Genomic DNA, 72,089 nt, shown 5'->3' on the forward strand with positions numbered 1-72,089 from the left:
CACAAAGTCGTCACAGCTCACCGGTAATGATCCTAAGGTCATATATGAGTGTTTTTTATTTGATTTGAACGAGAGAGTATTTTAACTACTTTTTGAAAGACGGTAATTTTAGCAAGCATACCAAATTCATTACAAACATATGGTACTCAAATGTTTTTGTCGTTGGAAACATTACAAAAGTCCTAATAGGGTTTCCTTGTTGCTCCTGCTGGTTTGTTCATCACACTCCTCCTGCTCCCCCGTCATTCTTCTCAGTTGGACATTCTCTCTTGAAGTGTCCCGTTTCACCGCATAGGTAGCATACTGGGCCTACCCTGGTGTTGGTGGTTGAAGCGAGGTGCTGGGTCTGGTTTCTGCAGAAGCGGGCAGTATGTCCGTTCTCGTTGCAGTTTTTACAGTGCATCACCCGGCAAACCCCATTGTGATGGAAGTTACACTTGTTACACTTTGGGAGTGTTCCCATATATTGTCTGACCGGTGCTGGGGTGATAGACCTTGTGGCTAGTGTCGAGGCATGTGTCGTGACTGATGTTATAATGGCAGGGGCAGCCACGGATTGCTGTCTTCTAGCAAATTTTTGAGGTAGGTTACACTTCTTTTCGTTCCAAAACTCTCGTTTCTTGTTCTTAGGTTTGTGGCCTGAGGCGCCTTCGTTGGTAAACACTCGCCGGTGTTCCTGATTGTTACAGCGATTTGTATCGTCGGTACCGCTTCCATCTCTGCTGGCATTGTTAGCATTGAGTTGCACCATGACAGCTGTCACGGCTGCCGTGACTGCAGCTTGAAAGGTAGCAGGGTCTATCTGCAGGATTGCTGCCTTGCTTGCTGGCTGGTTACCTTCTTGTGAAGACATAACCCTGTTACATGGGGAGAAACGATGCCGTGAGTAGGGATGATTATCTCTGGTTATATCCTTACCATTTATATACACATATATAAATTTCTCACTTTACTGAACTATTCTCGGTGTTTCTGCTAACGTCCCTGAGACGGAGTTATGGTAGTGGGTAGAAGTAGGTTTTGTACGGGCGTTAAGATTTACCCATCATGTTGCTCGTGCGAGAATAGGAGTGGAAGAGGGAATTAATAAACGTCTAATCCTATAATTACTTATAGGGGTGATCCTTATTAGTCACGTCTATAATCACATAGTGCATACCAGTTATACATAATCTGAGATAGAATAGACCTTCGAATAAATGACTCTACTCTAAGTCCACAACCAAACAAGGAACAGGAAGTAGAGCAATAGTCATAGATTCTGAGTCTATAATATCCTTAATTATGTATAACCTTAGCGTATGCACTCAGTCATTATAGGCCTACTAATAGGGATCTTTAGTTTTCACATAAGTTGATCATAGTATCACCAAATACTCCTATAGTATTTTAATATTATGTTTGGTTCTTAACGATTTTCTTGTATGGGCGTTGGTAAGTTGATAGACTTGTTGTCCACCATGACTATTCCCCGGCACATGCTAGTCATTTCTCGGACGAATATAGTTGATCAGGCTATATCCCTCCCAGACTTGATTGCATATCCCAGGGCATATTCACATTGCACAACTCCTCTATTTTTAACTTTTGCGTTTTCCTTAGACATGACACTAAACCGATATGCATGTATGTACTTTTAACAAGAAACTATTTATTTCTAAAAGTATAGTTATTTGAAAATGTTAATTCAGAGACCTTAGTCCCAATGCATTTATAGTTTGTATATCTTATGTGGTTCGATATACTTAGTTCACTATAAACAATGCTCTAATACCAATCTGTCACACCCCCAAACCAAGGATGGCGGAAACGTCCGGGGGTGGAGGACTTCATGTATAGTATCACAACAACGAGTATAATAGTGCTCAAAGTAAATACAACCATCATAATTATAATTGAAAAGGTTACACCATAGTATATGTTTACATGTTATTACGTTATGATGACAAAATGAACTGTTTGACGATTTAACGTCCCATCCTCAAAATGCTGTTGGTTTTCCTGTTTCACTGATTTCCTGATAATACAAGTAGTTTTGAAAAGTGTCAACAATTAAGTTGGTGAGTTCATAAGAGTTTTGTTTGAGAAAGAAACTGTTTTCCTTGTAAAAGCGACAGAGTATGTTTCCAGAAAATTCAATATTTTCTTTATTAAGTGTGAAATGAATGCTCCTATGTTATGCGATAATGTACCCTAGAAGGACCCATAGATTCCTTCTATAATCGCCCAGCGTATATAAGTTATATAAAATTTAAGTTAAATAAACCGTTGAATATAATGGGTCTGCCCTAGGTCCACAACCAAACAAGGAACAAGAGATAAGGCGGGCCCACCAATTCTAAGTCGATTGTGACTAGATTCTTATATAACTCTAGCATATACACTTAGCAATTATAGCTGAAGTCTAACAATTCTAGATGAAATGTAGTTTTAATAGAAATATGTTTCCAAAGAAAATCCAATATTTTCCTTATAAAAGCCATGTAGTCCTAAATCCCAGGACTGAGAATATGTGTGTGTGTTTTGTACTTATAATGTTCATAATAGTAATGTGTTTCCAAAGAAAATCCAATATTTTCCTTATAAAAGTCATGTAGTCCTAAATCCCAGGGCCGAGAATATGTGTGTGTTTTGTACTTATAACATATTTGTAGTTTTAAATAGATACAACCCCTTTTCAAAGTAGAATTTTCCTTGTAAACTTGAAAGATTGTTAACTCCCTATGTGAGTAGCTATAACCATACTATGACGAGAGATAACCTGCACAACGTTTTTCAGACGTTAAGATACTATGACTCTTGTCACCCGCAGAACTGCCGGTCCGGCTGTAGCTAGCAGCGAGGTGTGGGGTGTCAATCCCAATATAGATCTATACACAATTATCACGCTCTCCCTACAAGAGACTCTGGTTATAACTTACAGGAATTGGGATCCCGTACTCGAACGTACGGGGAGAGAATTGTCTCACAACCTAAGTTAACTAGTTTACACATAGTTTGATATTAAAACATCTTCCATGGAGGAAGTAAAATCACCTTTTATGAATAAATTAGTGATATGAAATCCTTAAACTATTACTATTATAGTTTATCATGTAGTATATAAAAAACCCCATTTGTTTTGAGAGTAAAACCTTTTTCACGAAGTAAATATCCATAAACTATGCTTATTGTAGTTTATTATATTTGTTCGAAATGAATGAGTAAACCTTATCATGAATGACTAAATTTCAGTTTATGATGATAAACTAACAAGAAAATACATTTGATATTTAGAACTTATTGTTATGCACTTTGCTCAACATACTACAAAGTGTTATGAAAGTTGTAAGCTGTGAACTAGTTTTTGACCTTTCTACACTGTTTTAGAGAATTCATAGAAAAATCATACGAAGTCGAAAACTAAATCCGTAAATTCTGAGAGTTCCCAAAATGTGTCTAGTTTATTAATAATTTTTATTATGATTTTTATAAGTCTTTAACTTGTGTTAAAATGTTCATATTCACAGACTGGTCCGAATTCGTTTCTGAAATGATAGGCAGTTTTGTAAAAATCACCATAAATCGTAGAAAAATCATATGGAGATGTGCAAGTAGTCATTTTAAAGGTATGAACCTGAACTATTTGCATATTAAACAGTTTTGAAAGATATTAAGTTTAAGATAGTCAAAACAGTCCGTGAATAAGACTCAACTTTTCTGATGAAAGCTGTTGTTTGAGTTTAGTTAAGTTTTTGGTGTTTTAACTTGTATTCCTCCCCCCCCCCCCTAAAACTTGAAGAAAACATGAAAATGTAGGGGTATGAACTCACCTTGAGTGATTTCAGAAGATGGATGATGAATAAGAGAAGTGTTCAACTAAAGAACACTTTAGAAGATGCTTGAAGATTCGAGGATCTAACAACAAATATGACGATATTTGTGTAAGGAACTCATGATTTGAGTGAAGAAATGTAAGGAAATAAAGTGTAGGATGAAGGTACTTACCAAAAGTGAAGGAAGAACTCAAGAACAGCCCTTGAATCTCGATTTTGAGAGGGAGAGAGAAAGTGAGAGAAGTGTGTTTGTTCTTCTTTGAGAAAGAGTGAATAATGAGGGGAGTGAAGTGAAGATTTCCAGCCCTTTGATCTGATTATGGGCTGGTGAAATAGTGTGAAAGGACAAATAATTGACTAAGCATGGAGGAATAGTGACTGAGGGTTGTACTATGAAGGTATGGGGAGGGGTTGCTTGTGTCATACTCTAGATAAAGTCAACACTCCATCCATAAGTCTTACCTATTAGATTTTATTCTTAGGTAAGGATTTTCCCCAAAATATAATTAAAATATGAATATTTAGGGTTTATTATGTTAAAATACGAGTTTGGGTGAAAATCCCGCGTTAAAATCACGAAAAACGAGCTTAAAACGAAGTTTGGGTCAAAAACCGGCAATATGGACCGAACCTGCGAGGTTCGGCTCTAAGGGAGTGAGAACCGAGAGAAGGGAAGGAAGGAACCGAGAGTAGAGAAGGGGACCGAAGGTGCGAGGGGGGAGGGACCGAAGGTCCGAGGTTCGGTTCGGTCTGCTGAGCTTCGGTCCGAGAGGGTGTAGTTCGCTTCTGACACCTTCGCTTCTGACAAGTTCGGTTCCTAAGAGGTTCGGCTCCTCAAGAGGGTTCGGCTCCTTAAGAGGGTTCGACTCCTTAAGAGGTTTCGGCTCCTTAAGGCTGTTTTTCGCGTAAACTTCCGTTTTCGAGCGGTTTTCGACTAAATTAAGGGTCGGGATGCCCCGAGTGATTATAAAAAGTTGAGAGAGATTTTGAGAGAGATTTGGGAGAGATTTCACACACTTGGAGAGATTTCTCATACAGAGAGAGGTTTGGGAGAGATTTCACATACTTGGAGAGATTTCTCATACAGAGAGAGATTTGTGAGAGATTTCACATACTTGGAGAGATTTCTCATACAGAGAGAGATTTGGGAGAGATTTCACATACTTGGAGAGATTTCTCATACAGATTTGGAAGAGATTTCACATACTTGGAGAGATTTGGGAGAGATTTGAGAGAGATCTCGTTTGCGACCTTTTTGAGTGTTTGGCTTCGTAATACAAGGTTTGTACATCCCGTTAAGTCTCGTTATGATTGTTATATGCCCCCGAGGGTTAAGGAATAATGTTTTATCGAATAGTTTCATCAATTGCCCTGATTAGGGTTTAGAATTTCCGAACACGTGAAAACTCTAAGTGATACTTTGTATTTAGATTGCGAGTAGTACAATAAGAATCATAATGGAAACCCTAATATACAAGGGTTAGATGAGTTGACCAGTTTGGCTCGTTGACTTTAGTTGACTTTGACTTAACCAAAAATTGACGGTTGTCACATTCTTGAATCATTGCTGGAGATTGAAGACAGGTTCTTCAACTTACCTAGGATTAAATCCTTGAAGACCTTTCAACAAGAAGATCAGAAGGTAAATATTCAAAAATTCGATTCTGGTAATTACAATTGGATCAAAACGGGAACGCGTGACAACTATGGCCTAAACCTTCATCTGGATTCTAAGGATTTTCATGTTCTGGGTTCTAACGAATATACCCTTCATCTTCATGTTTTTGTTTCAAGAACAAGAACAAACCGTTTATGGGGATTGATTTTCAGATTTCGATTTATGGGATTGAACACAATTCGATTTTCACCATCACACCCACACACATTGGACACACTTATGGATCTGGAAAAGGACTTGAAGATGTCTTTTTAAATCATAAGTTCTTGAGAGAGAGAGAGAGAGAGTGTGTGTGAGAGAGAGAGGGATCTTTAATATTAAATAATTTTTTTTAAATATGGCAAAACTTCATAAATGGTCCATGTGGTAATGAAAAGACAGAAATGCCCTTTACTTAACGGCAAAAAGCTAACAGAGTTAGCGAAAATGACCATATGTTAAAAGTATTGAAACCACAGGGACGATCCGTGCGGTTTTTGTACATTAAGGACTAAACTTCAGATTATCGGAAACCACAGGGGACCATTTTTGAAGTTTTGTCTATACTCTATTTTCCTTTATGGATTTATGAACATATTTGATTGAAAATTTATTTTTATGAAAATGAAATTTTTGGTCTTAAATTTTGGGACGTTATATATATATATATATATATATATATATATATATATATATATATATATATATATATATACATATATATATATATATATATATATATATATATATGTGTGTGTGTGTGTGTGTGTGTGTGTTTTGACACACTTATTTTTACGATTTATAGGCGATTCGGCTGATTTTTCCTATTTTTCCTTAATATGAAAGTTGTATTATATAATCTACAGCGCATACGACTATAGATTATCATATTCAAGGATTTAATTTTAATAATTATTACTTATTATGTGTAGCTCGAATTTGCGGGTGTTACAATTACATCCCCCTTAGGATGATTACGTCCCAGAATCATCAACAAAACATGGCTTGTATAAGGACTCCGCACATTACCTTTCCATCCTAGGTAATAACTATAACACTTATGTCTTGATATTGAGTTTCTAACTCCGAAACTTCTTGACTGCTGACGGTGCTAAATTTTGCACTTGCTCTTCCTTCTAAATTCGATTTCTATTGGATACTACTGCTCTTCCTAACCTAAATCAAGGTCCTTACTTTGACTACCTTAACAGACCGATGGGTCATCTTTTAATGACCTTTCATCGCATGATGCGACGGCTAGACTCAGGTCTCTTTGAGTCAGACTCTAGCTTGGATGATACCTTCCTTTATGTTGTAATGTGATATAATCTAATTATATCAGGTAGAAATCTCTAGTTACTGGCTGTTAAGCTCTAATGACAATTTGCAATCTGTCAGTCGATTGTCTCGATCCTTTCCTTCTTCGATCTTTGACTGAAGTCGGACACCACGTCGAATATGGTTCTTAGAACCAAGTATGTTACTTTATAATATATCTTAGTCAGACTCGATTTGATATGACAACTAGGGTCATAATATCAACCATCTTCTTTAGTCATTACCGAGACAAAGGTAATGATGAAAATGAAGAAAATAGCACAACTACTTAGAGACCTAGGTGTTGTTTGTTTTTTTAGAGACACAATGTCTGCAGTCTTTGGACCACATCTGCAAACCTCTTCAGAAGAAGAGGTGGACCAAACGTCTACAATATGCAGGAAGAAGATTGTTTGTTTTTTAACGACTGAAGATGCAGACTGTTAAAATAAACCGAAATTTAAATAATTTTAGTCTTTATATATATATATATATATATATATATATATATATATATATATATATATATATATATATATATATATAAATTTTTTTAAACCTAAGAAATATTTGCATTAAACAGTATACCTAATGATTTTCCTCGATGTGGCATACACAATTCTAGTGTTAGGGGTTTAATGGATTTTCTAAACAATATTTAAACCAATCTTTTTGTTTGGACTAAATTTGGATATGGCCTTTAAAAAAAACACTTTATAGTATAACAACATCAATAATTGGGTTTTATACAAAAAAATTTGCCGGTTTATTCTTTTGAAGAAATGAATGGGGCGATTTCTTTGTGAAGAAAAACGTTTTTTCATTTAGGTTTGAACGAGTTTTTTTTGTTTAAAATTAGTGAGAAGAGGTTTGAAAACACAGGTTCATGTCTGCACCACGAAGAGGACGCGCATACCTTTTTAGGTCCGTGGCCTTATGAAAAACAAACGGTCTACAAGAGTATACGTCTGCGCGCCGTCTGCATGGCGCAGACAGAAGAGGTCAAGAAGAGGTTTTTGAAAAAAACAAACACCACCTTAGTAACCTTGTGACTTTCCCTGATCAAAGTATGAGTAATGTGCTTCCGGTAGTATAGACCTCTACTACCTTTCACACCTACTCATACTCGTCCCAAGTATTGTCTCGCAATTCATTAAGTCATCACAAAAAGGAAATCACACAGGAAACACATAACATAATTTAGGAAATCGCATTATCTTTACAAACGGTTACATGATTTATATTACATGCATATTACATCGGGCCGCTTATTCTAATGCTACTCTTTTTAAACTTTAGATGAACCGCTCTCTATTCTCGACATATTGTGGTTTCATCAAGGATCATATTATAGGCCCTTGCCTTTGGCTTTGGTGGCACATTTTACCTTGCCTCTTCGTTTTTATTTGGACGGTTCTTCGAAATATGCCCACCATCTCAACATTTGTAACACTTCTTGTTATCGAATGTACAATCTCTGGAATAGTGACCAGTCCTCCCACACTTATAACAAGGTACTTCTCCATTGCATCTACTGAAGTGCTTCTTCTTGCACTTCTCACACCACTTGGTTTCACTATTACCCCCAGACTTCTTGTCGTCCGAGTCAGACTTCATGAATCTCCCCTTCTTATCGGATCTTGAAGTTCCTTCTAGTTTCCTTTTCTCTCTTATCTTAGCTCTTTCCAGACTCTTCTCCTTTACCTGGGTTTCCATATTCCTAGTTGCCCAGATGGTTGCTTTCAGAGTAATTGCTAGTTTCACTGTTGGCCCATAATCCGCTGGTAGTCCCACAGCGAACTTATTTACTTTGGAAAGTTCGGTAGGAACCAAGTGAGGGACTAGCTTCATTTTTTCATTGAAAGATACAACATACTCGTTGACACTCATCTTTCCTCTGGTGCATGCTCAATCACTTGTGGCTCAGGATGCTGGTTTCCATTAGCGTTTCCTAATTCGCTGCATGTTCTCACCATGAAGTTGTATATACCAATGTGGACGTTCAATGTACTGAGACGAGAATATAAATAGGGTAGGTTTAGACGCGTAATCTTCTTTATCACTATGAAAAGTTATATTCCAGTTCTAATACTGTATTTAAACGTTTAGAAACCTGAACACATAAAGTTTTTCCTAATTCTAGGTCAGCAATAAACCTTAAAGTAATCTAGATAGGCAACCTAAGGCATGTTATTCTATAGATCATGTAGCACATAAAAGCAAATTAGGCATCTTATCCTAAAGTAAGCTAGTGTTTGTGTCAGTTCAAGTGTACTACCTAAAATATAATAGTCACACATCTCACGATCACATTTAGCATTCTAGTTTAAGTCTAGAAATAAATCATTACTCCTAATTCCCTTAAAATAATGCTCTGATACCAACTGTGACATCCTCATTTTTACGGCCATAAAAGATCGATTTGTTTATGCTTATTAAATCAGAGTATTCTTATAAAAATATTAAGTATGCGAAATTTGTCCCAAAAACATGATAATAATATTATAAAAGCATTTTCGAAAAAAACGTGTTTTATTTATCAAACTCGGGATGTCATCGTCAATACAGAAACATAAACATAAACGGAGACTTACAGTGTCTCAATATACTAACGGTTTACATCTCCTTGAATCTCTCATACATCATTATCCGAGTATCTTTATTTAATAACCTTTGATTCAAAAAAACTGAGTTGGTCAGGTTAGGAAACCTGGTGAGATACATAGGGTTTTCAACCCACAATAATATAGCTAATTTGTTTATTCACATATTTCATGCCAAATAATTAACCCGATTGCCCATCGTCGTTTTCTTATTTATTACATCCTAAGGAATTATCTATATCACATCTACCTATCATCGCCTACATCACATTTCCTTATAGATTTGTTGCTAAGGACTTTTCCTAAGGATCATTGTCTACATCACATGAACAATACTGTTTCGGGGATTACTCCCCCAATACATGTCCAATAAGGGTTAGAGTATCATCGCATGTATACGTAGTTAGTACGTCGCCTGAACTCGTAATTCATCACCTACAGCACTGGACTGTTTAGATTAGTCTGTGGTCGCCATCAATACTCTGGTAGATGACTACATCACAACATCGCAAGTCAATGCCAGGGTATCTCCTAGTCTTGATACCCTTAGTAATCTTCTATTTATCATCGCCTATGTATCGTTACCTATTTATTATCGCATATCTATTATCTCATATATACCATCCCCTATCACTACCCAATACATATTTATAAGTCTATAATACTTATATGAATTTTAAATGTCATCTCATATTATTTTATCTAACACATAACATTTTCCCCATAGATATAAGCACATAAATCATGTAATTATCTAGATACTTCATATCTATATGTAAGATGAAGGTAATTATGCACTCACTTGATAAACGTGGATGATTGACGATTTTGGTAGTGCTTCTCTTTGTACTTTGAATAGACCTAGACGCATAAAGTACTAAGCCTTAGTCTAGTTTCGTAATCCTAGTGACTATAATAATTATAGTTTAGATCCCTCACTAATCCCAATGTCTACATCAAGATCTATCAAGTAAGGATCAACCAAGCAGGACGGTTGGGAGGCGGGATCATTTCGGCATAATAGCTTTTCTGAAATCCAACAACCAAGCCAACATGACCATTCTAGACACCTCTCCCGTAAGTAGAGCAATCAGTATACCGACATGGAATTACTGATAAATGTTATTTATAGATTCATAACAATGACTAAGAATATAAATATAAATTACACTAAAATAAGGATGAGTGTAATTTAACTTACAAGGATTTCATAGACAAAAGTCCAAAAATTGCACTGACAGAACTCCGGCCTGCTAGCTACTAAATGTCGGGCTCTGAGGAGCCTAAGGGCTTCAAAAAAATACCCTAAATCTAAGGAAAATTTGGGCTAAATATAGAGGTATTCGAAGGAGAGAGTTGGAGAAAGTGTAGAGAATGAATGAGCTCTTGGGAGCTATTTATAGGCGATTTTTTATGGGTTTTAAGCATAAGAACAATCCTATGTGCTCATACAAACCCTAATGCTTGGATCTAGGTTTCTCTATTGTACATGCAATGAATCCAAGACTTACAAACCCTAGATCTATCAAATAAGAACTGAAATAAGGGTTTAGTAATTACCTTTGATTGTTATATAGCAATAACAATCAATCCTTGCTTTGATTGGCTTCAGAAAGCTTAGTGCCTCAAATGCTGCACCTCTAATGGAGTCACAAACACCACTAAGCAACTTGGATGAAGAGGGAGGAGAGAGGAGGCACCAAAAACGGCTGGAAACCCTAGAGGAACTCTTAGCCACGTTTTTGGGGCATAGGGGTCCTATATATACATGTAGGCTATTAGGGTTTGCAACTAGGAAACCCTAATCTGACTGCTTAAGCCCTAAGCAGTCCAATGGACCATTCCAGAAGGCCCTTGGACGATTTCTTTATGGTCCTCCATATAGAATTCGTCCATTGCCATCTAATGGATCCTAAGCCCAACTTTGTAACTATCTTATAATTACAATATTAGTCCCCTTAATTTAATTAATCTCTTTTAGTCACAAAATTAATTCTTAATTAATTCTTGACTAATATTAATTAAACAATATGATTTCTCCTTTAATATATTATTCTTATAATATATATTAATAAATCATAATTAAACCTTTCTCTCTCCTTAATTCATCCTACATATTGTTATGGTGAAGGCAACCCAAAAGGACCATGCTCATAATCAGGTCAAGTACATACCAAAATAGTTATGGACTTAGACACTAATCCAACAGTCTCCCACTTGGATAAGTCTAATAACTATTTTGCATAACTTCAGAACCTGATCAGCAATCGTAGCTTTCAAAAGCCGCTGTCAACTCTAATCTTATCAGATACGCGTGTCCTTTAGATAAGGGATTATATATTCCTCCATAAGATATCGTATAGACATGAGACATGGATTGAAATCATTCTCTCGGTCTATGTGTCGTTTCCCGATTTCCGATTTATGACGACTGACTAACTGAACAAATCAAATCAGTCCTGGCCCGACCGATCACTTTCCTTTGTCATCACTAAATCATCGAGGGGCCCACAGATATCGCTTTTATCCCACCTTGGGTAAAAGGAATGGATAAACTTTGACTCAAATGCTTGCTTGCACCTACTAATCGAATCACACACAACAATAAGTTTTATAACACCAAGTTACCGGTGCGTTTACTTATCATCAATGTGCAACCGACCAGCAAATAACAACTCACACGTCTCGGTTTCAAGAATATACAATGTTATCATCTCACCAATCACTCGTGATAAAACCATGAAGTGATTCTAGTGAGCGTGGGTTTGATCCAATACTTTAATCTTATCAAAGCACTCATGAACTCTGCAGCAAACTTGTGCTATGTCTAAACACTTTAGACAATCTACAGACAGATTCATGACAGTCTTCCTTCATACCTACTTCCAACGTATGACCGACTGTGGAGGTTCGAATAACCTAGTTATTCTGGAAGTCAAAACATGAAAAGTGAAACGCAATAATAATATTAATCCTATATGGTCCCAAAACTTTTGAGCGTAAATAAAAAACACTTTTATTTAAACACCATATTGATTACTCATTATTCATTGCTTACTGTTTCAGAAAATCAACTTATTACTCGAATTATAACCACAATTGTCCCATGCTCCAAGCATGCACACTTTGGTTTCCTATGGTCCATATTTTGTGAAATAGATCAATTGAAAAACTTTTCCAATGAAACTCATTTCACAATCCCCAATCCAAATTCTTGCCACTTTTAGAATATGTCATATTCTAACATTTTATGCAATGATTCTTTCGTAATGTCATAGCACAAAAGTCACCAAGACCCGGCCAATGAAATTATAAGGTATTCTATCAGAATTTGTTACAAGACAATTTCATAGACGTGAAGTCTCACATTCATCCTTCTTGCATAAAAGTTTCTAATCTAGACATATTTCTTAATATCCAACTCCCATTAATGGAAACATTTCCATATTTGCCATATGACAACTCATTCTTAATAGAATCTTATCTATTCATAATAATGTCAATATAGTCCATCCAGTACTCTACTTTTAACTACTCACAAGTGACAAATCCTCAATGAACCTCATATCGTCCTTTGATAGTTGTTTAATTATTTTAGTCAAAACCAGTTCTAGTCCCTTTTCCCTCTTAATGCCCTAGGCATTTGGAAAATTTTAGAATGGTCAAATATTATAGCATATGCAATCGGTCCTATACCCGAAGCGTATTGGACACGATGCATAATGTCTCACATAAAGACATGATACTTCATCATCCTTCTGCCATAATATTTTATGTGCCCTGTTTCCACAACTCGAACTATGAAGAGGGATGCCGTAATCATAATCGAATTTTGAGAATGCACTATGTATCCTTGACTAAATTTATTAACATTTCTCGATCTAAGCTTTAGAATTTTGAAACGAAGTATAATATTCTCTCCCTTAATTATAGCAAAACAACTTTTCAACCCTTGCAACTTTGCAAAATGAATCTTTGTTTTCTATAATTAATATTGCTAACTTGCAATACTTACCATAATAATCATGCTCCCACTAACATGATGATTATTTTCTTACCAGCATAACACTTATGCTCCCACTAGCTTTGACATGTATTCAGAAAACAATTGACCTTCTAGAAAACAATGCTTATTGAATTCCTTAAGTTCATATTTCTAATACAATGCTTTGATAAGCCTTTATCTAATCTTTTTAAGCTCATACACCTTTGCCTTAGATAGCTCACATGTGTGTCTAAACAATTCAGAATTTATGTTACTAAGTCCCAAATGTTCAGATCAATTGCCAAATCTCACAATTCGAACTATGAAAAGGAATGTCGTAATCATAATCGAATTTGAGAATACAATTTTCACAATTGCTATCTTCTTAAAATCTCTCTTAGTGAAAGCATTTCCTCACAATCATTTTCATGAAGGAGGAAAACTTTATGACACTTAGATTTTATGATGTATGTGTTCCTATCCATGTGAATTTGTCAAAACGAAAGTTTGCGACAAATCCAAAACCATATGGACTGAACTTGTTCAATCTAGATTTCTTGCCTCATGGTAACATGAATGACCACCATGTCTTCCAAGCAACTCACCCTTTCATATCAATGTACTTTCCATTGATCAAGGTGCTTTGTCTTTATGCATTCAAATGAGAACTCATAGAACTCACACGCATAATTAACTCAACTGGAATGGCACAGAAAAAAGAGTATGTAATCCACGATAGGCTTTAAACCTCAAGTCGTGTGCTAGTGATGATCAACTAGGTTTACTCTTGATTTGTTCTTGAAACTTTTCAAGACCATTAAGACTCCCACTGACTTCTTGACATATAAGATTCTCTTGTCAAGAAACATTTCTTGACAAACAAATATTCAAGAGTTAGTGTAGCCTTTTGTCAAGTTTAACACTTCACTCAATTGGTCCTGGTTGGTCTTTGTCTTATCCAAGACATCACAACTTACCAATTTCAAATGTGCAAGAATAAGAAAACTTTTCCAAATTCCACATTTATCGAGTGTTATAAACCTACTTAAGACTTGTCACTCATGTCAGAATCTTGACTCTAAGACTTGATATTGGAACGAAGTATGATTGACTTCTTGATTTAACCATTTCTACAATTCTCGATTCCTCTTCTTAGACATGCAATTGCACTAAGACTCACTTAGAGGATCAATTGAGATATGGTTCTTAATCATTAAGACTTATCATAAAACACAATAAAAGGTACTCTCCCTTCTTCTTAGAATAGAGAAACTTTTATCTTTCTGCCTACTTGATTCTTCTTATTCGTTCTGCTATTGATTGAAACTCTTTCAATCAACTCAGAATTATACTTAATCTTATAAGTATAATCATATTTACTAAACTTTAGTAAATCATGACGAATATCTTTATCACTCTTGTGGTGGACTTGATCAACGCACAACCTAGTGTACTCGATCTCCTGGTCCTTCTCTTGACACTTTGCCAAAGAATTAGTCTAATTTCCAAAATATGAAGTTTCTCATTCATCACGCAACCAAGTTGTATGATTCCAAGTTTCTGTCCAATTGAAACTTGGGCGATGAGAATCTTCCTTTATTTGGCAAATCCTCGACATTTCACAAATAACATAATCAAGAATCACATCCAATTCAACATTGCTAAAATTAGAAATACATAAACATCCATTTTCACATATGCCATTGCAAGGATAAATAAATAGGACGAAATCAAAATTCATTTTATTGCGGAAAAACTTGTCCTTACAATGCAATTCAAATGAAAACTATGCTATTTCAATTTCTAAGCAATCTATTCTAACTCTAAAGTAGTAGCTCAAAAATCCGATCTTCAAGCAATGCGATCGAAATCCATTTCTTCAAGTTCAGATTCAGCTTACTTCTTCCCTTAAGCTTCCTCTCTTTTCTTCGATCCTACAAAACATCAAAATGTAATCTTATCACATCATGTATTGAAAATCAAAGAATAGGAACTTATAGAGTTAGTTATTGGATTTTACCTGAAGTAGATCCACACGTCTTGACTCTCCCATCTCTTAGATCTCTCAGGTAAACTGGGCAGCTTCGTCTCCAATGCCCCTTCTCTTGGCAGTAGAAGCAGATGGACTCTTTTGGAATGGTACAAGGAACTATCTCAGAATTTACCTTTTCCGGATTTCCAATGTCACCATTTTCAATGTCCATTGAAGTTTGGGAGTTTGATTTGCCAGACAAATTTGCTTGATCAGCACGCCAAATCATTTCTGATTCAGCAGCTATAAGCAAATAGGTCAAATCAATGAGGGTCACGTCATGGTCCATCATATAGTACTCTCTAACGAACTCACTATATGATTCAGGAAGGGACTGAAGAACCCAGTCAACAGCCAACATTTCTGAGATATCGACACCCATCATCCTTAACCTATCAATGTGTGACTTCATCTTTAAGATGTGTGCACACACAGGTTTCCCATCTTCGTGTTTACTTGCCAAAAGGGATTGAGTGAGCTTGAACTTTTCAAGCCTTTGAACTTGTGGGTTAGGGAGAATAATTGGAGGAGGTGGAGGAAGTGAAGCATGACTCTCATTTCCTTGATCGTATCGTGGAATGTCATCTTCATTTGGAAAGCTTGTTCCAAGGGACTTGGGAAGACCATTGTAAGATTTAGACATCTACAACACGGGAGAAAATTCAAGTTAGTTGATAAGAATCCTTGATGTAACACCCAAATGAAACATCAAGGCTAGGATCCAACACAATACTCTACAACCTAGAAGAGGGATGTCGTAATCTAGTTGCAGAATATTTGAAGGTAGGTAAATGACGATTTACCAATTTCCACCATGAAAAAACGAAAAAACTTTTAAGTTTTAAATGAATTGAAACTCCTAGATCTTTTGAGATTCATTGAACTTTTCAATGGCATGTTTAATCTCGATTATGCCCTTCTATTTGTGACTGGGATGCCGAGGATCACAAACAAGGTGTGAATAACCATACGAATCACGTGGTGCACCCAATTGCTACTATCACCTAATCAATGTGTCGGTTAGCCACACACGCTCCATTGATCTATGATAAACATCGAGCCACCCTTCGCCACCAATGTCAATCCCAAATTAGTGTGCCGGTTAGCCACACACGCTCCACTAACGTTTGACAAGGGTACGAAGTGTAATTCCATGGATTAGCATACAAATTCACATTTTGCCCTAAAGTAACTAAGATTGGGAATTTGTAAAAGCATTTAGTTACTTTGTACTTCATTATACTTATAATGGAAGGTTTCGTCCTATCCTACCCGTTCGGCTAACGACCCTCCACTAGTCAAGAGTGCGGTGGGTAAGAGTGGATACCCATTCAATCGCCATTTTATAGGCAATTTCCTTAAACACCCCTTATAGACCAGCTTCGTGCATGAGGTCTACTAACGGTAAGACTGACTCTTTACTCATATATATAATATTAGACTTTTAATGTTACATATATATAGTATAGGGTGTATTTTACACTTTTAAAATACTAGGTGGTTTTATTAACTTTCTCTTTTAATTAAACTTTTAATTAACATAACAAAACCATGAGGGTGTAATTTGAACTTTTCAAAATTATAGAGTTTTAGAATTTAAATATTACATAATTAAACTATTAATCAAAATTTTAAATTCCAAAACTTGAGGGCAAGTTTTGAAACATTTCAAAACATTAGGTTTTAGAATTTAAATATTTCAACATTAAACTTTTAATCAAAATTTTAAATTCCAAAACTTGAGGGCAAGTTTTGAAACTTTTCAAAACATTAGGGTTTAACTATTTAAATTTCAAAAACAAAACTTTTAAGTTCAAATTTAAACTATAAAACCTAAAGGGAGTAATTTGAAACTATTCAAACTTACTAGAGATCAAATAACAAATAATATAAATCAAACAATTAATTTAGTGATTATCTATATTTGACCTAATCCAATTTTAATCACAAGATAATTATCAAATAATTTGAATAATCTATATTTATCATATAAAGAAACTATTATTCAAAAGATTTGAAATTATCTTTTGTTTTGGTAAGGATAAACATTTACATACAATAAAATTCGGATTTTATTATCAAAAAACAATTTTGGCATCAATCCTACAGCAAAACAGCAAGTAAATCCTGAAATATACTCTGTCAGACTCCCGGACTCGCCGAGTCAGTCCTGAACTCGCCGAGTAGGGCCAACTCGCCGAGTCCAGATACTGACTCGCCGAGTTGAGTCGGGCAGAGGCAAAAAAATTGATTTTCAACAGAAAAACGACAATTGCATCACATACAACAGAAACCAATCAAAGCTCTGATACCACTGATGGGTTTTAAGCATAAGAACAATCCTATGTGCTCATACAAACCCTAATGCTTGGATCTAGGTTTCTCTATTGTACATGCAATGAATCCAAGACTTACAAACCCTAGATCTATCAAATAATAACTGAAATAAGGGTTTAGTAATTACCTTTGATTGTTATATAGCAATAACAATCAATCCTTGCTTTGATTGGCTTCAGAAAGCTTAGTGCCTCAAATGTTGCACCTCTAATGGAGTCACAAACACCACTAAGCAACTTGGATGAAGAGGGAGGAGAGAGGAGGCACCAAAAACGGCTGGAAACCCTAGAGGAACTCTTAGCCACGTTTTTGGGGCATAGGGGTCCTATATATACATGTAGGCTATTAGGGTTTGCAACTAGGAAACCCTAATCTGACTGCTTAAGCCCTAAGCAGTCCAATGGACCATTCCAGAAGGCCCTTGGACGATTTCTTTATGGTCCTCCATATAAAATTCGTCCATTGCCATCTAATGGATCCTAAGCCCAACTTTGTAACTATCTTATAATTACAATATTAGTCCCCTTAATTTAATTAATCTCTTTTAGTCACAAAATTAATTCTTAATTAATTCTTGACTAATATTAATTAAACAATATGATTTCTCCTTTAATATATTGTTCTTATAATATATATTAATAAATCATAATTAAACCTTTCTCTCTCCTTAATTCATCCTACATATTGTTATGGTGAAGGCAACCCAAAAGAACCATGCTCATAATCAGGTCAAATACATACCAAAATAGTTATGGACTTAGACACTAATCCAACAATTTTTGGGGTGCACGGCTTGTAAATGGGGTACATGTCGTGCATTTTAGGGTGACGTTTCCCCAACCATTTTGTGCCACATGTCAGGCTCTCCATGGTCCACGTTTTCACCTTCTAGAAGTGTGTGTCACGCACCCGGAGAGCACTGCGCGCCGCACAAAACACATATTTTGTAAATTCTGTAACTTCTTCATACGAACTCCGTTTTTGACGTTCTTTATATATCCGGAAAGCTATCGATGAGATCTACAACTTTCCTTTAGACCCCAACAACTAATTATTACTTTATTGTTCATCCATAGTTTTATAAAATTAAATGATTTTGTTAAAATCATAACTCTCTTTTACGGACTCTGTTTTTGACATTCTTTTTCTCAAAGCTCCTATCTAAAAGAATACTAAGATTTTCCTTTTGGTGATTTTATGTAAAAGTCAACTATTCCCTTCGTAGTTTTTTACGTCAGATATTCCTTGTGTGCAACTGACTTTTATATCTTATAAAAATCATATTTAATTCATACAGAGTCAGATTTCTACGAAATTTATATTTTCGGGATCGGGACGACATGAACTTTATATATATTTGTAAAGGTTCAAATGAGAAAAAAAAAAAAATTAAAGAACTTTTATTTTTAGCTTAATAATTAAGGTTATATTTTTTATTTTTACAAAAAGCTTATAAATATTGTTATATAGTAAATAAATGCAAATCTTATCCCAAACCATATCTTCAATTTAGATCTATGATATTTCTCATATTCAAAAAGGATCAAACACTCTCTACCACCAACACCCTCCTGTCATCGCCGATGGCCCAACAATGCCGGTGACGCTACATTCTCCGGCGACTTCACCTTCTCCGGCGACTTCAACTTTCCGATTTACAGTCGCAGATCTACGATGCTACCTTCTCCGGAGACATTACCTTCACCTACGACATTACCTTTTCCGGTGACTGCAACTTCTTCATTCTCCATCTCCACTCCTCCATATCTACAATTTCACCGACCTCAGATCGATTTTCGTCGACAATGGTTGCGACCTATATGCAATACTAAACATGAGTATCATGAGAGCACAGATCTGAGTTCTAAATGGAGTTTCCAATGGAATACAGTTAAGGTCTTGTGGAGTTTGATTCAATTTAGTGAAGCAACAACATCATATTTACGTCTCAACGATTCATATCTAGTGGTTTCTATGTTAAAGCAAAAGATCGTCGGCGTTGGTCAACGTTCGTCGCCGGAAATAGCGTGGAAGCTCCCATACAACCTACTCATTTTTTTGTTGTTAACCGACACCACAAATGACGACCACAACACCACTAATGACATGTGAGGCCAAATCACTAGCTCTGGCGAGTGTTGAAGACAGACGTATGAGCGACGGTGAGTAGCGAGGCTAGATCTACAAGCTCCGGCAACGCCGACGACCGGCACCACCATCAACGACATCCTAACTATTGTTTCTTCCGGCGACTTCTGCCACCCCCGTCTCCCGTCTCCCATATTGCGCCCTAGCACCAACGAAAATACATATTTGATGGTTGTTTCCTCCACCGCTGTTACTTATTGTTGTTGTCTCTAATGAGTTGAAAACGTTTTTGATGTTATAACTGCAAAAGGAAGATGAAGGTCCAATGATGTTATGAAGATGTCGGAACAATTTCAACTTTGCAAGGTCCATATGTCGTATTCAAGGTTATCAATTTCTCCTTTGCGTGAATATGTTTTTATCATTTGCTTTGATCGAGATGTTCAACAGTTGCTTAATTGCTAGCTGGCATATAGCTTTCTTTTAAATGTGTTTAAAATTGATGATTTACCATGAATCTTCTGATTATGATTTCTATTTTCATCTTCAACGACACATTACATGAGTTTATGCTTACAGATTCATTTTGGCATTACAGGCATTTGACATAATCTACTAGTCAACATAAAGAACTCATTTTGTTCTGAATGCATAATTTTTGGATGTTGAATGTATGCGATTGTATACATACAGAGATTTGCAAATTGCTACTGAAGATATCAAACCTGAAAATAAGATAGGGTAGATGGATTTGTATCTGTTTACAAGGTGATTTTCAAATATTTCTAACCATTATTCTTCATGTGTTTAGAATATCATCAAACTGCTTTAATTTACTGTAACATTTTTATTTAATATTAAATGTATATGTTTTATAAAAATAAATTTTATTTAAGTTTGAAAAGAAATCAAAAATTAATTGAATGTGCTAGAGTTGTTATACTCCTTATGAAATGCCAAAGAAAAAAAGATGCTAATGAGGTGTCAGCATGAAAAATGATGTGGCAATGCGTTAAGGGTAAGGATGTTACCACTCTCTTTAGCCTTATTGATTCTCTTTAGCCTTATTGATTTGGATGGACATATAGCTATATAGAGATATTGCTCCGTTCCAAGAAATATAGCCATATAGCCCATTCCTTTTAAATTTAGTAATTGGAACATATTTATTAGATGAAATAATATTATATTAAAAATCCGTTAACAACTGTTATAAGGTTTTTCATTTTTATTAGTTATTTGAGTTATCGTATATTTTTCTTCAAAACAAATCAAAAAGTTTTTGAATATTAGTAATTGAGCCATATGTGAATCAAATGAACTTTTAAATAATATGAGTTTTCATTTTCTAATATTAGATGGAATATTAGTAAATGAACTTTTTAATGTGAGATTGATTATGTGGATCTTTAATTATAAAATATTATATAATCTTAAAATTTGGTACACAATGTGTTTAATAAAATGTCTTAGTAGATTAATATAAGTCATTAAATTGTAAATAAATGTTTGAATTGATGTATTAGACTGTAAATAAGTGTCCGGACTGTTGTATTAAACTGTGAATAAAATTCTAAAATGTTGTATTAAATTTATTAAACTGTGAATAAAATTCTAAAATGTTGTATTAAATTGTGAATTTATCGTAGACAAAACTTCAAAAATGGTCCGTATGGTTTCACAAAATCTGAAGTTTGGTCCCTAATTTACCAAAACATCACGGATCGTCCATGTGGTTTCAAAACTTTTAACATTTGGTCCTTCCGGCTCACTCCGTTACCATTTAGCCGTTAAGTAAGGGACATTTTTGTCATTTCACTACCTAGGGACCATTTATGAGGTTTTCTATTACTTTTTTTTAAATAAATAAATAAATAAAATTTAATATGCAAAGGGTCCCACCCCATCTCCCTCTCTCTCTCTCTGTGTGTGTAGTTTCAGCTTATGTCTAAGCTTTAACGAATCCACTCGTCTCTCCTCCGTCACCGCCTCCACTTCTTCCACTGCTGTACCTAACCTCCATTCTTGCCCTCACCGGAAATCTGATGCTAACTGGTCCACCATTAGAGCTGCCACCAACCTTTCCTCTGACGGGATTCTCCATCTTAGTCACCTTAAGCTTATACGCCTTGTGGGATTGGGGAATCTTGGTCGGGTCTTCCTCTGTCGCCTCCGAGACTATGAACACACACCATTGTTGAGGTGGTGTTATGGATTCAATTTGAGTTGGGGATTCACTTTCTGGAGGGGAGCCATCACCACCATTGTTGGATTCATTTAATTTCATGTTCTGGTCTGACTTCTTGGAGAGGGATTTGATACAAGGTTTCTGATTTCAAGTTTGAAGATCGATTTGAGTGAGGAATATATTTGATATGGGTTTATGGGATTCTATCCATTTCCAGATTACCTAAGTTATAGGTTTTCACAGGTGTGGCGGCAAGACTGTCTTCCCCAACGAGACTGTAAAGAAAAGTTAGGGACCATCTGTTCTATCGCTATCATGATTCTCCGGCAAGAATGGTAGTGGTCGGTATCGGTGATTCTAGGTTTGTTTTTGTGGGTCGATTCTATTGTTCCTCGTCGACTGATTCTAATGTCGGGATCCAACGGTTGGATGATTGGGTGAGTCCGATCAATTTGTTTTTTGTTTCTAAAAATCTTAGTTCAACGACGTTCTTAAATCATTGCTAGAGATTGAAGACAGGTTCTTCAACTTACCAAGGATTAAATCCTTGAAGACCTTTCAACAAGAAGATCAGAAGGTAAATCTTCAAAAATTCGATTCTGGTAATTACAATTGGACCAAAATGGGAACACGAGTGACAGCTATGGCCAAAACCTTCATCTGGATTCTAACGATTTTCATGTTCTGGGTTCTAACGAATAGACCCTTCATCTTCATGTTTTTGTTTCAAGAACAAGAACAAACTTGTTTATGGGGATCGATTTTCAGATCTCGATTTATGGGCTTGAACACAATTCGATTTTCAACATCACACCCACACACATTGGACACACTTATGGGTCTGGAAAAGGACTTGAAGATGTCTTTTTAAATCGTAAGTTCTTGAGAGAGAGAGAGAGAGAGAGAGGGACCTTTAATATTAAATAATTATTTTTTTTCTTTTTTTTTAAATGAGGCAAAACTTCATAAATGGTCCCTGTGGTAGTGAAAAGACAGAAATGCCCTTTACTTTACGGCAAAAAGCTAACGGGGTTAGTGAAAAGGACCATATGTTAAAAGTTTTGAAACCACAGGGACGATCCGTGAGGTTTTTGTAAATTAAGGACTAAACTTCAGATTTTCGGAAACCATGGATTATTTTTGAAGTTTTAATTTGTATCGGAAACATGGATCATTTTTGAAGTTTTAATTTGTATCGGAAACATGGATCATTTTTGAAGTTTTGTCTTTATTGTATTAAGCTTTGAATTTCATGATAAAAATAGTTTTAATTTGTATCGTTTTTCCCTTTTGTTAAGGTGTGAATATAATGTTTAAATCTCTAGATTTTTGTTTGCTTTTGTTAATATTTTTGAATCCAAGTTTGTTTTCTTATTTGTTATAATATTTGCATAAAAAATTAAGTTGTAAATTCACTATTATTATGTTGTGAATCCAAGTTTGTTCCCTTATTTGTTATAATATTGACATAAATTGTTATTCATAACTTATGTTTTATGTTTTTTATGTTGTGAATTGAGTTTAGAACGTGAGTTATTATGTTAGTATTTTCTCAAAAAAAAATGTTATTTTATGTTTTTTAAGTTGCGATTGCGATATTTAATGTTTTATTTATTGTTTAGTTTTTTAATGTTAGCTTTAGCTGTTATTAATAAGAAAATATAAATGTTAAGTTGTGAATTCATAAATTTTTATAAGTTTTAAGATGCCAATGCATAATTTTTATAAATTTTAAACTACAAATGCATGTTTTTTTAAAAGTTTTAAGATGTAAATTTTATTAATTGACTGTATTAAGAGTTTTAATTTGATAATATGGTTGTGAATACATATTTTTTGTGTACTAAACTGTAAATTTATTGTATTAAGTTGTGAATTTTGCTTATTAAACAATTATTTTTGTGTATTGTATTAAATTGTAAATTGACTGCATTAAGCTATGAATTTCTTGTTTAAATTGTGAATTGACTATATTAACCTGTGAATTGATTGTATTAAAATGTGAATATTTTATTTAAAGTTATCAATATAAGTTTTAATTTGATAATATATAACATTTTTGTGTATTGAATTATGAATTTGTTATATTAAATTGTGAAATTTGTGTATTAAACAACAATTTACTTAATTAAGTAGTGAATTGACTGTATTAAATTGTGAATTTTTTATATAATTTTGTGTTAAAATATTAATGATTTATGTATTAATTTTCTTGTGAATATATTTATTTTTGTGTTGTATATGTATGTAAGAATGTATTAGTTTTTAGATAATTGTTTTGCATTAAATTCAAAGTTAGTGAATTAATATGTTTATTAAACTGTGAATGTATTATTTAAGCTATAAATGCATGAATTTATATACATATATGATTTTGAATGAATGGTGGTTGCAACGGTGACACAGATGGCTGATGGCAACGTGTGGTGGTGGTGATAGAGTTTTGGTTTAACTTCTTTGAATATGTGAATTAGTATAAAAATAAATTGTATTAAGTTGTGAATTTTGTATATTAAACAGTAAGTGGACTGTATTAATTGTATTTTATATAAATTGTATGTTAAAATATGAATGAATGTATAAATGAAAATATTAAGCTATAAAATTTACAATTTTTCCCTTTTCTTACAAAAAAAACAAAAAAAAAAAAAAAAAAAAAAACAAATATCATAATTTTAAACATATTTTATAAGTATTCATAATACATATTTACTTATGAAATGGGGTTCTTAGGGTTCTGAATCTTTTGTGGTTCTCATTTGAACCACTCCATATATATATATATATATATATATATATATATATATATATATATATATATATATATATATATATATATATATATATATATATATATATATATATGTGTGTGTGTGTGTGTCTGTGTGTGTGTGTATGTGTGTTTTGGCGCACTTATTTTTACGATTTACGGACGATTCGACTAATTTTTTCTATTTTTTTTAATACGAAACTTGTATTATATATTCTGCAGCGCGCACGACTATAGATTATCCTATTCAATGATTTAATTTTAATAATTAATATTTATTATGTGTAGCCCGAATTAACGGGTGTTACGTATATGTACATTATCTTATGTTAAAAGGTTTTAGTTGATCTTCTAGTCAAACATACATTATCTTCTCTTTTGTAGAAGTCTATAGAATCTTTATGACTACTTCTATAGGCTATTTTATTGTTGTTCAGATCAATTATGTTTATCAATATAACTTCAAAATCATGTTCTGATGTAAAGAAAGTATGTTGCTTAATTGTGAATACAAAACTTAAATGGTATGTGATGTTCAACAACCATTATATTATGATATATTAGTTTAGTAATATGATGAAAGTAAACTACATAAAAGACGTAGTTAATGTATATGTCATAATTGTTGGGAATATTAGGGTTTGTGGTGGAGATCTGGATACCGACTTGGATCGTGATATCACTTTCCGAACTGATATTTCTACCCTATGCATGGGTTACAAGAAATTCAGCATAGGATAATCCAAGTAGACACTTACGATTCTAAGCACAAAAATCGTAAGCTAAAATGCTGGAGGATTCTGTGAAAGTATGATGAAAAACGAGAGCTTAAGAGAAGAGTCGTTTATATAATAAACGATATTAGGGTTTTATTAGGTTGGGTCGTCATTAGTTTCTTTAGAAGCAAGTAATGTTAATCCGGATTTAATGAGGATTTAGGGTTACCAAAACTAACGAGTTTCATTAGTTTTACCATAAACACCCACAATAAATTGAATTTTCCACTATGGTCCCATAATTCTATAAACTATTTGAATTTGTGAGCAATGTTTACCGTATAGGTACTGATCTTTGCTGGTGCCTGCAATTCGCTGACATCAGCATACTGTACATCTACTATGAAAGTGCCAGTCCTGTAAAAAGCCAAAGCTTTGACACTTTGAATTGAATTTCCCTTGGGGAAAACAATTGTGCTTTGTTGATTCTCCACATTTCCATTCTGAGATTCTTGGGAAGAGCCTTGTCATGTCAATGCAATTGAAAAAGGGAAGGTTTCTTGGACCTTCAGACCAAATAAACAATATCCAAATTAGGGTTTAATACTTACAAGTTAAGACAAAAGTTGGGTCATATAGATCATACCTGGAATTCTTTAACTTTAAATGTAGGACTGAGAATAGCGCATTCCAAAGCACAGCCTTTAGAGACACATTTACTTGCATTTATTGTACGCCTCAGCTCCTTCCCAAAGAATTCTGTAAAATTCGGTGAGGGGCCCCAGCCAGGGGCTCTGCCCCTTGGACCCCGCTAGAGGTGCTGCCCCTAGACTCCGCCAAAGGGGCACTGCCCCTTTGGAAACCCCGGACCCGGGGGCCCTGCCCCCGAACCCCCGACTAGTCGTCGAACCGGCTTCTAATTCGATCTTATACATGCGTGCACTCCGCACAACCCCGTACATATAATAGAGTACAAATTACGAAGCCCCTTAGCTCACATGTTAGTTCCAGTTACTTAAAATGACATGGTGACACTAAAATCACCAACAATATTGGAAGTAAGTTGCATTGATGTGAAAATTTAATTGTATTATAATAATTAAAGGATTGTGTAATGGATGCTTTACGTAGTCAAATATCTAAAAGATTATACGAAATTTTTGTAGAACCCTTTAATGATGGCAATTGAAATTTTTGGTATTGAAATAGGTATATGACATGTAATTGATTTTTCAAGGAATGAAGGACTAACACTAGATTGTTATTTAGTCTCTAGGGTGAGTACATATGGAATTTACCCATTTGGGTTACATGTTACAAAATTATAATATTTTTAAGGAATGAGTTTTGTTTTACGATATGATGTATTTATAAGTATTGTAAAGCACCAAATGATGTGATATATATATATATATATATATATATATATATATATATATATATATATATATATATGATGAAATCAAATGTTAAATGTTGAATCATGGTATTGCATACATGTGAACAAAATGATGGAATGGACATGGTGCTTGTTAATGGAAATGTGAATTGCATACAAAAAATATGAAGGCCATCAAGACATAGATTTGATGAGGCGTATAGAAGACTATACTACTAGGATGATACCTCTATTAATAAAATAGATGTATTAATGAAATATCTTAATAGGTTGATTAGTTCTTCCTATTATGATATACACCGTGGTGGGTGATTTGACCATCATGTGAAAAAGGAACGATGAGATTATGATTATATATATGAGATTATGATTATGCTTGTTTCATGCATTACATAACATAACATACACACATGAAATGAAAATAAGTAAATGTTTTGGAAACTGTTTTTGTATGTACATATTGTATAAAAAAACCTATGTATCTCACAAGGTAACTTTTGCGTTAAACTATTTTCTTAACATGTACACAAGTTTATGATTAGAATTGGATATAAAGATCTAAAGAATGTAGTACTCACACAAGATCTCTTTGAATAGAATTCATGAACGTAAAATAAATATCTCCTGAGTGGTATGATTATGTTATGATATTAGAGGGAGATTATGTATTAGTTTAGTATCACTCGATGATAGTTTGTATTGTAAAATTACTTAATAGTCTCAAGATTATCTTGAGTTGGTTTACATACAAATAATTTTTTATGGATTTATCACAAATATGCATAGGTAAAGCCAATTTTTTGTATCTCAAGATATATGTATATAAACCAACTCAAGATAATTGGTACTACGTTGACGTACAAAAATATGATATGGTATCTCGTAAGACAAAAAATTCATTAGTATGAATTGGTATTAGAGCAAAGAAATAGGTGCAGATATACATGTCTATGACTAAATGAGAGTAAAACATTAGGTGCAAGACATAGAAGGAGCATATTAGACTCTTCAAGTGACAATAATGTATTTATGTGTAGAGTTGCAAAACTTGTATAACCCCTGAATCAATCATATTATATCATTTTAGCACGATAAGTATATATCTATCACAAATGCATCCGAAAACACCACAAGTCCTGCTCATGAAGATAAAAGGACCCTGGCAAATAATTTTGTAATAATATGGATCTAACAAAATAGACCAAAATCTATATATTCATATGATTATACAAATCAAAATAATAAAACAAGTACTCGTGTCCCATGATAAAAACACACAATCGATAAAAGAAAAAACAAGAAAAAACCAAAAACCTTTTGGCCTTCCTTATGCAGCAGCCTCAGGCTTCTCCATTTCCATGGCATCAGAATTGTCATTGCTGTCTGCTGCTTTTGGGTTTGGGCTTGCAGCATTCTCTGAACCAGCCTGCTGCTCAGGTGCAGGGGAGGGTGGTGCCTCTGGTGGTGTGGCTGCCTTTGGTGGGGCTGGCTTTGGTTTTGACATTATCGGCCTACATGCCCTATAGACACATATAAAAATTAAAACCAATGTTTTCTATATTTTATTTAACAAAAAAAAAAAAAAAAAGCGGAATATCTTATATATTATACCTGTCGATTGCCTCTGCTTTCCTTCTTATATCAGATGACAGAAGAACTGGATCAGCATGTTTTGGAAGTGACTCCTGCTGTTGTGTCTTCTCTCTCAACCAGTTTTCTGCTTCTGAGCATTCATTCAACACCTACATGTACATACATACACATAAATCAGAATTAAAATAAAAAATTATGTTATAGAGAAATAGGGATTTTACGATTATAACCTTTTGTTTGTCATTCAAGTCAATGTGTTCATATTTTGGATCACCGGATGCTGCAGCCTGTCTGTAAGAAGTAATAACACTGACCAGATGGTCTACAAAAGATCCTCTTTCTGTGTGCTCCTTGTAACGTTGTTCAATGGGATCACCTATCTGAAATTATTTCTGCATGTTAAATATCGGAAAAAGATAGATACATAAGAAAAAAAAAATGTGAAAAGAAAACCTTTTTGAGTTCTTCAAGTTTGGCAACATACACGCCTTTAGTTTCGTCTTCACCATCTTCATACAACCAATCTTCGGTTTCTTGAAGCTTACCAATTAATGCTTCCCTATCTGAATCCGTCACAAATTCTTGCAGTTTATCATATAGCTGGGAAGAAAAAAAATAAAAAGAGTTGTTAAGATTAAGGATGTCTACAAAATAAACTAATGGTAATTAATTAAATACCTTGTTCCTCATTTCATAAACATAGGATTCCACAGCATTCTTTTTGTCCTTGGTTTCTTCCATGACTCGGTCCTGTAATGCCATTTCAAATTCTTTTTCCACTGCTTTTTGCATATCTGCTGGTAGCATTGCTCCATAAACAACCTCTGAAACGGGTATGTTTGACTTTTTGACCTTCTTCTTTGGAGCCTCCACCTGTATCATTGCAAAATAACAAATCTTACTATATCTATACTTCAAAACTTTAAACCCACACATGTTCTATTATATTATACCAACCTTAGTATCAGTCTCCATCTGAACAGGAACATCTCCAGTTTCTGTAGCACCATTTTCAGCCACATTGGCATCCTGCATATTTACATCTGTTTCGTTACCAGATGCCACATCAGCTGGAGCCTTATCTGTATCCATCTTTGTTGCTTCTTTTGTCACTGGAACATCAACCTCATCTTCTTCAATAAGCTGGAATCACATAAAAAAGTTAAAAATACAATCTATTCTACACACTAGTTATCAAGATTTGATTAATAACCCACCTGTGCAGACTCCACAGACACAATTCCATGCAAATTCAAACGGGCTTTCACCTTCACCTTGGCACGTTCACCTTTTGTTGCTTGGAAGGGACCAATCTGGACACCATTTTCAAATTTAAAAGTTAAAAAGCAATCAGAATAACAATTCTATTAAACTATTTGAATTTGTGAGCAATGTTTACCGTATAGGTACTGATCTTTGCTGGTGCCTGCAATTCGCTGACATCAGCATACTGCACATCTACTGTGAACGTGCCAGCCCTGTAAAAAGTCAAAGCTTTCACACTTGGAATTGGATTTCCCTTGGGGAAAACAATTGTGCTTTGTTGATTCTCCACATTTCCATTCTGAGATTCTTGGGAAGAACCTTGCCATGTCAATGCAATTGAAAAAGGGAAGCTTTCTTGGACCTTCACACCAAATAAACAAAATCCAAATTAGGGTTTAATACAGTACAAGTTAAGACAAAAGTTGGGTCATGTAGATCATACCTGGAATTCTTTAACTTTAAATGTAGGACTGAGAATAGCACATTCCAAAGCACAACCTTTAGAGACACATTCACTCGCGTTCATAGTACGCCTCGGCTCCTTCCCAAAGAATTCTGTCAGAATCTTGATGACAGCTGGCACCCTTGAACCCGACCCAACAACCTCCACAGCATAAATATTATCAACTGTGAGTTTAGCCTCTGAAAGAGCCTTCTCTAAAGGCTTCTTCACACGTTCGAATATTGGGGCGCTGATTTGTTCAAATTCATCTCTTTTAATAAACCCTCTAACATCCTTGTCATCCATCAAGCACTCTATGTTCATAGGTGCCTCTGGATTTGCACTAAGCACCTTCTTTAGCTTCTCACAAGCAGCACGGAGTCTAAGGCAAGCCCTTGCATTCTGGAAAACATCAATTTTGTAGTCTGTCTTGAACTTTTCAGCAAAATGTTGGAATAAAACCTCATCAAAATCCCTCCCTCCAAGACACCGGTCAAATGAATGTGCCAATACCTTCAGTTGACCTTTCTTGAAACCTGCTATGCATACCTGCATGCTAGCATGTCCAATGTCAATGAAGGCTACATTGAGCTGCTCATTTTCAGGTAAGTCAGTTTTGTATATTCCATAAGCTAAAGCAGTGGCTGTTGTCTCATGCATCAACCGTAGAGGATGCAAACCGGCTATAGTTGCTGCATCCATTACAGCTCTTCTTTGAAGATCAGTGAAGTAAATAGGTACCCCAATGCAGCAATCCACAACTGCTGCATTCAAGTTCTTCTCAGCTATTGTCTTCATGTTTGAGAAAACCATTCCCATAACTTGTGTTGGGGTGAATGACTTCGTTTCACCAAGATACCTTGCATTGATCAATGGAAAACCATCGGGTCCTTCTGTTACAGAAAAGGGCAAAGCCTTGAGATCTTGTTGCAATTCAGGATCAGAAAATGGACGCCCTATCAGCCGCTTAATCTGGGAGATGGTGTTCTTTGGGTTCATCATACTGGTTGCAGCGCCAGCTGTCCCTAAGAAACGTTGTTTTTCACCAAAACACACAAGAGCAGGAGTCTCACGTTTTGACTCATCATTAAGAACAACATCAATTCCCCTTTGTCTGGCAACTGCCACAACACAACTCTCGTTCCCAAGATCAAATCCAACCACGCTCATCTTTGCTGCAAGTGTACCTTTTAGAAATGTAACCGCACATTCATATCAGAATCCGGACAATTTTTTATGGTTGATCCTAAATGAAAATCAAACTGCTTTGAAATAGTATTTGTACAAACAAGGAATAGTAACTCTTTCAGTTCTAAGAAACTAATACGACGCCTTATACACAATCAACATTGGCCTGATTCAGTCAATAGCCCTAAGCAATACATCAGATACAACGACAACATCCACCAATTTAGAAACGAAAGTGGATCTTTGTTTGTACTCTACACTAATAATTAACCACAAAAACCTGCTCACTATGTACGATTTGAAAATGGATGAAATCGTCTTAATCAGATCAAAAAGTAAATCAAACACAACTAACAGCATACTTAGATTGAATCTAACAATATAATGGTAATGAAATCGGATCTGATAAAGTAGAGAAAAAAGAGATCGCACCTCGGGAAGACGGAGATCAAGTAGGGCAGCAGCGTGAGAGAAGAAAAACCTTCTGGAATTCTCCAAATGCTTTCGTAAAGCCTCTGGGGTGGACTGGTAGACAGATGGGGGCCGAGAGCGAGGGGTTTTTGAGGAATTTTTCAGAATATTAAGAAATGCGAAGTGGTCGTTCATAAACATGTGTGTCCCGAAATCAGCTTCTAGAAAGATCTTTCGCATTTGGGCCTTTCCGGATACATAAATCTGGTATCATACTTGGCCCATATATTAAATTGGCTTTGCTTTTATTGCCCAGAATGGCCCATTAAATTAAAATGCTACACGAAAAATAGTATCCATGCATTTTATGTTGGATTTCATTCTATTTGTACATTCTTTTTATAATTTATTATTTTACTTAATTTTAATTTATTTTATATAATATATCTTACCATTTTAAATAATCATGTCATGTTCAGATTAGCGGATCGAGAGTTGATGGATTAGAAAGTTAAATCAAGACACGACCGATAGAAATATTTATGTCATCATAATCGAGTTTGTAGGTTAGATTCGAGTTTGTGTGTCACGGAAAAGAAATCTAAATATCTCAAATTTACTTATTAGTTTTTACTCTTATATTTATTTAATAAATATATTTTTTTATTTTTATCATCTAATAAAATTAATGGATTTACAGGTCAACTAATGAAATTATTTGCAAACACAAACACGACCCTTATAATAAATGGGTTGGTGGGTTGCGTGTTGACATATCAAAAAAAATCAACCCAAACTATTTGACATGTCACGGGTCATCGCAAATTGACACCATAATTTTACATATCATATCAATATATTCTGCAGGGGCGTATCTATGCTTTGTGAAGGTGTATCCTAGGATCCGCCTTTTTAAAAAAATAATAATAAATAAATAAATAAATAAATAGTATAAGTTGTGCATAAAAAAAAGGGAATTACTTTATAATTTTTCAAAGACCTACCTTATAAAATTTGAGAAAAAGAAAATGGATCAAAGTGTATAAACCTTATATTTTATATTTAAAATAGCTTAATGTTTCGATCCATTTACAATGTAATAATTAGACAATAGTCTTGTCCATTTAAAATTAAACAAAAATTTGATAAAATAGCAAAAATGCTTGAAATATGAAACGTCGCTTGGGTTGAGGCAATGATCAACATCCCTGAAGCATCATACAATGTCGTCCTGATGATCACTCCCACCCAACCACCAGTTCCGTCCTCTGTCGTTCGTCGTCCGACCATCGCTGTTGGCCCAACACCGCCCCTCCGTCAGACACTAGTCTGCCACTAGTATTATTCAGGTGTTGTTTGTTTTTTCTAAAAAACCACTTTGACCACTTATTGTTGCGCCACGCAGCACACGTGCAGCACTTGGCCCTTCACAACTGTTTGTTTTTCAGAAGACTTCTGACTTAAAAACTACTGCGCGTGTGTTGCGTGGCGTAGCACCTCACCATCTGCTTCAAACTTCTTCACACATTACTTTAACTTATTGCAGCAGTCTGCAGAGGTTAAAAAACAAACAAACTTTTTATTATATTTTGCAGCCGTTTGGTCCCCCTCTTCTGCTACAGATGGTTGCAGATGTGGTCTGCAGACTTCACGTATTTTCGCTTCGAAAAAACAAACGGCACCTTACTCTTATTTTTCGGTTTTACTTACATAATGAACCACATGGTTTTTGGTTTTAGATTCACCATTAATATTCTACAAATTTTCTGTTCACAATTATTTTTTTTATTTTAATTATAAAACCAGTTAAATTTAATTATAAATTTAATATATATTTATTCGAAACGTTGATGGATTTAAATCATGTTGTTCTAATTGACGTAAAATACAACATTATTGTGTGCATGTAATTTTTTTTATCCTATCTAATGTACTTTATTAGAATTTGGTAGATTAGAAATTTTTTTTTATCCAAATCTCAATGTACTTTATTAGAATTCGGTAGATTAGATTTTTTTTTATCCAAATCTCAATGTACTTTATTAGAAGTCGGTAGATTAGAGCATTTTTACCAAGGTTCTAAAAAGCTCGTCATGGCTCCAAGGCTTGTACCTGCCGCCAAGCTTTACCAAAACGCCGCCTTAACTCATATATGTGTATAAAATAGAATAATAGTTGAAAATACATATAAAAATATTAATTATATACAAAGTTGTCGCCTTAAGTCACGTGTTACAAACGACGTGGCTCGCCAAGGCTCGGAAAAGCTTGAGGCTTGACATTGCCGCCAAGTCACGCCTTACGCTATTTAGAACCTTGATTTTTACTGTTGATATCATTTAAAAGTCTAAAATACATTTATATCGTCATTTTCCATGTGAGATCACTATCATTTAAAATCTTATATATTTTATAAACATATTTTTATTATCCAGCATCTTAAACGTTTAGACTGATCGGTGTGCGCAACGCTCGCCGACATTTTTAGAAAAAAAAAAAACGAGCGTTATAGAATGTTGTGGTGGTAACGGAAAGCAACGGACATACTTATAAATTGACTCTCACCACCTTATTTATTTATTAAACATATATTTTTATACTATACCATAAAACAAAAGCAAAAAATATCCTTTATAAAGGCTACACAATGTTTTTCGTATAAACCATTTAGTAGTTTTCTATAATGACATTATCATTTTAATAGCTTTTTTATATTCAATATTAGGGGCTGTTTGGTAACCTCTTAATTGAGAAATTAAGAGGCAACCTCTTAATATTTCAGATGTAGAGCGTTTGGTAGCCTGTGCATAACAGACTCTTAATTTCTTAAAATCCTCTTAAACTTTCAGACCTAAACTTATATCTGAATAAAAAAAAATGTGCGTCCTTCCATGTATTGCCCTCATATGAACGCTTCCATAACCCACCTTCATTAGATCCTCTCTTGTCTCCTCCCACCTCCGACCAACTCCAACGCCAACCACCTTCCTCCCATCACCGAACACCTCATCCCATTGTCGGCCACCTCTTCCCATCGTCGACTCGCACAACACCTACAAGTTTCACACGACTTCTGATATTACTCCCACCTCCATGAAATCCACTCCCATCGCCAAACTACAACCTCCGACGCCAAGCTTCGACATCGTTGGTTGCACCCTCGAAAACACCGCCCTCTCCAGCACTGGTTCCGCCCTCGACAATGTCGGTCTCCACCAGGCGATCTCCGATCTCCTTCATTGGTCAGGTACAAGGTTTATAAAATCACTTCACATTCGTGAAATCGAATTGTTTTCATGATGTGAAATCAAAATTTGATTTAATATTCAGAGTTTTTAAATGTTCATATTTTAGGTTTTCTATGATGTTTTGAATCGGTGGTGAAACATAGCTTCATTTAAAATTAGTTATTGATTTATAGTTTCCTGGTATAATAATGATTGTTATTATTATAAACTGATGTATAGTTTCCAAATTGGTTATTGTTTTAGAGCATTGTGTGATTTTTTATGGTCAAGATGATGGTGGATGAAGGCTATGATTTTTTTTTGTCAAAATCGCTCTTTTCTATCTCTCATTTGAGCAATTTGAACTTTAGGCATTGATGTTTGACCTTGAGCAATTGGAACTTTGGATGAAACTAATGTTGAATGTTCCTTTTATGTCTCTTCTGAAAAGATATATAAGATTGTATTTGTATGAAATTAATGTTGAATGTTCCATGTTTATGCAGTGGGATACTGTTGGACAAGAAATGTTCCGGACAATCACTAGTAGCTAACCACATATCACTGATTTAGAACACAAAGAATGAATGGAATGGTTTCAATTTTCTGATTTATTCAAAGTTTCTATTTGTGTTCTCTTAGATAAGGGTATTGTACTTATCAAGATGTGTAAATGAATGAGGTTGTATACATGTAATGTGATCCATATAAGCATAGAGTTCAGTTTGTTTTCATAGCTATTGTAAGATTGTTTTTATAAAGGTTAAATACAAGAAATAGCAATGTACTTTTATTGATTTATTTATTATAGCATCATACTTTTACCTCTTTATATTAGAGCATTGTTTGATTTGATTTTTGTCAAATATTTATGTTTGATTTGATTTTTTTTAATTTGGATTTTGTATTGTGTTTATACTTTTGTTATAATTGTTTAAGAAGTTGGTTTGGTTATTTTATAAACATAAACATTGAATTCAACAAAAAAATAACATTGAAGGGTAAATGGTCATTTTATAATTCAGCGCAACAATTCAGAGGTTCCAACCAAACAACATATTAAAAATTCAGATCTTAAAGTTTCAGACCCTCTTAGAAATTCAGATCTCTTAAAAATTCAGATCTTAAAAATTCAGATCTTGCCAAACACCCCCTTAGTCTTGTTTTAAAGGACTATCTCTTTTTAGTGGTGTAATTTATTTTACAATTTGTTATATATTTAAAAAAAATGAGGATAATATATTGAAATTGTTATATGATGTAAAACTAATCGTGTGATCCATATATTACATGAGTTAATTATATATATATATATATATATATATATATATATATATATATATATATATATATATCTAAATTAGGGGTGTGCGCGGTGCGGTTTGGTGCGGTTTAGAGTCAAACCGCAAACCGCACCGCATGTGCGGTTTGAGATTTTTGGAAACCGCAAACCGCACCGTTAAGGTTCTAAACCGCATTATGTGGTGCGGTGCGGTTTGGTTTGGTGCGGGCGGTTTTGGTGCGGTTTAGTGAATAACAAATAACAAATAAGCTATTGTGTATTCAAGTTTGATACGCATTAGTATGTAACTACGATTAAATGATTTTTTATCATATAACAAATAACGAGTTGTATATAACTGTGGTAAACGATTGTTTTAATATCCCTAACATCATTATTAATTTGATATATATTAGTGCTACTTTTCCCACCAATTTTAATATCCTATTGTGAAAATGAAAGTTATGTGTCGGCTAAATCCAAAATAGATTATGCACTCAGATAGATATATTTTTCCATGATAAATTTAATTTTATTCTTTTAAAGATATTGATTTAATATAATCAATATAGTTTGATACATAATTTGTCAAGTATCTTTATAAATAGACAAAAATGGGTTAGAATTTGTTATAACTGAAACAATGGTTGTATAATGTCCCATTGTTTAGGCACCAATTTGCTATTTTGCACTTGTTAGAATTTGTTGTACATAATAAATTAATAATGTTTTTTATAATTAATAATAATAGACATGTATCTTACCTTATATAATGTGGTGCGGTGAGGTTTGAACCGCGTTTGCATAAGCATAAACCACAAACCGCACCACATATTGCGGTTTACAAAAACTACAAACCACGAACCGCACTGCGAACATTGAAAACCGCATTATGCGGTGCGGTGCGGTGCGGTGTGGGCGGTTTATGCGGTTTGTGCGGTTTTGTGCACACCCCTAGTCTAAATATTTGAGAACTTTAGATTTATAAGAAAATAAGAAAAATAATATATTATTAAAATTGAAATATTTTTTTATCTTTTAAATTAAAAAAATAACTTAAATAAATACACAAAAGAAACTAATGAATTTTAATTTAGGAATTTTAAAATTAGAAAATAAGTCCATTGATGAAATTGATATCAATTTATTACCACATTGATTGTAATCCCCTATTTTAATAAAACAATACCTTTTATGCCATGTGGAATTTTATTAGTTACTTCCAGCTTCTTTTTCTCGCCCATATTATGAAACTGAAATTCCTATTATGCCTTTATGATACTATATTATGGTTTGTCCCATTAATTAAACTTCTTTCTCTTTTGAAATTCAAATAGTTTGGGAATAACTATTCCAAGGGATTAGCAACTACATCGCAATAATCCACGAAAAATATCATCTTCAAATCCACAATTAAATCGCACATCTAATGTATTACAATTTCGTCTACAACAAAGCTAGGGTTCCTCAGTTTCCTGTAAGCAGGTTGAAGGAGCAATTTCAATCTTATTTTATTTTTTCCGAGGCACATCCAAAGCAAGAGTGATTTGGTGTTTTTCCAAATTTTGCTTTTTTTTTTTTTAATTCAAAATCATAACTTGATTTTTAAATCATAGATTCATCTACGTTTATGCTCTATTCTACAAAGAGGTGCTGGTAAGTTTTGTGCTTTGAAAAAAAAAATTATGAATGATTTCTTGGTAGTTTCGGTCGCTGCTCTCTCTCTCTCTCTCTCTCTCTCTCTCTCTCTCTCTCTCTCATTCATAAACCAAGATTGATTTGAGTTTTCTAACATGAACATGTTTGTTTCGATTTTGGGTCTTTCTCTCTCTAGGTTTTAGTTTTGAATAGATCCAGCAAATTTGAACGATTTTATCGATTTTTTTGCAATGATATGGTTTTGATTTAATCACTTGCAAATTTGCTTTATTTATATCGTTATAATTTACTAAACCCTTGTAACTTCTTGAATAATTTGGTATTTTTCGACAATGTACAAAACCGATGCCGGATTTATTACAATTGTAATTGGAATGTGTGTGGATGCAGTAAAGCACTTGCGTTACTCTTTGGTACTTTTGGGCGAATATCAACCGTACCTTGGGGGAATATGAGAAACTCGATTCACACTAGGGCTAAATCATTTTTCTACATCCATTTTTGTTATCTTCTAATTCTTGTAAACGATGAGTGCTTTTTTGTTTTGAAAAGACATAATATTCATCTTACTGAGGATTGTTTTTTTTTTTGTTTTGAAAAGTCTTAATATCCATCTTACTGGTGATTGCTTTTTTGTTTTGAAAAGTCATCGAATCGATTAATTGGGTTTAATATATTTGAAAATATAGTGCTTTACCAAAAAATAATTTATAGGGCTTGGTTATGCCAACCAACACACTTTAGTTTATTGCACAAATTTATGAGCCTCAATGTTGGAGTCTAAAATTTTCATTTTTCTCTTTATTTTCAAGCATATCAAAAAGTACTCTCACTTAAACTTGCAACCATCTTCGTTGTTGACATATACCAAACTTCCTTATGATTGTCATTTATTGAGCAAACTACTATTTTTTTCGATGTAATGTAGTTTTGGTTAACAATTAACATTATACTACAGGTGTCATCTTTAATGGTGATAATGGAAATGAAGCAACTAAAGCTTATTGCAAAAACAAGGTAATATTGATTATTAAAGAGCTATTATATTTCTTAATTAAAGACCTTGATATTTTAATATTTCTTAATTAACAATTTATTTATTTAGAGTTATAGTTATTTATTCACTGCGATTAGATCTCTTGATTTGGCATATAATTTTCCCTAAAAAGTACCTAAATAATGAAAATTTGTTTATATGCTTGATATATGACTTCAACATGCTAATTTGTTTTTTCCAATGATGTTTTTGTTTAACTTATGTAACAAACGATTTGCTTGTAGCTTGAAAAGTTAAACTCTAAAGGCTTTGAAATAATGTTAATTGCGTCAGGAGGTGTTGGAGCCGGTCGCCAGAGGCTAAAATACAGAAAAATGATCAACAACAGTCCATTGTCTTTCTTTCATAAATGTTGGCTCCAGTGGTATTTTTGCTAACAATTTGTAGTTTTTCTGACCTCCAAAAACCACAAGTTGGACTTGATGGAAAAGCTTGTGCAGATGTTGGTCAAAATGGTTTAATGGCCTTGTACGACACTTTATTTAGCCATGTAAAATTGTTAGCTTAAATACATGTTTATTTTGGTCATTTCTAACACAATGTTCTTTTAGATTTTTATCCTATATTAAACAGAGATTAATATTTATTGGTTTAAAGGAATGATTTTTTTGGTTTTCATTTCCACTGTATCATTAAATGATTGGCACTCTATATATTAAATGAGAAAAAAAAAACATTCCCTTGGGGTGTTGTTTTATACCGACTACAACATTACAACAAAACTAAATCTTTTAGAATTCACTAAATTGTTCTCACATGTAACAACTTTTTTATAAAAATCCAAACTTTACTTTATATTATCCTTAAAATAATAAATCACAATGTAGGTTTCCTATTATTTGTTCTTATTTTAAGGAGATTATCCTCACAACATTGACGATATAGGTTCTGAGACAATATGTAACACCCTGATTTCCGAAGACCTAGAAAGGAAGGAAAACCCTAAGTAAAAAGGGGGTCAACTCGTCGAGTCCAAGGAAGAACTGGACGAGTCGGAGCGGGATCCGAGTGCAAGATTAAGTGACCGACTCGACAAGTCGGAGAGTGGACTCGACGAGTCAGGTCTGGGTTAGGAAGCCCTAATTCCAGGACTTGGTACCCTATTTAAGCATCTTATTCTCTTCCCTAGGGTTCATTTACAACCTCTCTCGTCCAGAACCCAAAACCCTAGCCACCCAACTCCATTGTTTGAGCTTTTGAGAAGACTAAGGGCCTTTAGAGTGCATCTTGGAAGCTTGCAGCTGTTAGGAGGTAACAAGTCTGAACCTTGAGCTTTTAATTGATGGATCCCCTTTCTAGCTTGCCTTTTTGTCACAATTGGATCATTTCCAAGTATAATCCGAGTATTAAGCCTTTGAGGATGGATTGGACAACAGATCTGGACACTCTTGAGCTTTAGAAGCTCAAAGTTGTTGGCTTTATCCAGCTAAGGTCCCATTTCATGACCTAGGCCTTCATTGTAGCTTGGATTAAGTGTTCTAGCCTCATAGCACCTTGCATGCACGTAAAGTTGGCAACTTTACGTGCAATGCTAGCATTAGGAGTCCATATCTATGAGTTGGAAGTGTTGGAATGGACTGTAATCGACAGAATAGAGATGTCACAAGGTGGACTGGACGAGTCCGTTCATGGACTCGGCGAGTCGGGTCGTAAACCCAAACCCTTCTGTTATGATTCGGATCAGTGAGTGGAGTTAGTGAAGGATTCAGCCAGACTGGGTCCGTAATGGACATGGAGATCATAGTACTCGACGAGTTCAAGGAGGAACTTGGCGAGTCCAAGACAATCTCCTTAGTTATGAAGATGAACTCGACGAGTTGTTCATACAACTCGGCGAGTCACGGTCTGGACATTCATACGATGATGACGAACTCGACGAGTTCAAGGATGAACTCGGCGAGTTGGTTGAAGATAGTCCCGAAGTGTTAGATGAAGAGGAACTCGTCGAGTTCTCGCTAGACTCGACGAGTGGAGTCGGGGTTGTTTTGGGATTTGAGGAGCATGGACTCGGCGAGTTGGCAGAACAACTCGACGAGTCGAGTCAACTGGAAGGTTGACTTTGACCAGGACCTTGACCTTGAGAGGGGCTTTGACCAGAATTGACTTAGTTGACTTCTTGAGGTCAGTTAGGCTAAGTGTTTCTATTATTGGTATTGGTAGCTCGGGGAGCTAGAGGAGCAGCAGTTCGGAGAGTTGTTGGATAGCATCCAGAGGGTTATCAGCAGCTTCAGCAGTACGAGGTGAGTCTCCTCACTGTTTGTATGGGTCTACGGCCACAATGCCGACCCATTTAGTTCATGTATGGTAGGTAGACCCGAGGGTTAGCCCTAGGCATTATGCATGAAAGACCAGGAGGAGGCTCCTGGCACACAGTATGTTATTATGTATGGTAGGAAGACCCGGGGGTTAGCCTTAGGCATTATGCATGAAAGAACAGGAGGAGGCTCCTGGCACACAATATGTTATTATGTATGGTAGGAAGACCCGTGGGTTAGCCCTAGGCAACATGTATGAAAGACCAGGAGGTGGCTCCTGGCACACTGTATGCTATTATGAATGAAAGACCAGGAGGTGGCTCCTGGCACACTGTATGCTGAGTAGCCTAGTAGAGTAGTATGTATAGTTGTCTTTGTGATGCTTGCATGGAAGACCAGGGGGTGGCCCTTGGCACTTGTCTGTAAGACCCAGGGAGTGGCCCCAGGCTCGATAATAAAGACCACGTGCGGCCCGTGGCAATACAACAAGACTATGTTTGGCACATAGCACCTTACTTGATTTTGGATATGTTTGTTATGTATGGCTCATGGTTACGTATGGCATGTATGGATCAGTTGATATGTATGGTATGTGGTATATAGGGAACTCACTAAGCTTCGTGCTTACGGTTTTTCAGCTATTTGTTTCAGATACTAATGTTTTTCCAAGGAAGGAGCTCGGGGCGATCGCAGCGCATCACACCATGTTTTCCGCACTAGATGATCTTTGGGATTTAAAACTCTGATAATTGTTTTATTAAGAATGTTATTAAATGATTGAGCAAAATTTATTACGCGGTTTTTAATTAATCAAAAAGAAATTTTTTGGTCTTGAATTTTGGGATGTTACAAGTTGGTATCAGAGCCTTGGTTTGAGGGATTCGGGCACACTCTCGGGTGTGTCTGGACTCAAACTGAGGACTTGATATGAAAATTTTCAAAAGGAACTTGAAAAGTATTTGAAAGGAGAAAAGAACTTTGAAAAGAACAAGGTGTGTGATGCGTGCAATCGGCCGAACTCAAGTAAGTGGTTCCCAAAATACCAATACATGTTAGATATGTGATATGTTATGATTTTGTGATTCACATGCTAGATTATGGCTAAGGATCTAGGAGAGATGCCTTTATATGCTTATGTGAACTTGTAGAACTGCATGCCAGAACTGATAAGCCGGTAGTAGGATGGCCTGTTTAGGTTATGCCTGAGTGTATGAGCCCTTGAATTGCATGCTAGTGTAGATTCCTAATACAAGGATAGAATGGCTTGTTTGGTTAGATTTTCCGTTTGTCTGAATGCTGATTGCTTTGTGCTTTGTGGGACTTTAAGTGGTGGGAGTTAGCTACTAGATGAATGTGTTAAGTCACATGTGATCAGGGTTGAATAATCTCAAAGTGTTGGACTTGACCCTATTGCGCAACTCTTGTCTGAGTCTAACCGTTGTAGGGATGAGTCCTTTACTCGAAGAATTATCCGAGCCTCGTCACATGTGATGGTATTCATGTAGTGGTTAATTGGCATCATTAAGAGTCTTTCAGCAGCTGAGGACTGGGTGAGTTCGGGAACCTAGGAAAGCCTAGGAGGAGAGTACCAGAGAGTAGCAGTAGTAGAGGGGACTTGGTGAAGTCGAAGCAATCCTTGAGGAAAGTACGGATAGATGTGGAAGGTAGTATGGGCCCGTACTACTAAAAGCAGAGGATCCGTACTCGAGTCAAGGAGGGCCGAGATAGAACCAGGAAACTTGTAGTATGTGAGACCTTCTGAGGTTACGTGCGACCCTGAAAATTATGTGTTTCGTTTCAGAATGGTGATGATTACGTGACACGGAGCAGGAGGATCAGGATCCGGTTCAGGATCAGGTTCGGGTGCAGGTTCCGAGCCAGTGGATGGGGGACTACGTGAGTTCATCGCGTATGAGATCACGAGAGGTATACTTGAGTCGACCCCGGTGATTTTCGGGTCGATCAAGGAAAGGATTATTGATCTGATGGAGGATCGCCTCAGAGCGTTCCAGAGTGATATGTCCTCCAGCCAGTCAGGATCGCGCACACTGTCCTTCAAGGACTTCAGGGGGAGTGGCGCGCCAGACTTCCACGGGGTGAAGGACCCCATTGTTGCCAGGAGATGGATTGCAGACATTGAGTCTGCATAGTTGACGAGCTTCTGTCCTGAGGGGTCGAAGGTTCGATTTGCTGCAGGATGCTTGAGGGACAGAGCTAGAGACTGGTGGGAGTCAGTTGGTGATTCCTTGGGAGCCTCAGCCATTGAGGCTATGACCTGGTCCGAATTTGTGACCAGGTTTAGGGCGGAGTTTGCGCCGGCTGTGGAGCTTTAGCAGCTGGCCAGGGAGTTCCTAGACATGAGACAGACGACAGAGTCGGTGGCGGAGATTCCCGCCAAGTTTCGGGAGAGGGCCTTATTGGTGCCTCAGTATGCAGGGGATGACGAGATGCGGAGGACCCGCTATCATGACATATTGAGAGCTGATATTCGGGAGCATGTCAGCTTCTCGGCATGCCCGACCCTGGACTCTATGATTGCTAGGGCGCGGGAAAGGGAGATTGATTTGGAGCACATTGCGAAGAGGAGGTCGGATCAGATGCGTACTTTGGAGGGTCCCGGGAAGAGACCCAAGACTTCAGACCAACGATTAGTAGGTCGGCAGGGCCAAAGTTAGTGCAGCACGTACGGGAAACTGCACGAGGGAGTTTGTCGTTCCAGGGGTTCAGGCTACTACAAGTGTGGCAGTGACAGTCACGTCAGCAGGGACTGCTCACAGGGGGTAAGCCCATTATGTTTTCACTACAATCAGGTGGGCCACAAGAAGGCTGACTGCCCGACGATGAGGGGTGGAGCAGGGAGTGCGTCTGCCCCGACAACTTTGAGGATTACAGATGGGTGAGAGGGTAGGACCTTGTAGTGACAGACGAGGGAGATCTGGATTACAACAGGGAATGTTGTAGGTATGTATCAATGGCTATTTTCGATTATATATGTATTATGATTGTTCTTACCTCGGTCTCAAGTGATAGTATGTATGAGTTATCTCTATGCTTGTATTCGGATTGTATTTCGGAATTGTCATATGCCAATTGCATACCAGAAACTATTAGTAGCTAGTGTAAGGTCATATCTTACTTCGGGTTCGAAGTGTCCAGTATTATCTCGGTTATGGCCGAAAACGGTTCGGGAGCGTTACGTGGAGGTCGGTGGGCAGGGTCCATGGAGTATACATCCACCATCATCAGGGTTCGGTGGTTCTAGTCTTGGTGTATGGGATAGATTTTGGAAGCATCAAGGGAAATGGTCTATCACTGAAGAGGTTAGCATTAGTTATTCGGACCTTAAGGACGACAGTTGAGCTTAGGGGATTATCTGTATCGGGGATGCAGGAAGTGTTCATCCAGTATTCGGTACTTGGAGTGGGCTAGTGACGAATCACTAGCCATATTAAGGCGATGGTAGTTATCATGCCTTTTTGGGTAAGGGAGGAAGGAATGGAAATCCTCGGATTTTTGCGTGCCGTACAGACTTAGTCGAAGCTAAGTGGGGGAGAAACAATCATGTTACGGGAGAAGGAGCGGGTTTGAAACTGGGATAAGTTTCGCTCTCGTGTTAGGGAGAAAGACGACCCATGCGGCTGTATGAATTGAGGATAGTGTGAATTAGAAGTTCGGAAAACTTGCCAATTGTGAGATCGCATTCTCGGGATGTCTAATAGCAGGTTTCAGAAGAATCGGTTGGGAGTTTCAGTTAGGACATGAGTACAGCTTGGGGTACTAGATTGTGCTTGTATGCTCAATTATGGGTATGTACGGATTAGTAGTGAGCGAAAGACCATGATCAACGGTCGAGTCAGTGGGGAAGGTGTTGTCAGACTACCGGATAGCCGTAGCATTCACCAGTGGTCAGATAGTATGAGAAGTGTGGTAAGACTGCGGGGTGGTCCGTAGCAATGGTTAGCAGATAGTGTAGGAGTGTTGTAAGACTATGGGGTGGCCCGTAGCTTTCACTAGTTAGCAGATAGAGTAAGGGAGTTGTAAGATTGCGGTGTGGCCCGTAGCAATCGTATATTAGAATAGTTAGACTGCGGTGTGGCCCATAGCATTAGTATAGTTAGACTGCGGTGTGGCCCGTAGCATTATTATAGTAAGACTGCGGGGTGGCCCGTAGCATTAGTCGGCGGATAGCATAGAAGTGTGGTGAGACTGAGGTGTGGCCCGTAGCATTAGTTGGTTGGTAGCGCAGAAGTGTTATAAGACTATGGGGGTGGCCCGTAGCATTCACTAGTTGGCAGAACGAGTATAGTAAGACTACGGGGTGGCCCGTAGCATTCGTCGGTCCCTATTCGGCAGTACGAATGTATCAGATGCGTGATTCGCTGCCAGGGTTTTCAGATAGTTTAAGATAGGGCGGGGCAGCCGCCCGGATGTGAGTAGGTCACAATATGTTTGGATTCGGAAGGCGGTAGGTCATTGGAGACCAGGAGTGATGTAAGACTGTGGGTAAGCCGTAGCATTCATTATCAACTTAGTTCGTGGAATATGGGCGGGGGGCCGTATCCTCGAGTTAGCATGATAAGATCAGGAAAGTCTAGCTAGTTGAGATTAGAGGAGGAGTGGGTCTGCATAGCCCTGGATAGGTGAGACCTGTGGGAGAGGCCGCACCGAAGTATAGATGGGTGAGACCCGGGGGCGAGGCCAGTGTTCTTTTAGCAGCAGGTGAGACCTGGTAGAGACCTTAGGGTAAGGTAGGGGATCGGGGATCCTAGATCTTCTAGAGCCAGAGTGGCTGGACTGGTAGAGCAATTCAGGTAGTCGTTGTATCTTCTTAAGCCGCTGAGAGCGACTGAAGGAATGTTCTTGCGTTCGGTAACCGGTGGGGGACCGGTATTTCGGATAATGGTAGACCAGTTGGGACCAGGGCGGTCTCGGTTCACCCGGTAGGCAGATGGGAGTCAGCAGGACTTCAGGCAGGAATGAGGGTGAGGGATTTGTTGTAAGAAGCCGTGAGCTGATCGGGCGGTGCTGAGTTGCTCACCGCAAAATCAAATGATCTCAGAGTAAATGATTGGGCTCGGTGAGGCTGTTCTCGTCTGAGCCTTAAACGTAGCAGAGAGGGTCTGCTACCCAAAGAATTGTCTGAATTCTCACGTTGAGTGGAGTTTTCATTATTGGAGCATCGTTGTGGGATTATTCCGGCACTGGGAGTGGCCGGGATCGCGGATTCAGTAGAGGATTGGTCCTCGAAGGAGATTTGGAAGGCCTGTTGCTTGTGGAAAGTGCCTTGGAAAGGCCAGAGGCAGTGCAGGGTAAGAGGGTGAACCCTTTGTGTATCAAGGGTAGGTGTAACAGGAGTATCGGTAAGGTTACCGGTTGGGTAAAAGTGTTGTACTCGAAGGTAGTAATGATCGGGTTATTCTGAAGATGACATCTTCAAGGTTTGGATAGGATGGGCGGAGTGTGTAGCTAGTGGTAAAGTGGTAACCGGATGGTAAGGTAGTTGACCGTGGCGGACTTCGAGGACGAAGTCTAGTTTAAGTGGGGGAGAGTTGTAACACCCTGATTTCCGAAGACCTAGAAAGGAAGGAAAACCCTAAGTAAAAAGGGGGTCAACTCGTCGAGTCCAAGGAAGAACTCGACGAGTCGGAGCGGGATCCGGGTGCAAGATTAAGTGACTGACTCGACGAGTCGGAGAGTGGACTCGGCGAGTCAGGTCTGGGTTAGGAAGCCCTAATTCCAGGACTTGGGACCCTATTTAAGCATCTTATTCTCTTCCCTAGGGTTCATTTACAGCCTCTCTCGTCCAGAACCCAAAACCCTAGCCACCCAACTCCATTGTTTGAGCTTTTGAGAAGATTAAGGGCCTTTAGAGTGCATCTTGGAAGCTTGGAGAGAAATGAGCAAGGAAGGAAGAGTAGATCCAGCCTCCATATCGACTTGGAAACTCTTAGGAGGTAAAAAGTCTGAACCTTGAGCTTTCAATTGATGGATCCCCTTTCTAGCTTGCCTTTTTGTCACAATTGGATCATTTCCAAGTAGAATCCGAGTATTAAGCCTTTGAGGATGGATTGGACAACAGATCTGGACACTCTTGAGCTTTAGAAGCTCAAAGTTGTTGGCTTTATCCAGCTAAGGTCCCATTTCATGACCTAGGCCTTCATTGTAGCTTGGATTAAGTGTTCTAGCCTCATAGCACCTTGCATGTACGTAAAGTTGGCAACTTTACGTGCAATGCTAGCATTAGGAGTCCATATCTATGAGTTGGAAGTGTTGGAATGGACTGTAATCGACAGAATAGAGATGTCACAAGGTGGACTGGACGAGTCCGTTCATGGACTCGGCGAGTCGGGTCGTAAACCCAAACCCTTCTGTTATGATTCGGATCAGTGAGTGGAGTTAGTGAAGGATTCAGCCAGACTGGGTCCGTAATGGACATGAAGATCTTAGTACTCGACGAGTTCAAGGAGGAACACGACGAGTCCAAGATAATCTCCTTAGTTATGAAGATGAACTCGACGAGTTGTTCATACAACTCGGTGAGTCACGGTCTGGACATTCATACGATGATGACGAACTCGACGAGTTCAAGGATGAACTCGGCGAGTTGGTTGAAGATAGTCCCGAAGTGTTAGATGAAGGGGAACTCGTCGAGTTCTCGCTAGACTCGACGAGTGGAGTCAGGGTTGTTTTGGGATTTGAGGAGCATGGACTCGGCGAGTTGGCAGAACAACTCGACGAGTCGAGTCAACTGGAAGGTTGACTTTGACCAGGACCTTGACCTTGAGAGGGACTTTGACCATAGTTGACTTAGTTGACTTCTTGAGGTCAGTTAGGCTAAGTGTTTCTATTATTGGTATTGGTAGCTCGGGGAGCTAGAGGAGCAGCAGTTCGGAGAGTTGTTGGATAACAGTCAGAGGGTTATCAGCAGTACGAGGTGAGTCTCCTCACTGTTTGTATGGGTCTACGGCCACAATGTCGGCCCATTTAGTTCATGTATGGTAGGAAGACCCGGGAGTTAGTCCTAGGCATTATGCATGAAAGACCAGGAGAAGGCTCCTGGCACACAGTATGTTATTATGTATGGTAGGAAGAGCCGAGGGTTAGCCCTAGGCATTATGCATGAAAGGCCAGGAGGAGGCTCCTGACACACAATATGTTATTATGTGTGGTAGGAAGACCCGGGGGTTAGCCCTAGGCAACATGTATGAAAGACCAGGAGGTGGCTCTTGACACACTGTATGCTATTATGAATGAAAGACCAGGAGGTGGCTCCTAGCACACTGTATGCTGAGTAGCCTAGTAGAGTAGTATGTATAGTTGTCTTTGTGATGCTTGCATGGAAGACCAGGGGGTGGCCCTTGGCACTTGTCTGTAAGACCCAGGGAGTGGCCCCAGGCTCGGCAAGAAAGACCACGTGCGGCCCGTGGCAATACAACAAGACTATGTTAGGCACATCGCACCTTACTTTATTATGGATATGTTTGTTATGTATGGCTCATGGTTACGTATGGCATGTATGGATCAGTTGATATGTATGGTATGTGGTATCTGGGGAACTCAATAAGCTTCGTGCTTACGGTTTTCAGCTATTTGTTTCAAGTACTAATGTTTTTCCAAGGAAGGAGCTCGGGGCGATCGCAGCGCATCACACCATGTTTTCCGCACTAGATGATCTTTGGGATTTAAAACTCTGATAATTGTTTTATTAAGAATGTTATTAAATGATTGAGCAAAATTTATCAAGCGGTTTTTAATTAATCAAAACGAAATTTTTTGGTCTTGAATTTTGGGATGTTACACAATAAGATTAAAAATAATCAGAAATGGCAATGGATAAACGAATGTTTAATCACAATAGTAATATATAAATGAATACATCAAGCTCTGTATAGGATATTGAAATGAAAGTTGAAGTACATGGTCCAATCTCTTAATAGTTAAGAGAATGTAAAGGTTGTATAATTATTCATAGGCAGTAGCAAGAATTTCGATTTGTTCAGATGTTATACCAAACACACTAAATGTTGACCTACATTTCAAGTGACATCTAAATGATTCTATTAAGAGGTTACCAAATAACCGCATAGCGAAATTATGTTTTTTTTAAATCTACGTGATTCTAAATTTTCAACCGTGGTTTCCACGGGTTTAAACCTAGTTATTACATAAAATATTATTTGTAGTTTAATAAAATAGAAAAACCCATAAAATGACATGTGGAAAAAAAATTAATTCAGAATAACCACAAAATGACATTTGACAAATTGAATGAGAGTGTGACATATGACAAAAAAAATCTTCATTTATTAAAAAAGATGAAAATATAAAAAAGGAAAAACATACTATATTATTTTAAATTAAGATTAAGGGGATAATAAAAATTAAAGAAAAAAAGAGACAAAAATAACCATTTTTCCTAGCAAAAATTAAGAAAATAGCATCTTTTGCCAACAAAATCTCATACAAGGGCAAAACATCCGCAATTTTACTGAATGGACTATGATTTTGAGGCTCATTAGTCCAACATATTTAAATCCTTAAAAAAGTTTTCAATTATATTTTTCCATTTTCAAGTGTTAAGATTAGAGATGAAATAGAGTTCATCTTTACAATGTTGTGTAGATAGTCTTATCTTTATCTTTATTGTTTGTATTTTATTGGCTAACCTAGTAGTTTTTTTAGTTTATTTGTTTGATTTCTGCAAAACAAAGAGCAAAATCGCAAATGACATGACCAGCTATGAGTGTACAACTCGCTAATGCATAGTTTATGTATCAAAGACTTTTTTTTTGTCATTTTTGGCACTAGAATGTGTACTTTTGTTATATTTTGAAATTTCTCATTTTTTTTGGTTAAATAGATTAATAAATTAATATTGTTACATCAATTTTTGTTCTTGTGAATCGAACTCTGTGAATCGAACTCTGAAGATGACTATAAGAGAAATCGAAAACATGTACTACCTTTTCAACCTATTTTTTCATAAATAGTATCCTACTTTTTACTATATTTCATAAAATAGCATTGTAGTTTCACATGGCCTAAAATGAGAATTGGTATACTTTTTATTATAAGATCATACTTTCTGCTATATTTATATATATAAAAAAAAGACATTGTACTTCCACATGGCCTAAAATATTTTCAGAGAAAAAAAGATCGTACTTTTACATAACACAGTAGGTTCATTTTTTTTCTACATTCATTTTTTTCTACATGACAATCAACCTCATATGTTGTTGTTTCACAAACAAAAAATTAGGTTCATTTTTGTTGTTACAATAAAATTTGTTGTTACAATAAAATTTTACGCTATAATTGTTTATATTTATCAAAGTACAACGTTTAGTGAGGACAAATGTTGGAAGCACAATGTTATATTTCATAGATTTTTTTTAGGGTTATTGTCATTGTAGCCCAACAATGTTTCATATATCGGTTTAAATGGTCCATTGTGATATTATTATTATTATTATTATTATTATTATTATTATTATTATTATTATTATTATTATTATTATTATTTTGTGCCTTTGAAGGGTACCAATGTAACATTCTGATGATGAGGTATTTCAAATTTTAACCCTAAGTATGAAGATTAATTGTATTTTAGCCCTTGTGTATGAGAAATGTTGCAAAATGGCCCATAGTGATATTTTTGTAATTTTGGCCCGAGGTCACGTACGTTGGGCGTACATAGCATACGCGAGGCATACGTGCATGATCCTCAAACCCTAATTTTTAGGGTTTGGACCCTTTATATACAACATTATCTCCCCAAGGCTCATTCCCTCATCAGCCTCCGACCTACTTTTACCTTCCAAAGCAAACCCTAATCCATTTAGAGCCTTTTTGAGCTTTGTATGTGTGTGTGTGTGTTTTGGTATCCTTGAAGGAGAGAAGAAGAATAGAAGAACATCTTGGAGGAGGGGGACTCTTTAGATCCAGAATAGCATCATATTTTGGCATCATTTGGAGGTATAAAGTCTTGAACTTAGCTTGCATTTCCTTAGATCTTGTTAGTCTTGATATATGGAGCATTTTGGTCCCAAGTCTTGACCTTTCTTCGTATGGCCTACTCTAGCCCATATAAGTTGTCCTTTCAGACGTTTTGAGATGTCTAGAAGCATAAAAATGTGATCTTGGCTCTTAGTTCTTCCCTATGCATGTGTTAGGATGTCTTAATAGATTGAGAAGTTAGGGTTTGTTGGTATTAAGCACTTCTAGCCATGCAAAGTCATAAAGTTGGAAACTTTATGACTTATAATGTTATTTTGGGCATAGATCTAGTTTTGGACGAAAAGTCTTGATACATTAAGCTCTTAATGAGAAGGTTAGTTGACTAGGTGCGTATGTTGGGCGTACCAAATGGTATGTTGCGCGTACGCGGTCTACGTCCCGACTCCTCGGTCAAACGGAGTACGCCTCGCGTACATCTGAGTACTCCCCGCGTATGAGGTTGGGCCGACTCGGTTGGGTTGACTCGGCTGGTTCGTAGAGTCAAATGGCAGGATATCAAAAATTGAAAGCGAGATATTAAAAGTTAAAGGTGGGTTGTAAAATTTTGATGGCTTAACGTGGGGAAATTCACACATTGGAAATGGCTGGCACCCTTTCCCCTTATATACTTTTAATTCTATTGTCATTTTTTTTTATTTATAGTCATTTATTAGTTACTTGTGTGATTATATTTTGTTATTTTTTATATTGATTTAACAATTTTATTTTGTGCTTCTTCATTATTTGATATTTCATCCTATTGCAATTAGTTGTAAATATGTCCTCTTAAAACATAATCTTCATCATAAAAAACCATTAGACAATTTTTTTTTATGTTAAAAGGTATTGTTTAAATATAATGATTATTTTTTATAATACTATTTTGTTTTGAAAATATATATGTAGCGTTTGGTTCTCATAACATTTTCTGAATAGATTGGAACTTGTCAAAAAAAAAATGGAATATGTCAAAAATTGTAATCCAATTCTATATTATATTTGGTTCGCATACATGGCTTACGATTTTTTTCAATAATATAAAATGGCATGATTGTCCTTGTGTTTTTGCTTAATTTAATTTAATTTTATATCTTAAATGTAAATATATATTATATAAATTACAAAAATAGTAAATGGTGGTGGTGGGTGGTGGATGGATGGATGTAGCGTTCTTGGTTTGTAGTGACGCAGGTGGTGGGTAGTGGTGGCAGGTGGTGATGGATGTGGTGGTGGTAGTGGTGTTGGTGGGGTGATAATGATGGTGGTGATAGTGGCAGTGATGAATGGAAATGGTGGATATATTGGTGGAGGAGGTTATGGGTGGTGGTTGTGGTAACAATGGTGGTGGAAGTAATGATTAATGACGATGGTGGTAACGATGATGGTGGGTGGTAGTGGTAGTGACAATAGTGGTGGTGGTGGTGGCAGTGGCAGTGGATGGTGGTGGCGATGGATGTGGTGGTGGTGTATTGGTGGTGGTTGTGATGGTGAGGTGGGTGGTGATGGAACCATAACATACACCATAAGCATAATCATGTACTAGTAAATGGTGGTGGTGGGTGGTGCTGGATGGATGTGATGGTCTTGGTTGGTGGTGGTAGAGGCGGTAGGTAGTGGTAATGTACTTGAAGACCATGGTAAAGATTATAGTGATAATGATTGTAAAGCTGAAGCAATTTATATCTTAAAGTCGTTAAAATCGTTTGATTTTATGTTTTATATACACTTGATGGTAACAACTTGCACCACTGTCATTGCTTGTTTGTGCCCGGGTTAGTCGCCTTGGACAAATCTTCATAGGAACCAATTATAATGAATCAAAGTCTCCAAAGTTGTTATGCTCATTACTTCCATCATATCGTTGCCATCATTATACACTCAAAGATGTGAAATTTGATACTGATGAATTTAATGAAAATCGTGTCATATGTAATGGAGGGTTTAGTAAAGTTTATAAAGGGTATTTGGAGAATACTATTAATAATTTAGCAATCAAACGACCCAACCAATCACCGAGTCAAGGTTTTCATGAACTCCAAATAGAAATATCGATGTTGTCTAAACCCATAAAGAACACGATTCATGGCCCAAAGGACACACAGTTATGAAATTGCTTACCCGTATCAAGACCTAGTTGGGGAAGCCTCGTCAGTAAAAGCACCAACGACGAGGAAGCCTCATCGGCGGAGGTGTGGGTTTGGAAGACACAGATGATGAGGATGATGAAGTCGTCGATTGAAGAAAGAATGTATTAAGGTATGATGGCATATGGTTACCTAGAAGCTCACTTGGTAATGGGTTTAAAGGGGAAATGACATAAATGCCCTACAAATTTTTTAGGGTTGGTCCATTTAGTCCCTAAACTATTTTCGTGGATTTATGAGGGAATGAACTCGTGGATAACCTGTCTATTTAGTCCCCTAAACTTATGTTAACCGGTTTGCTTGCCACATACACAATATTTTCCATACCAATTATACGTTACAACCTACCTATTCTCTTTCTCGTTTCATGATACGATTTAGAGAAGATACCTCCATCATAATTTCTTCTCCATCTTCCATCTTCTTCTCTCTAGCCACCATTGACAGCTCTTCGATCTCCACAGCCACTAGTTGTGTAACACTCATAAAAATCATGCCAAATTTTAACTTTTTAAAACATTTCAAAACCCATGATTATTACAAACTTGTTTTCAAAATAGTAAAATGTCATAGTATCCCAGAATCAAATCATAAAATCATGAAATGTGAGGAGCTGTACGATCACGCCTTCGCCTTGCCGCGATCCCCTGATGTACCTGAAACAATAAACTGAAACTGTAAGCCCGAAAGCTTAGTGAGTTACCCCCAAAATACCAACACACATACAATCCAATAACACAGGAATAAATAACAGCATGTAACGGGTCCACAACTTTACAGACTGGAATACCCCTGGGCCCACATTATGAGTTTGGATTGCCTACCGGGCCCACAATTCACATCTGGATTGCCACCGAGCCCACAGTACGAGTCTGGATTGTCTACCGGGCCCACAGCTCGTATTTGGAATGCTCCCGAGCCCACAGTACGAGTCTGGATTGCCTACCGGGCCCATAGCTCGTATCTGGAATGCTCCTAGGGTTTGTTGGTCACCGCACGAAGCAGTACATCCTCAACCCATCCCACATAACATATCAACATATATCATAACTACTGAGCATGCAGATAATCATATAACAACACAGGTAGTCCTACTGATCTACCTAACTGGCATAATCACTAGCATGCAACACTAACTCATACTCAACATCTAACACTGCTAGGATAACATATCCAATGGGCCGGCCTTGGTGCCTTAGACCCCTTAGTATAGCGAGGATAACTTACCTGACAAGTGGATCGAAGATACATTATCGAACTCCTCCAAACCACGCTCAGGGCCGTCCCAAGTCAATTTGAGGCCCGGGGCAAAAACTAAAAATGAGGCCCCTCAAAATTTAATAATCACAAACAATAATACAATGATACGGAGACAAGTACATGAGCATTTGCTATTAAATTAAATATATATGGTATGAATATATATATATATATATATATATATATATATATATGGGTTTAAAAGATATGAGTTAAATATTAAACCAATATACCATTAGGTTAGCACAAAAAAACTAATGACAAAGAAAAAAACACATAATAGAACCATTTTGAAAAACTGCCACTTTGGTGTCTAAAAAAAAAACAAAAAAGATAAGTGTTTGGAAAAAAAATCATAGTTTGGTGAAAAACAGGTAGGTTAGCATGATTTTTGGTAACAAAACTATAAATAATAGTTATTATATATTAAAAGATGATGCAAGGTAAAAAATCTCATATATAAATAGAAAAATTATCCATGATAATGGCTAGAAAAAGACCAAGATTTTAAATGAAATAAATGTTTGGGTGGTTTGTAAAAAAAACAAAGAGTCTAGGAATCATTTCTATAACTTGGATGATTTTTGAATAACAAAGAAGAATGGAGGGACTATTTCTGTAATTTGGATTCAAAACTCAATAAAATACTGTAAAACGTAAGTTTTTAAAGGTATTAAAAAATAAATAAAAAAAAGCCTCCAAAAGATTCGAACCTGGGCGCCTCTGATTACTTGGCACGTTACTAACCATCTAGTCTAAGGAAATGTTGCATAAATTTTAAATACAATTCATATATATAAAGTAAAAGACATATATAATTTTGGGGTCCCAAACCGTAACCAGGCCCGGGGCCGTCGCCCAGCTTGCCCGCCCTATTGGGCCGGCCCTGACCACGCTCCCGAAAACCAACACCTATTCCACCAATAATTTCCATCATAAATTCCAATTTACTCAAACTACCCTCTCAAGGTACTGGTCCTTCCTTTGGTCAAAGTCAACGGTCAACCGTCCCTGTTGACCAGACTCGTCGAGTGTAGCTTCCAACTCGTCGAGTCCAGTGCGTCTATTCAATCGGGAAAACCCCAGAAGACTCGTCGAGTCCTCCCCCAGACTCGTCGAGTTCAAACGTAACCCCAGTCCTGTAAACCCTATATTGACTCGTCGAGTCGGATTATCCGACTCACCGAGTCCATGCAATCTATACCCATAATCAACCAATTCCGAGCTAACCCATCGTTCCAAACAGTAGATCTGAGTTCCTAGGGTGTTTTTTCAACGTAAAGTTGCCACCTTTACGTGCTTGCATGGCTATAAAGTCTCAAAAGGCACTTTTCAAGCTTGAAATGGGGTTTAATTCCTAAGGAAGGGCTCATACATTGCAAGGCTCAGAACTTTATGAACTTGGAACCCAAGAAGGGTCCAGATCTGAAGTTTCAACTTCAGAACGGCCCAATGTAGCGGGGACCCAATTTTCCTCTCTTCCTGAAACGGATCACACCCTTCCAGGGCGAGACCTTTAGGAGTACCATATCCCCGACCTGAAATTCTAACTCGGATCGGCGCCGTTCGGCGTAACTCTTCTGCCGACTCTGAGCAGTCTGCAGCCTTTGTCTAATCTGCCGAATCTTCTCGGTAGTCTGCAAGACTACCTCCGTCCGACCCATCACCCCAACAAACCGGGGTGCGACATCTCCGCCTATACAACAGCTCAAAAGGCGGGACGCCAATACTGGAATGATAACTGTTGTTGTAAGCAAACTCTGCAAGGGATAGGTGGGAATCCCAGCTCCCACCAAAGTCAATAACACATGCTCTCAACATATCCTCGAGGGTCTGAATGGTCCGCTCACTCTGACCGTCGGTCTGCGGATGAAATGTTGTGCTGAAGTGCAAACATGTGCCCAGTTCCTCATGGAACTTCTGCCAGAACCGAGAAGTAAACCTAACATCCCGGTCAAAAACGATGGAGACTGGAACCCCATGGCGAGCGACAATCTCGCAGACGTACACGTCGGCCAGCTTCTCGACCGAAGAACTCTCCCGTATAGCCAAGAAATGAGCACTCTTGGTCAATCGATCCACGATGACCCATATAGCATCAAATCCCTTGGCCGTCCTCGGTAGCTTGGTAATGAAATCCATCGTGATTTGTTCCCATTTCCACATGGGAATCTCCAGGGGCTGCAGCTTGCCAAGCGGCCTCTGATGCTCGGCCTTGACCATCCTACAGGTCAAGCACCTCTCGACATACCAAGCGATATCCCGCTTCATACACGGCCACCAGTAACTCAAACTCAGGTCTCTATACATCTTGGTGGCCCTCGGGTGAATAGAAAAAATGAGACTCGTGAGCCTCCTCCATGACTGTCTGTCTGACCCCACCAGACATCGGAACCCAAACCCGACCGCATCGGGTCAATAATCCCCGGCTATCCTGCACAAACCGGGTGTTCTCACCCTTGATCCTCTCCAGCTTCCAATTCTCCGGTCGCATGCCCTCAACCTGGACGTCTCTGATCAGACTCACAAGCGGAGAATCCACCGCTATCCTCATACATATAATAATCGGATCATAAGCACAAATACTCATACCTGGCCCAATCAGCCTCGGGCTAGAATACCAGGCATGCCTACGACGGGTCCAATCATCCCTAGGATGGAATACCCCCGTATCACGCACATGTTTGGTCCAATCAACCCTTGGGTTAGAATACCAAACACGTCAGTTCCTCTCAATCATAGGGTCCGGTCATCCTCACGATGGAATACCCTAGATTGGAATACCACTTTATATATAACTCGGGTCTAACCCATAACTTGAAATCCAAGGACCTATCCTTGCATCTCATCTAAAATCCTCTGATTCGTCACAACCGAGTAACACTCATCTGAAATACCGGGTTTCGGCCTGGTCGCGGAGCTAAAGGATTCCCACATAGTTGCCTCACACGACTTCCGAACGAAATCCTTCCCTGGAACTAGTTGGCACTAGATATCATGTCTCTGCGACTCTAACAACCTCCTGATCCAACCGATCGGATCCATGCGTCAAATCCTGACGTCACCCAAACCAATCTCTTAACTGTAGTGGCATTCCTACAGTCTTATCGTTGGCTTAACCAGGTCTAATCCCTCTGGGGAAACCCATAACTAATCCGTGAATTTCCATATCCTCACTGCTACACCCGAACTGGTGGGTACTATTGTTCCTTCCGCATCCTAGCAACGTGCTTATACTATCTACCAACCTAGCGAATGCTGCGACTACACCCACAGACTTACATCACTCTAGCACTATTTGCTAACCTTGTGAATGCTACGGCTACACCCGCAGACTTATAACACTTCTCACACTATCTGCTGCTAGTGAATGCTACGGCTACCCCCACAGTCTTACAACACTTCCCATACCGGTCGAACACGAGCTCGACCTAACACACAATTGAACTTAATTCATGGCTAGAATCCCATCCTGTTCTTCCCCAAGTTCTGCTATCAAGCGTCGAGAAGACGCGATTCACATGCTGGGGAGCTTTACCGAACTCCCAACTCACACAACACTCAAACCAAGCAGCCACTTGGGTTGTCTTTCTTCCTGACAACGATGCGAAACTTATCCCATTTTCAAAACCGATCCTGCTTCTGCATTCCGGTTTGACTCTCCCCCACTTAGATTCAACTAAGTCTTCACAATACATGGAAATTTGAGAATTCCCAATCCTTCTTACTTCCAACGATCGATCTAATGACAATCAGACCTTACCAACTAGTACTCCTTACTAGCCGCCCTAAATGATCGCACGCTTCTAATAACTAGATGAGCTCTTCCTGAATCCCAGTGAAACCGACAATCCCTAATGCTTGGATGACCCCACGTTCAAGTCCTGGAGACCAAAAGGTAGATGCTCCAACTAATACCTCGTCGACGAGTTACTTCCCTTGGCGCTTTAGTTCGTCAACCACTAACGGTTGCTAAAACCACTGAATCCTGACAAAGCTAAATAACCATCCTGTGGAACCCTGTCCGCAGACCTCCCACATAATACCCTTATTCCCAAGATGCTCCAAACAAGTTTCCCGCTCTCGGGCTCTAGAATCATTCTCTTCAGGTTTCGCACCCTGACTCACTTACCAGCTTAAACATCCACAGCTGAACTGCAGCAGCTGAAGCAACCTCTGCCCTAAACCGGGCTACAAACCACTCCCAAAACAGAGTCTACAATCCTAAAAGTGCAATAGGCCTCACAATCAATCCTTACCGCCTAATACAATAGATCCAAAGAAAACCGAACCTCACAAAATACTTATGCCACATCGACCCACCTGCGCTCACCGGTGCTGAATTAATATCGCCAATCCCTGCAACCAACTGACCCGAGCTGGAATACAACCTGATCCTGGGGTCACAAGCCTGCTCACTCCTTCGAACTCAAAAAACTGAAAGGGCACAACCCTTGCCATAAATGATAAAATTCTAGTCAATCACTCTACCTCCCTTCTTATAATGAATCCCTGAACTCTAATCACCTACAATCCTTTGATAATAAATTTCTCCTGACACCTCCAATGGCTTAACAACTCATGAAACCCCGCAACACATAGATCAGACAGAACAGGCAACTAACCCGAAATTACTGCTTATCCATATTCAACAATGTTCCAAGACAAAAATAAATACCGATCACAGACGATTTGACCATAATATTATTACAGAATGGGGTTTTCCAATTACTTACTAGAGACTTCTTGTGGCTCGACCTTGACCTCCTGAAGAACGATGACCGCTAGAATCTGAATTCCTTCCGTCCTCAACGCAAGACAGCTGGACCTGAAATGACCTGGCTGGTGACAGTGAAAGCATATCTGATCCTTCTTGCAATCCCGTTGCACATGCCCTCTCTCTCCGCACTTGTAGCACCTGAATTTGTGACAAGCAAATCCGTGGGTTCCCCCACACTTGCCACACACCTCTTGACCCTCCTAACTTCCAGTACTTAGGTTAGCTGTCTCCAACTCTTCGTCCTCTGCTGAAAAGTCCCTCCTCCTCTTTCCTAGTTGTGACCCCACAACTGACATTCCCCCAGTAGTCATCCTGGTAGCAACATCTCTCACAGATTGCAACGCTGCAACTTGCTCCTCGAACTTGGCGATCACCCTAGCGGTGACCCGGTCCACGACACCGAACAATTCTTCTCGCAAAATCTGAGAAACCTCCACGGAAATCATCTCTCGTATCTGATTGACGAACAATACCGGCCTATCCTGGCCACTCGCTTCCGATCCTGATCTGGATCCCGCCTCAAATCGATTCGCCATCACCATACTGAACATATACCAGGAAGATATCAGATAATCCGCATACACGACGGGGAACCTACTCCCAACCAAACCCTAGGGGTTGTGACTTCCTTGATACGCGTATGGGTCCTGTGCTTTCAGTAGTACAGGCCCATACTACCTTCCACACCTACCCATAATTGTCTCAAGTATCATCACAACACCCTATAATATACATATACATAGCGAGTGATAAATCCTCACTCCTAGAGGAATGCTAAATATCTCATAACTGGCCTCCCGGCCTCTCATGATCCACCCATCCACCAACTGCCACACGACCCTCCATTGGTGCCAGTTAACTATTGCATGAATACAATCACATACCGCATGGCTTAAACAATCTTAGACTAAAAGATTTAATCCTATAACGGTTAGACTCAGACAAGAGCTGTGCAGCAGGACTAAATCCCTTACCCTAAGACCATTTAACCCATGTAGCATGTGACTTAGAGTATTCACCCAATAGTTAGTTAACACGCGAAAGAGTCACAAACAATCAACTGAGGTACTCTACATAAGATAAGACATCAAAGATCAGGCAATTCTATCATACGATTCCTGAGGATCCCTATCTTATTACTAGCATGCTGTTCTAACATATCACATAATATCAAATAACTTGTATGGTATTTTGGGGTCTACTTACTGGCTCCGGCTGATCGTACATTTCGCATCCTCTTTTACTTATTTTGAAAACCATTTAAAAATCATTTTGAAAATCTTTCCTTGATTTGAGACTGGATTCACACGAGTGTTCCTCCAATTCACTCAAACAAAGGCTTTGATACCAACTTGTAACACTCATAAAAATCATGCCAAATTTTAAACTTCTTAAAACATTTCAAAACCCATGATTATTACAAACTTGTTTTCAAAATAGTAAAATATCATAGTATCCTAGAATAAAATCATAAAATCATGAAATATGAGGAGCTGTACGATCACGCCTTCGCCTTGCAGCGATCCCCTGTGTACCTGAAACAATAAACTGAAACTGTAAGCCCGAAAGCTTAGTGAGTTACCCCCAAAATACCGATACACATACAATCCAATAACACAGGAACAAATAACAGCATGTAACGGGTCCACATCTTTACAGACTAGAATACCCCTGGGTCCACAGGGCGTACTTGGCAAAAACCCCCAAACCTAATTTTTAGGGTTTGAACCTTATTTAAGCATCATTATCTCATCGAAACCCCTTCATTCATCAGCCTCCATCCCTCTTTTCATCCCTAACAAACCCTAATATCCATTTGTGGTGTTTTTAGCTCATTTTGATGTTTGATGTTCACTTTGGAAGGAAGGAATCCATTGGAAAGCAAGGAAGGAGCTCCAAGCTTTGTAGATATGAGTTTTACACTTCTTGAGCAACCCCAAGGTATAAAGTTATGAACTTGATGATTATCTCTCTAGATCTTGCTAGTTTTAGAGATTATGTGCTTTTAGTCCCATATTCTTGGTCTAGGTGAGTATGAACTACTCTAGACCAAATGAGCTGTCCTTTTGGAGTGTTTAGAGCTATAAAAATGGGATCTTGGACCTTCTTTTCCTTCCATGCAAAGGTTATGATGTATTAATGGATTAATAAGTTAGGGTTTTAGTTTTTGGACCTTGTCTAGCCATGCAAAGTCATAAAGTTGGAAACTTTATGAATTAGAATGTTATTTGGGACTAGAACTAAGTTTTAGACGAAAGGGCTTTAGAGATTAATCACTTAATATGAAGGATTGGGATCTAGCCGAGTACGATGGGCGTACTTCTGAGCACGCATCACGCACTCCTTAGAGGCCCCGTTTTTGTTGAATGAGTACACCATGCGTACATGCTAAGTATGCAGTGCGTACTCAGTCTGTAGTTGACTTTTTGATCTTTGAACAAGTTTGACCAAAGGGTATTTTGAGTAGTAGTTTGAGACTAGGTCATGGTTTGGTGTATAGGTGATTTGTAGAGCTGGTGTTTGGAGCAACGTTCTTTTCTACTATCATTTCATATTGTGAGGTGAGTTTTCCTCACTGTACTTGTGGGTTGAAGGCACCAAGGGCGGCCCACTGGATTTTCTATCATGGTATATTGGATTGATGTTATGTTGAGTATGTGTTAGATTGGTAGATCTGCATGATTACCTGTGTTCATTGAGTATGCGTTAGATTGGTAGATCTGTATGATTACTTGTGTTGTTGGTTATTGATTGTTATTGTATATGTCGACATGTTATGGTTGTTGGGTTGAGGCGGTCCTACTTTGTGCTGAAGGCCAAGATATTCGGGGTTGTCCGAATAGACTGAAGGCCTGCGAGGCGGTCCAGTCAGGCCGAAGGACGGGAGAGCAGTTCAGATAGGCTGTAGGCCCTGCGAGGCGGTCCAGTCAGGCTGAAGGCTCATATATGCATGTTGTTATCTGTATTGGTTGTGTGTGGTACTTTGGGGGAACTCACTAAACTTTGGCTTACAATTGAAGTTTTATGTTTCAGGTACTTCAGATGATCAGGGAAAAGCAAAGACGTGATCGTGCACATCCTTCTGATTTTATGATATTTGATTTTGGGATATTGTGATTCGTGATTATTACTTTTGGGAACTATGTTTTGTGAACAATAATGGTTTTGGCTGGATTTTAAAAATGAAAATCTACCTTGATTTTTGGGATGTTACAATTTCATTCATATGTTGTTTTTATTTCAGTTCATCTTAAGTATTTTTAGGGTTCAGCTTAACCAGTATAATATCGTAGAACAACACAACATCAGTGTGGGTTTTGATATTGCATGTATCTATTTGAAAAATAGGGAAGGGAAAGTGACGACAATAAGTTGTGAGAGTTTGTGCATTTGACATTAACGGTACTACAGTAGGAAACCCTTGACAAAAGGTCTCACTTTTGGGGCTGTGCATCGTAGGGTATAATTATGTGGCATAAAGAAATGAGGTGGCCAAAATGTGACCGACCTACCCCTTTAAAACTTAAAAAATGATGTAATCGACCCGATAAAAACGAGTTCATTCCCTCGTAAAGTCACGAAAATAATTTAGAAAGTTCGTAGAACATTTGTGTCATTTCCCCGGGTTTAAAAGATGGAGTCGGACTTGACATAAGGTTACCTAAAAACAACCAATAAACCCTGTTAAATGATTAACATTGAAACATATTAGATAATGCAATGTCACCATTGTAAAATTTAAAAAAACTTGGTGATTAAATTGTTAAAAAAGAACACAATATCAATATATATATATATATATATATATATATATATATATATATATATATATAGGTTTAGGTTGTATGGAAAACAAAAAACCCTAAAAATCAAAAAAATGCCTAAAAAAAATATTTAGAGATCACAAAACTTTTTTTATGAAAAAATCGCAGCTTTTAGTATAAAATCGCTGAATTTTTTTTTGAAAAAAAACCAATTTTTTTTAATAAAAAAAATTGATTTTTTTAGCGATTTTATACTAAAAGCTGCGCTTTTTCTATAAAAAAATTAAAAAAACAGTTTTGTGATCTCTAAGTATTTTTTTATGCATTTTTATGATTTTTAGGGTTTTTTTAGGATTTTTTTTGTTTTCCAAATAACCCTTCCCTATATATATACATATATATATATATATATATATATATATATATATATATATATATATATATATATATATATATATATATATATTGAAAAAACATGTTTTTTTTTTTGTAAATATTAGTATTTATAGATTATAGATTTAAAGGGTTTTTTTTTTTTAAAGTCGGGATCACATCCTTTTCCCCGCCAAAAACTCGATCATATTCCAGCTTCTAATCTAAGGTGTTGTTTGTTTTTTTGAAGCCAAAATGTGTGCAGGCTGCAGACCACATCTGTAAGCCTCTGCGGCAAAAGAGGTGGACCAAATGTCTGCAGTCTGCAATAAGAAGACTGTTTGTTTTAAACGTCTGCAGCTGTTGAAATAAATTGATTTTTCAAACTTAATTTCATGTCATAAACATTAAAAATGCATTTTCAGCAAAAAAAAGAAAGAAAAAAAAAACTGCACGATGGCCCATGTTTTTTTTTTTTGGTTTAGGTTAAAATGAGGTCTGAAGACCTTTGAAGACAGTGGCCAATGTCTGCGCCAAGAAGACCTCGCGCAGACGTTTTTTGATCTGCGCACTTCCAAAAAACAAACATTCTGCGAGAACATATGTCTGCGCGGTGCAGACAAAAGTGGTTGCGCAGATCTTCACAAAAAAACAAACAACCCCTAAGATTGACTTGGTATTATACCTTTTCCACTCCTTCTCTATAGAATCAACTGCAATTTGTTTTCTTTTATAAACAAACACCCATTCGACTGGTAATACCCACAAAGGAGAGAAAAAGGGATTGTAAGAGAAAGAAAAAAGAGAGAAAGGTGAGAGATCGATAAAGGGGAAGAAATCGAGAAGAGCTGTTGTAGGGAGAGATAAATGCACAGAGGAGAGATCGAGATTATAGAAAACATAAAAAGAGAGGAGAGAAAAGAAAACCATTACACCCTCTGCAATCTAAGAGATTTATCCTTTGTACATCATATCTCTGTTTCTCATTCAACACGCATGATTTATGTTTCCCTTACTTTAAGTCTGATTTTTTATGTTTGTTTTTTATTCTCCTTTTGTACCTCTCTCATTCATGTTTGTTTTTTATTCTCCTTTTGTACCTCTCTCATACATTTCTGTGTATTTTGTTCTATATGAGATTATGAGTTTGGATTTATTAAAAAAATACTGGATCAGCAAAAATTCCAATATATCGGATTACTTAGAGGTTAGACTGCAAGGAAGTTTAGGTGGGGATGCCTATGGTTGTGGTAGCAGATTGTTGCAGGTATAAATGTTTATTTTTACTTTTATTCCATTAAATCAGATAATTCTCAATCTCCAACTTGTTGCTAACAGTCCTGACCAAGAGACTATTGATTGTACTACATTCAAATCTTATTGTAATTAGCAACCTTCTTTATGTCAATAAAAGGTATTTTTTTTATAGTAAATACTTTATTATTTTCAATTTTAATAGCAATGTACTTTATTTTAATTCATTTTTTTTTATCATTATCGTTAACCGTTATTAGCCACAACCATTATGGTTAATTTGTGCTAAGCAAGGGCAGAGCTTTATAGGGGCAAGGGAAGGGGGGGCTGTGGCCCCTCCTGATTTTTTTGTTAGAAATAGCCCCTCTATTTTAATTTTATACATATTAGACCCAAAAATATAAAATTTTGGCTATGGCCCACCCTGTTCACCGATTTTTATACATATTATATTTCCGGCCCCCCAAAATCAAATGTTGAAGCTCCGCCCTGGTGCTAAGGGAACCTGACCAAGAGACTTTTGATTGTAGTACATGCAAATCTTCTTGTTATGCCATTTCTGAACAAGACTCTAACACACAAACAAGTCTGTTACGTTTTAGTTTTTAACATTTTACGTTAGTGAGCAATGTACTTGTAATTATCCATTTGTTTACTAGTTTTAACAATAATCCTAAAACCGGCCCTGTGACCAAATATTCAACTAGTGTATGGGATGAAACAGTTGTTTATCTGTGTAGTGTTTTATTCTTTAAAACAAAATTAATTTTTTCTCACATCGACATTTCTCAATTAATGTATGATTTCAGTTTTTGGTTGTATCTTAAATGGATCTTTGTTTCTAGTCTTCATAGATTTATTTTTTGCTATGAGACCGTGGGTGCAATCGTGTTTGGACTAGTTCTTTTGGGAGTGCTCTCGTGATTTAGCTTGGTGTTCTTGTTATGGATCCTGTTGGCAGAAGGTTGTTTGCTGAGCTGTTTACTACCTTTTGACATTTTTACCCCTGGCTTTGTCTTTGCATCTGTGGGGTGATTTCTGGAGCTGCTTTGACATTCTTGTTCTCTGTTGCTTGGATCTTTAGTTTCTTTTGTTTTTCTTGTAGCTGGTTGTTTGCTTTGTATGCTTTGTTTCCATCTTCCCGCTATTAAAGTCTTAGCCGTTAAAAAAAACTTATCTGCTACTTCTGCCCTATTTTCTGTAATAAAGTGTTTGGCCTTGAAAATAAAACTTATAAGTCAATGGTTAATTTCAAAGTGTGATGTTACAAGTTGCATACATTCTATATATATGCTCAATGTTACATGTGCCAAGTTACAAGACTATCGAGTGAGGAATCTTCAATTGTTTTGGTGTGGATATAATAATTCAGTCTTGGTTTTAATTTGCTACTCTGTACATTCCGACTCTTGAGTGGTGTTTGTATATTTAAGCTCAATCATTAATTAAGCCACATTTATATTTGCTAAAAGAAGTTAAAAAGCCAGATTGTTTAAAAATGGGTCTTACTCTTCTAGTAATAGTAATAGAACCCGGTTATTTTCTGGAGAGGGTGATGGTTGTGGTGAGAGCTAATGATCGGCGGTGTATAGGGTGAATGGGTGATGTTGGTGGTGAGAGGCGGCGTATAGGATGAAGGGGGTGGTGCTGATGAGCTGCGGCTTATACGATGGTAGTCGCTGTAAGCGGCGGTGTACAGGTTGATGGTGGTGGTGAGAGGCTTCGCTTCCAGCTAGAAAAACAAATTAAGGCGAGAGTAGGCTCTGATGGTGTCTGGAACAGATAAAGACAAAGGAAGAAGAGTGTAGGTGCTGATATAAAGGCAAATAGGTGTCGAAAGAAGCGTTTTTTCAACTATTATCTTGTGGTTAATAACTGCTAAAACATTGGGTGGTGAATTTATGGAACCAAATCAACGACACCAAGAAAAAAAAAAAAACAAGCCATGCATCCAAATCTAAATTATAGGATTACCGTCAATTGGTTGTTTATATATATACCATCCCACCCCAAAACATCCCTCCAAATATTTAAGTTTCCTTCTATATCTCATTTCTTTCCTTAATCGATAATATTAAGGAGAGAAGGAAAATCACAGGTATGGGAGATGAAACGCAATAGCTAATTTTTCTTTCTTAATATATATAGCTAGGTATCAGATTATATAATTATGGCTAATAAGATCGTCATCTCCATCGTATCCTTGGTCTTGGTTGTCGCTGCCGTCCTAGGCGTGGTTGCCGTCATCAAAACCAGCGGAGGCAAATCCGATAAAGATCTTTCGACTAGCAACAAGGCAGCCGACAGCGTTTGCAAACCAACCGAGTATAAAGAGGCTTGCAAGAAAGTAGCGGTCGAGGTGGCCAAGAACTCCTCCGCCACCCACGAGGACTACATCATTGCAACCATTCGTGCAACCGCGGATGAATTACAAAAGGCCCTTAAAAAAGCCTCCACTGCCAAGGATGATTTGGATGATGACGATAAAAAGGATTCCCCCTCCCATCGTGACCTGGAGACATGTGAGAAAATGTTAGGATATGCCAAAGATGAGCTTCAACAGGTTCTTAAGGTTGTCTCTGAGACTGAAGCAGTCTCTCTGGCCCAACAGATCGATCCAATCCTTGTTTGGTTGACGGCCGTTCGTGCATACCAGACGACATGTGTTGAAGAGATCAGGGATGAAAAACTCAAAAAGGACATGCAAGAAGGTCTGGAAACGTCCAATGAGCTTACTTATAATGCACAAAAGATTGTGTACAATGTTCTTGATATCCTTAAGGATATCGGAGTTGACTTGGGTGAATTGGGTGACTTGCAGCTCCCTCCCACCGGATCACGTAGGCTTCTTGATGAACTCCATGAGATCGAGCATTATGGCTTTCCATCGTGGGTCTCTACCACCGATCGTAAGCTTCTCGGATCCAAGAAGGGTGGAGGTGGTAAGCTCAAACCAAAAGGCCAAGCGATCTTCAAAACTCCCCCGCCACCTCCTCTTCCTCCGACTGTCACGCCTAACGCAATTGTCGCTCAAGATGGAAGCGGGAAATTTAAAAGCATCAAACAAGCTCTAGCTGCTTATCCTCCAAATCATCAAGGAAGATATATAATCTATGTTAAGGCCGGTGTGTACAACGAAGGTCAAATCATCGTAGGAAAGACACACAATAACGTCTACATGTACGGAGATGGTCGCACCAAAACCATCATCACTGGAACCCTAAACTTTGGAATTCAAAAAATTTCAACCTCCCAAACTGCAACCGTAGTTGCCTTAGGAGAAAGGTTCATGGCTAGGGCTATATGCTTTAGAAACACAATCGGACCAGCAGGACACCAAGCGGTTGCATTTCGATCTCAGTCCCCTCACACTGTTATGGTCGATTGCAGCTTCGAGGGTTACCAGGACACCTTGTATTACCACGCCCATGACCAGTTCTACAAGAATTGTGCCATATCCGGAACTGTGGACTTCATCTTTGGGTTTGGACGGGCTTATATCCAAGACTCGGAAATCTTCGTTCGAAAACCAGACAAAAATCAGGCAAGCATGGTAACAGCTGATGGAAGGACCAAATTTGAAGAAGCGGGTGGTGTGGTGCTTCACAATTGCAAGATCATGCCAGCTGCGGAGTTGGCTCCAGTAAAGGGACAATATGCCTCGTACCTAGGACGACCATGGAAACCATCGGCAACGTCTGTGATAATGCAATGTGACATAGGAGATCTAATCAAACCAGAAGGTTGGACGGTATGGGAATCACCTGAGGGGAAGAACAACCACATGTCATGTATGTTTAGGGAGTTTGGCAACAGGGGACCAGGTTCCAACATGGCAGGTAGGGTAAAGTGGAAGGGGTTTCAACCAATCAAAAACCAAAAGGAAGCATTGGGTTTTACAGCTGGCACATTCATGATGGCAGGAGCTTGGTTACCTCAGTATGGTGTAAAAGCTAATCTTGGGCTTTAATTAGTATTTATTTTTCTCTTCCATTTGTTAGCAAGGCAGACATGTAACATCGCTTTATTTTCATTCTTTTTAAACCTATAAATATAATCAAATCTATTCGGTATCCCAATAGTTACACTTTAGATCAATCAATGTTATATTCTAACTCAAATCATATAACTTTTAACTTGCATGTTACTAGGGGCATAGGCGGACCTACAATAGGGGCAGTGGTGACACTTGCCCCCACAACAAAAAAATAATAATAATAAATAGGTATATTTAAAAAAAATATATTTTGCCCTCTCAAAATAACATATTTTTACTCTTTAAATTTTTTCCCCCATAAAGGAAATTAAATTATTTTTTGCCCCCTCTTCGAAAAAATTATGACCTGCCTAGGGGTGAGCCTACGTATTCGTCATAATTGTATGGTATTGAATCATTGATTATAAGGGCATCCACAATGTATTGAACTTCATAGAGTTCAACGGATTGCTACATTATTTTTCAACAATCCATACAACTCTATCATTTTTTTCTTACAATGCATTGAACTCTACGAAGTTCAATAGAATGTTACGAAATGTAATTTATAGTAAATATTTAAGAATTAAAACTTTCTTTTTTCCCATTGAAGAGTTTAATGGCTATTGAACTCCAAATCCATTGAATGCCAAAGTAGCATTTCACAATGATAGAGTTTCATCTATTGAATGACACATAGACATGCTACCTCATTCAACTCTTCTATTAAACTCACCATTGTGGATGCTCTAAGAGTGTAAACCGACCGGTTACAGTTCTTTAGATCTTAAATGGGTTATTGCCATAAAATCCCTCAATTTTACACAAAATGTTCGGTTATGCCCAAAATCAGATTTTTTGTTCATTAGATCTTAAATGGGTTATTGCCATAAAACCCTCAATTTTACACAAAATGTTCGGTTATGCCCAAAATCAGATTTTTTTGTTCATTAATGTCTCAAATACCGGTAACTTTATTCAGTTTTGCCCATGCCCATGATTTTACCTTCTATGGCCGATAGTCTAGCTGATTGGGACGAAGTATGCTTAGTTGGGGCTGATGTGCTTTTAGAAAATTATAGGGCTAAGAAAAATGGCAACTAAGGGTTTCGAACCTGGGCCACTTGTTTTCGCATACACGACTTCAACCACTAAGCTGGACACAATTTGGGATGTTAATGCTGAGCTATTATATATATCAAGGATTAAAATAAGAAAATAATTAGTAAAGAGCAAGAATTGAACCTAAGTATCCACGATAGAAAAGCATTGCCTTTCCCATTAGGCTAATTTAGGTTTTATGATAACCTTCATAAGGAATTATATTTCATATAAAAAATTCTGCTATGATTTATTATTATTATTATTATTATTATTATTATAAAAAACATATAAAATGTTATTTATATGTATAAAAACACTTTTTATACAAATAAAAACTTTTTAGATTATTATTATATATATATTAAAGTTATGAAAGATTTTAACAGTAAAGTGACACTTTTTTTTGTCAATTTTGGTCCTCCAACTTACAACATTGACCCTTCATCTTTATGTTTTTGTTCACAAACAACCCTTTCACTTTGGTTTGAATTTTTCATAACCCTCGCCTTTTATTACATATCATTAGTATTTAATCTTTTGGCAGAAATGGTCCCTCAACATTATTATTATTATTGTTAGACAAAATTACACGATTGGTCCCTGTGGTTTACCAGATTTAACATTCTCTTTTTGGTTTTAAATTAATGTTTTATTTATTAGAAAATACCCACCCAATACCATAAACCCACCCACCATCTGCCATCACCACCACTACCACTACCGTCAAAATTACATAAATGGTCCATATGGTTACCATGGTGACAAATTCAGTCCTTACTACCTGAAAAGACCAAATTACCCTCACATTAACGGACAAAAGCAACCAACATGCTACTTTACTTTACAAAGCAATACCTTCCGATCCCGGCAACGCCGGAGAATCTTTTCTAGTATATATTAAAGTTATGAAAGATTTTAACAGTAAAGTGGCACATTTTTGTCAATTTTGGTCCTCCAACTTACAACATTGACCCTTCATCTTTATGCTTTTGTTCACAAACAACCTTTCACTTTGGTTTGAATTTTTCATAACCCTCGCCTTTTATTACATATTAGTAGTATTTAGTCTTTTGGCAGAAATGGTCCCTCATCATTATTATTATTATTGTTAGACAAAATTACACGATTGGTCCCTGTGGTTTACCAGATTTAACATTCTCTTTTTAGTTTTAAATTAATGTTTTATTTATTAGAAAATACCCACCCAATACCATAAAACCACCCACCATCTGCCATCACCACCACCACCACCACCGTCAAAATTACATAAATGGTCCATATGGTTACCCATGGTGACAAATTCAGTCCCTACTATCTGAAAAGATCAAATTACTCTCACATTAACGGACAAAAAGCAACCACCATGCTACTTTACTTTACAAAGCAATACCTTCCGACCCCGGCAACGCCGGGGAATTTTTTCTAGTTATTATTATTATTATTATTATTATTATTATTATATGTATAAAAAATGTATAAAATGTTATTTATATATATAAAAACACTTTTATACAAATAAAAACATTTTTTATAAATGTTACTTATATTTATAAAAGAAGTTTTTATTTGTATAAAAAATGTTTTTTATATATATAAAATGTTATTTATACGTATAAAAACTTTTTTTATACATATAAAATATGTTTTATACGTATAAAAACCTTTTTTATGCATATAAAAACCATATAAAATGTTATTTATACGTATAAATTTTTTTATAGGTTTTTATATATATAAATAATATTTTTATATATATATTTAAACGTATAAAAACGTTTTTAATACATATAAATACATATAAATTCGTTATACATACATACATACATACTTTTATATATATATATATATATATATATATATATATATATATATATATATATATATACATACGTGTTTAAAATGTATAATTACGTAAAAATAAACGTACAAATATATGTATATACACACATTTAAAATGAATAGATACATATGCTTATGTTTATAAATATGTTTTTCATACTTTTATATATATATATATATATATATATATATATATATATATATATATATATATATATATATATATATATTTACGTAATTATACATTTTAAACACGTATATATATATATATATATATATATATATATATATAAATTAATAATAATAATAA

At 36.9% G+C, this 72,089-nt stretch overlaps 1 protein-coding gene, 2 long non-coding RNA genes and 1 pseudogene across 3 annotated transcripts; 3 read left to right on the forward strand and 1 right to left on the reverse strand.

Annotated features, from left to right (window-relative positions):
• Positions 1-19,244: 19,244 nt before the first annotated feature.
• Positions 19,245-20,636, forward strand: LOC145111301 (uncharacterized). The gene is made up of 2 exons (XR_013710237.1): positions 19,245-20,220; positions 20,433-20,636. It is a non-coding gene; the product is annotated as an uncharacterized LOC145111301 (long non-coding RNA).
• A 7,441-nt stretch (positions 20,637-28,077) lies between these two features.
• Positions 28,078-31,984, reverse strand: LOC145116717 (heat shock 70 kDa protein 15-like). Its single transcript, XM_079053044.1, has 10 exons — positions 31,829-31,984; positions 30,209-31,395; positions 29,900-30,127; positions 29,718-29,813; positions 29,458-29,643; positions 29,179-29,373; positions 28,954-29,100; positions 28,731-28,880; positions 28,519-28,649; positions 28,078-28,427 (listed from the first exon to the last, which is right to left on the reverse strand). The coding sequence occupies exons 2-10, from the start codon at positions 31,376-31,378 to the stop codon at positions 28,235-28,237; spliced, it is 2,496 nt and encodes an 831-aa protein (XP_078909170.1). The 5' UTR covers positions 31,379-31,395; positions 31,829-31,984; the 3' UTR covers positions 28,078-28,234.
• Positions 31,985-37,649: 5,665 nt separating this feature from the next.
• On the forward strand, positions 37,650-39,628 carry LOC145117006 (uncharacterized). Its single transcript, XR_013712424.1, has 3 exons — positions 37,650-37,801; positions 38,934-38,992; positions 39,257-39,628. It is a non-coding gene; the product is annotated as an uncharacterized LOC145117006 (long non-coding RNA).
• Positions 39,629-66,894: 27,266 nt separating this feature from the next.
• LOC145116088 (pectinesterase pseudogene) lies at positions 66,895-68,933 on the forward strand (annotated as a pseudogene).
• The last annotated feature ends 3,156 nt before the right edge of the window (positions 68,934-72,089 follow it).

This window comes from Lactuca virosa, chromosome 5, assembly GCF_052849685.1.
Source record: "Lactuca virosa cultivar CGN04683 chromosome 5, Lactuca_virosa_CGN04683_v6, whole genome shotgun sequence".
Lineage (NCBI taxonomy): Eukaryota > Viridiplantae > Streptophyta > Magnoliopsida > Asterales > Asteraceae > Lactuca > Lactuca virosa.

What these genes read in the sequence shown, in the direction of transcription:
- LOC145116717 (XM_079053044.1), bottom strand. Translation starts at nt 31,378, where the DNA reads ATGAGCGTGGTTGGATTTGATCTTGGGAACGAGAGTTGTGTTGTGGCA. An exon ending in CAAAGATCAGTACCTATACG is followed by an intron (nt 29,814 to 29,899) that starts GTAAACATTGCT and finishes AATGGTGTCCAG; the next exon opens with ATTGGTCCCTTCCAAGCAAC. An exon ending in TGTCTGTGGAGTCTGCACAG is followed by an intron (nt 29,644 to 29,717) that starts GTGGGTTATTAA and finishes ATGTGATTCCAG; the next exon opens with CTTATTGAAGAAGATGAGGT.